The following is a 72,089-nucleotide window of genomic DNA, read 5'->3' as shown; positions in this document are numbered from 1 at the left end:
AAACCATTTATGCTCTTTCTTCAAGGCTGTTAACAGGGTATAAGGATTAGCTACAACCAGATGTATATCCTGGACTACTGAGTTTATTGCTCTTAAATCTTGCACTAATCTGTAGTCTTCACTACCTCGTTTCTTTACAGGCAATATTGGGGTATTATATTCTGATCCACATTCTACTACATTCTACACATTCTACTGTATAAAATTCAGGATTATTTTTATCTTATTCTTTTCAATCTTCTAATTTCAAGGGATATTGGTTTTGCCTTACCAGATTTGCTCCCTCTTTAAGAGTGACCTGTACTGGTTCTGCTGCTTCGGGTTGTCCCAGAGCTTTGTTAGCCCACGCTAGAGGAGTAACTGCATCTTCTGCTTCCTCAGGGATTTCATCATTCTTTACTTCACCTTATAACACAAAAATTTTTGCTTCCATGGCTTTGGATTCAGCTGTCAATAGTTGTATTTCTCCATTTAAAAAAGTTATCTGTGGTTCTAATTTACTTACCAAATCTCTCCCCAAGACAGGCACCGGCCATATATAGAAATTGATGAATTCCCCACTCCTCCCCTCTCAACATTTTAGATGCTGGAGAAAAGAACAACTTTCAGCTTTCCCTGTAGCATCAACAACTTTTGTAACTTGTTTACTTCATTTCCCTGTGCTGGTGTTTAACACAGACTATCTTGCTCCCGTATCAACAAGAAAATCTATTTCTTGATTCCCCAGTGTCAAGGTAACCAGAGGTTCTGCTGGGGAGGTCTCCCCTGGTCCTCTTTGGGATTCATTTAAAGTCACTTGCTTCACACCTACAGCCAATTCCATCCCCTTTTTTTCTGGGGACAGTCCCTTTTCCAGTGCACCTCTCTTTTACATATCACACCGTGATTAAGGCATTCATTCTGTATAATAATTTCATTCTGTATAGGGGGTTTCTCCCTGTTACCATTTTAAGTCCTCTATGCTCGTCTCTTATGTCTCCTTCTGAATTCCCTCTCAATGCAGCAATCAGTTTATTATTAAGGTCCAGACTTGTATATTTGCTGGCTGCTGTTTTTAGTTGCTCTGTAAAAGCAGACAGAGATTCATTAGGTTCTTATTTTATTTAATGCAATTTAGACCAATTAGTTGCCTTGGACATCCCATGTTTAACAGCTAACAAAATCCATTTTTGGTATGCTGTTAGCAGGGCTCTAGGACTTGGCAAATTAGGATCCCAAGCAGAGTCAGTCTTAGGGAGATTCTGATCTACAGTGCCTCGTAAATTACCAGCAGCATCCACAGTTTCCACTCGTCTCTTGGCAGCCTTAACACCATTTGCTTTTCAGTTCCATCCATTAATGTGTCTAAAATTATTTGTATATCATTCTAATTCAGATACTGAGTTTTAATAATTGTTTCAAACACTTTTGCAACTTTTTCAGGATCCTCTCTGTAGCTGCCTGCAGTCTCTTTCCAGGCCCGTAAATCAGTGATAGAAAACAGTACTTTAGCTGCAATTGGTCCATCATTTCCCACAGCCTGTCTGAGTGGAGCTTGAAAGAACTTCTCTCTCCTTTTCCTGCCATCCCCTGCCATCTTGCTATTGGACTAAGCCCTTCAGCTTCCCAGTATCCCCATGCTGCTGCTTCTGATCCTCCTTCCTCATCTCTCCCTTTCTCTTGACCCCTTCTTGTTCCATCTGAGCTTCTCACCTCATCCTCTCGTAGCAGCCCCCTGCCCAGCCTCCACCTAGGGACTATCATCAGTTCCAAATCATCCTCCTCCCTAGCACCCTCTTCACTAGCAGACTTCAAACACTCTTTCCCAATACTGCAAACATAACATTTCTTTAACTCTTTCTTACTCTTTTCTATTCCTAGTGCCAGTACCATGGGGTATTACTTGGTGTATATCCACAACCTTTTCACCATTCTGGATGTTCTCTCCAAGCAAAAAAGAAATTCACATATGGAACTTCATCTCAATTTCCCCCCTGTCTACAAAGGAGTATTAATTGCAGAATAGTGTTATATTTTAAAATTCCATTCTATGGCCATTTTTCTTTATCATTCAGAGTACAAAGCAGCTGCCAATTATTGCAGTACTCTACTAATTGCTTCTTAGTCAAAGAATTACTTTCCAGATCTTTCCAATGCCTCAGTATGCATCCTAATGGGCATTCCTTCAAATCCTCCCCTCCTTCCACCAAGGAGTTATTACCCATTGTAAAAAAGTACAGACAGACATAAAATAAAAGCCTAGCACAAAATGACACAAAATGCACAAATTCAACACAAAACAACACAGAAGCAAAGCTTAATACTATGTGAGTGAGATGCTGGAAACTTGAACCCCTTTAAACCCTCCGAGCTCTTTCAGTAGGACTTTATCTCACCATAAGGGACTCAGACCCTTCCTCATCTGGGTGCCCATAGACTTTCATTTGATAGGAAGCCCAACCCCATGTAGCTTTTGCTGTGCCCTACAGGCGGCCAGTGGGACTCAAACCCACTCCGCAGGGGACTTGAACCCCTGTTTAAAGAAAGGAAGGAATGTATTTACCTTAACAGAGGTCTTGCTTCTGAGTTCTTCAGTCCTGGGATCAGAGTTTCTCCCCGAGAATCCTTTGGTGCATGCTGGAGGCCCTGCAATCCCACAGATCCTTCAAGGCTCAGAAGCAGGGTTTCATCTCAGTCATCAAAAACTGCCACTGGAATCGGGAAATAAACTCCTTAACACCAACGTGGCATTAAGAAGCAGGCATTCCTTTACCACAATGCTGGGTGCACGAGGGATAGCACACCATGAAGGGAAATAATGTTCCTTATATACATCACAGAAAAGGAATTAGCTTATTTTTGCACACAGTGGCCTTGCTGAAAGTGTTTTGAAGTTGTTTCTCTGCTCAGTTCCACAACCTATAGCCAGAACATTGTTAACTGCTGCCATGAGTCTCTCTCCTTTGGCCTTTTCTCCAACTGATGGGTTCACTCCCTCTTTCTCTTCTCAGGCTGATTCCTAAGGCCTCTGGCTCCAGGCGTCTGCACAACAGAGAAGCAAGTACTAGCATCTTTAAGCATTTTTAACTTTTAACTCTTTGCTTGCAATTTCAGCTCAAATCATGCCTATGTATAAAATAGCAAGTGAGGACAGGGATTTAGGGTTAGAAAAGAATGAGAAATCTCTGAGTTCTGGTATCAACCTGATACATTGGAAAGCTGTGCTGCCATTCAGAGCAATCTTGACTGGCTTGAGAGTTGGGCAGAGAGGAACCTCATGAGGTTCAACAAGGGCAAGTGCAGAGTCCTGCACCAGTACAGGCTGGGAACTGACCTGCTGGAGAGCAGCTCTGCAGAGAGAGACCTAGTTGATGATTAACTAAACATGAGCCAGCAATATGCCCTCATGGCCAAGAAGGCCAATGACATCCTGGGATACATCAAGAAGAGTGTGGGTAGAAGGTCAAGGGAGGTTCTGCTCCCCCTCTACTCTGCCCTGGTGAGGCCTCATCTGGAGTCCTGTGTCCGGTTCTGGGCTGCCCAGCTCAGATGATCAGGGAACTGGAATATCTCTCTTATGAGGAAAAGCTGTGGGAACTGGGCCTGTTTTGCCTAGAGAAGATTGAGGGGTTTCCCTGTCAGCACTTATAAATACCTGGAGGTTTTCAAAACCCACCTGGACATGTTCCTGTGCCCCCTGATTGAGGTGAACCTGCTTTAGCAGGGGGTTGTAATGGATAATCTCTAGTGGTCCCTTCCAACCGTGAACATTCTGTGGTTCTGTGACCTTGAAACATCAGTGTCATTAATGAGTTGGTAGTGGTGTTGAACAGAGTGTGAAGCAGCAACCCAGGGTGACCCATCAGCCATGTGGCTTTTATTGTTCAGTTTCATGTGGTTTGTGAGCAGATGAAAGTTTTTGGATTGGTTTGGTGGGGCACAGCAGCAGACCTCCATTTTTTTTTACTTTTATGACTGTCTCAGAGATAGATATCAGCAGAAAGGCACAGAGATCATCCTGACTCAGTTATTTCCAAAGAGTCCTCTTTTCTTTCATAACATGTTGCACTGTACAGCCTTACATTGTGCAGGGTATTTGTGAGCAGCAGTACCAGCACTGGGTGCAGAGTGGTAATGGCACTGCTGCTGCTTTTCACCTTCTCATTTGGAGGACTGGAGACCTCAGTGAACTGATGTGTTCTGCAGAAACAAGAGTTTCTTTGTCTTCCTGTATGAAAGGACTTGGGAGAGAGACCCAAGATTTGTTCTGCATGTTGCAGAAGGTGCCAGAGCTCTGACTTCTCATACAGCTAAACAAAAAAGGTAAAACAAGGGGTTCTGCCTTGCATGTCATGAGAAATATAGGGCTGGTAGTGGCCTTCTGTGTCTTCAAACCCAGATCCATTGCAGGCAAATATGCTGTAAAGTGCTGTTTATAAACTTGTCAGGCTCCATCTTAAAGATACGTGCCTTTGCCTAAACTCACAAGTCCTCTCGGTATCCCCTGAGAGCAAGGCTCTTAGAGATCCTCATTGCTTTGAGCTTTGTGGTGCACTACAGGGATGATGTCAGCCACAGAAAGCTGTGAGCATGAGGTGATATTTGTAAGCATCCAAGGAAGAAATTGCTCTTTTTCCATCTTGTTTCTGTACTCCAGTCCCTTTCGGCAGAGTTAAGACCACAGTCAGGCAGCAGTTGTTAAATCATGATTTTAAAAGCATCTTGATTCATTCTCCTGCAAGAACAACAATATCCACCTGGCCAGAACTCTCTTTCAAAGACCTATTCTAAAATTGTGGAGGAATGGAGGGAGCCAGAGTGAGAAGTGAAGACTGTCCCAGAGGTGCTCAGAATCCTGCAAAGAACTCACCATGGGCTGGGTAGAGCGACTGTCCCTGGCTGCTTCCCTCCATCCCCATGGCCACTCTCCCAGCCTAGCTCCTGGGACATCCTTTCTGCAAGTGGGAGGGAGAAGGAATATCTCTCTTGGGCTGGCATTGCCCATTCTGTTATGCTCCTCATGCCCTTGGACAGCTTCAGTCATCGGGTTTGGTCACCTGTGGGCAGGAGGAGGCAGATCCATGAAGTGGATTGGAAGAAGAGATGGGAGGATGCTTGATCTCTGTGCAAGTAAATAAGAAGAGTGCCGGTATTAACAAAGGAGAGACTTCAAGAGATCTGGAAGAGCAGGAGAGGCTGTCTGAGAAGGTACTTCAACTATCCCCATTGAACTCAGTTCGTCATTTTAGAGAGGTTAGTTTTAGGGAAGCAGCAGGTGGATAGCTCTGTAGGGTTCCTTGTTTGACCCTGTGCGAAAGATTTGCTGATGGCCTGTTCAGGCAAAGGCAGATTTTTTAGGCTGACACGTGACAAACTTGGAGCCCCTCCAAAAGGAATGAGAAACATTCTCACGACTCTCTTGTTCTTGTCCAGCTTGGCAATTTTACAAAAAATGCCTTGTACATTCGCTTTTGCCTCTGCTGCTGATGTTTGTAAGCTGCTTTCTCTCTGTCCTCAATGCTGTTACCCAGCTCACTCAGACACTTCTCACCTGCCTCTGCCAGCAGCAGGGCTCCTCAATTAATCAAAATAACCAAAATGTGTGGTTTTTTTGTTTTTTTTAAAGGAACTTAATAATGAATTTATTTTTCTCTGCTTATTTTCCCCCCATCCCACAACTTCTTCGAGCTTTTTGTCCTACAGTCGAGATTTTGCATGTATCACACTGTGACTCTGGAGGGCTTTAGTTAGCAAAGCTTACACAAGGAAATGGTTTGAAAAATAATAAAAGCCAACCTCTCATTATCAGGTTTTGGAGCAAATGGAATTATTTGAAAGCCTAATTTTGATTTAACATTACGAGGAAATGCAATAAATATTTTAAAACTTTAAAATGGAATTGTTACAAAATGAATCTTTTATGCAAATTCTAATTTCAGTGGAGATAGCTAAGATGAAGGTACTGTGCTTTAAAGGGTTGATTTGAGGGGTTTTTTTCTTCCAAGGTGAACATCATTGTGTTTTTGCAAATCTGGCTACAGCAACATTGTGCTAATCAACAACAATGAATAGAAAGCAAGGCTAACCAGGCTGTTATCATTGTTTGACTTCAGTGCTTTTCATACCTTAGTTCTTAAGGGAATACATCAAAATCTTTCACTGCCGTGCTTGTTTTCCAAATTTTCTTCCCTGTTTGAGTTTTATGGGAATTTAAATAAATAATTTTGAAAAAAACACTAAGTAACCTCCTTCCAGAACTTTGCCAGGGTGCCCCACATGGTAATCATGGTGGTTTAGCCTGCTTCAGGGATTGGCAGAGTGCAGGTTAAAGCTGAAGAAATGAATATCGCTCAAGCTGTGCAAGGAACAGACACAGGCCATCCCTGGAGAATTCAATCACAGTATCCTCTTGAGTGAAAAGTGTGCTGAGGATCCTGCTTCTGGATGGCACCCACGGGACCACACCAGAGGAAGTGACCTTCCCCAGCAAAACCAGATCTGGACCTGGGACTACACACTGAGGCTTTCTGAAGTCTGTGAAACACCTTGACTGTGGGTAAGACTTCTTTTTTGTTTACTTGGGTTTTACATTAAAGTATGGTTCTGAACCTAGGGTGAAAGGAAGATGTGTTTAACCCTTTAGTTCCCAGCTGTGGGAGGCTGCTTAACATACACATACACATACACATACACATACACATACACATACACATACACATACACATACACATACACATACACATACACATACACACTATTTTTCCTTTAGGTGAACCCACCCACTGGCCCATGCAGTGTTGTTCCAAACTTGTCTGTTTTTAACTGCTTTGGCAATGTTTTGCTGATAGAAACCAGGTCATTGGTTTTTTTCCCCCTCTAATGTCTCTTCGTTCCTGCACCTTGAAGTCTTTGTGCAGAAGCTGACGTGGGAGCCTTAGGAACAAAAAGGAAACAGTGGCTGGGGTTCAGTTGTGAACCACTGCCCACGTTGGTAATTTCTGACCTTTGATTTTCGATGTATTCTTATAAAAACTGTGCTGTAAGAATCCTATTTCCTGCTCTAAATAAGACTCTTTGACAGTCCCAGCTACTGTCTGGCTAACAGCTTCCTCCAGCCCTCTTCCCTGCACAGCTCTTGGTTGTTTTCTGACATGAATCAGGAGTTAAAACAAAGCTTTTAGCAAATGTGGCATTTCCTCCTCCTCCACTCTTCTATTGTCACAGATGATTTGATAGAACAAATCTAACCTTACCTTCAGCAAGCAGGGTATATTTGTTTGGCTTTTTTCTTGTTGTTTTGAACAGCAATTCTTATAATGGCAGTGGAAATGTTTTTTTAATTGAAGTGGTGATTTTTCTGATGAAACACATCCTCCAGCCCAGCTTTCTCTGCTTCCACTTATTTTCCCTAAAATTTGTGTAGGTTTTTGGTTTACATGAGGATTTTTAACCACATGGTTACTTTGGACATACCTGGATCCATAAGAAAATGAAAAGTAATATTTTCCCTGTAACTAATTAGTATCACCATTATTTGGTTTTGGACTCGGTAAGGACGCAGAAGTATCCCTTCAGATGGAGTATTTTCCCCATTTCACAGCCAAGTATTGTTTTTGTATTGGAGGGGTTTTCTGCTTCTGTTCTTGTCTGACGACAGGAAGTGCAGAGACTGCAATGCTTTGAAAAACAGAAACATGACCAAAGCCAAATTTTAAAGCTGAAATTGAGGAGGGAAAAAAAATGAAAGGCTGTAAATGTCTTTCTTTTCTAGCTAAGGTTATATAGCATGCTAGCAGGAAAAATCATGAAGGAATTTGTCAGGTGAAAGGATTTAAAGACTTAAGTGTTTTAGATAATTTTTTTCCTCCTCTGTCAAGTAGTTAATTTAGGCTGCAGTAACCAGTGACTCCTACACGGTGCTGGAAATGACAGCAACCAGGACACGTTTTACTGCTGCCAGCAATCAGAATATTTCAGCAGCTGTGGAGTTTGTTAAGAATCAGAGCTGTGGCATGAAAGTAGCCAGACACAGGGTGAAAAGAAGAAACAGCGGTGATTCCTGTGTGTATAAACTCCCGTGAACCTCTGAGATAACAGAAAAAAGGGGAAAAAAAAGGAAAAAAAAAAAGATGACATGAAGGGGGAGCAGATGAGAAGCTAAAATACAGAATGTTTGTGATATTTAAATCTAGACAAGGAAACCAATCTCATGAGGATGATCTATTGCAGCATGTCAGAGGCTGCTTTCCTTCACAAGGGCCCTGGGATGGAGCGGTTTGTCTGGCAGCTTGCTCCTACCCAGCAGTACAGGAGGATCCCCAAGATGTCAGGGAAGACAGGCTTTGAGGCAGCACTGCCCCGAAACCACTTTCTAAAGTTTCAGGCTCTCCACTGCCATTTGGACAAGTTGCTTCTCAGCCATGGGGAAGCGTGAGGAGGTGGCAGTGGGCTGGGGGCTGCTTGTGCCCCGCAGTGCGGGGACCCTATTGGGGCTGCTGGCAGCTTGTGCTCCTGGGCTCCCAAAAAAAGTCAGGAAAGAGGAGGAGTGGGCTGGTAACCACAAGCTTAGCACGTGTCCTGCAGCATCAGCAACTGCTTGCAGGAGACACCATTTGTTTCAGTTTTGTTCCTGGCCCTTGTGACTCTCTATTTCCTTTAGTACTGACTCTTCCATTCCCTTGGATAAAAACCAGTAGTTAGGGGACCAAAGCAAAATCAAAGTGACCTCTGCACTGCAAGCTGACACTGAGACCTTCATGTTTGGATGGTGCTGTTTGTGTCCTGGCATGCTTATTTTCCTGATTTGCTTGTCCTTATTTTTATTACACTTATTTTGTTTTTCTGGAAAAGTAATAGACATCAAAGCCAGCATCAGCTTTAGGATCACAGAATCATAGAATGCTCAGGGTTGGAAGGGATCTCTAGCGACCATCCAGTCCAATCCTCCTGCTAAAGCAGGTCCACCTAGATCAGGTCACACAGGAACGCATCCAGGTAGGTTTGAAAACCTCCAAGGAAGGAGACTCCACACGCTCCCTGGGCAGCCTGTGCCAGGGCTTCCTCACCTTCACAAGTGTAGTGGGTCTGGGATGGTAGTGATTTTCCACAGCAGCTCCTGCAGTGCTGTGCTTACTGTTGATATCAATATTATGACTACCGCTTGCACAACATCAGTGCTGTCCCTCCAGCATTCCTTCCCCCACCTTCACCAATAGCTGTGAGTGGGCATGATCTTGGGAGGGACTATGGCCAGGACAGCTGACCCAGGCTGACCAAGGAGATATTCCATACCATATGACGTCAGCTCAGTAATATAAACTGGGGAAAAGGAGCAGGAAGGGGAGGCAAGATTCATTTCTGGCCTTCCCAAAGCAACCGCTACGCGTACTGCAGCCCTGCTTCTCGGCAGGTGGCCGGACATCGCTGCTGATGGGAAGGAGAGAGTAACAGCTTTATCTGCTTCTGCTTTGCTTCCCATGTGCGCAGCTTTGCTGTTTCTTTATTAAACTGCTTTTATCTCAACCCACGAGACTCCCATCTTATTTTCTCCCCTTCCCTGGCTTGCTGAGGAGGTGGGGGATAGAGCGGTGTGGTGGGCACCTGGCATCCAGCCAGGCTCAAACTACCACAACAAGAGTTTTTCCTTATATATAAGTGGAACTTTTTGTGTTCCAGCTTTTGTCTATTACCCTTAGTCCTGTGAGTAGTGTAGGCACAGTTTTCCTGCAGATGTTTTTAATGGACATCTTTTTATGTGAATGTATTCCTATCAGCCTTCTGGGTTTATAAATCTACACTTTTACAAAATATTGAGCATACGTTGTTCAAGAGCTTTTTTGTTCAAAAATCTCTCTTTTACAACAACGAAAAAAAAAAAAACAAAAAAAAAATGGAGGGAACCTCTGCTTCCAAGGTTTCATCTGTAAAGACTAATATAATAATTATGTCTCTGTATGTGCATGCACAAAAGAGCTCAGGACCAAGGAGTGCTTATCTTAGTTTTGGGTTTTTCCAGTTCTGCCTCTTCAGCCCATCCACTTCTCTGCATGACTGACAATTTATTGCCCTTTCTTTTTCTAGCAAATTTTCCTTTCAGGTTACCCAGAGCTACTCTGACTTATTTCCCTTGGACATAATACCATATTAAGCCATGAAAGGGAGCTGCTCTGCTCCCAAGGATATATATATATGTAGTAACCTGAAGATTGACATGAAGATGTCCAGAGGGCAGAGCCGCACGTTCACCAATGTGGCTTAAGTTATACTAACTCAACTGTTTGCAAAGCTGATGATTTTGCCAGGGCTGGCTGCCCCAGTTAGAAGTGCCCCAGAGATGCTGATTCAGCTACAGGTAGCACTGACAGTGGAATCTAGCTGCCCCCTCTTGGTTCTGGCTGCTACCTGAAACATTTGAGACAGGTCAGCTCAAAATCATCGGTAGAGCTGGTTTTATGGAGGTTTTCTCTTTTTTTTTTTTTTTTTGCTGCAGCAGAGACTGAGAGTGACAGAAGTAGCTGAGAGCTGTCTGATATCTTAAAGGACTGGGGTTTTTTTACTTTCTAGGCTGATGCTGTAGGTTAGTCAAGATGTTGATTGATGACCCACTGTTGGATGTAGTTAGTGCTCCCATTTAGCTCTGCTGTGTTCCAAATGCTGTAGGTGATTACATGGGTATTGCAATAGATTTTTTTTAATCAATTCCTTGAGTACTCTGACCATTGGCAGTTTAAGGAAGTACATAAAATAAAGGGGTTGATTGGATAAGTACGTAGGCAGCACTGAAGTCTTTCAAGTCAGTGACCTTACAATGTCAGCTAGAAGCTACTGGCTAAATTATTCTGAATTTATCCAACCCATACTGCCCTATCCCTGCTGCCTAATGAAAACCATATGCTCACTAGGCTAAGGGCATGTAAATTTGTCATCATAAATTCATGTGCTGGAGTATAATTAAAGTGGAATTTGACTGCCTTTGTGTAAACATATGGTGCAACCACACATTTTGTTTCCCTTATGATGCAGTGTAAGTATTTTATGATGTGTCTTCATGCCAAGAACTTGGGTGTGTATCTTTGAGGGTGTTGGGTGACATTGATGGCATTAGTAAATCTGATTGCCAGAGTGTTCTAGTGTGAAGCCATTCAACAATAGAATCATAGAATCACAGGGTGTCCCATCCAGGGACAAAAGACCATGATTAGACTTAAGTACCACAGACTTAAGAACTCCTGAGGGACAGGGAGAGTTTAATTGCTGCTTATAATCCCACACAAAACAGAGTCTCTGCTCTCTGCTGATTCACCCCACACCAGCCCTGCTCGTGCAGGGAAATGGCTTCTGTGTACACCAGCCTGCTTTCACTCCTTTCTCTTCCAAGCCTTCACACCACAAGCTGTGGAAGCCCTTTATACTTTAGTGCCTTGCAATAGTTCCTCCACTGGAACGCCTTGCATTAGTGACAGAACAAGACAGGAAATAAACTTCTGGGCTCCCCATTTATTTCAGTTTCTTTTGTTCTGCCAGATTTGAAATCCTAGGGTTCTATTTCCATCCTCCTTCATCTGCCTTCTTTTCTGTCCTGAAATACTTGTGTGGATCCCACCTCTACAAAAACAAAAATGTATGATTCTGTGGCTCAGGGCCTGTAGAAGAGTAAACGAAAACTGCAGGACGGTCCCTAACCCTTACTTGAGCACAAAAGTTTGGTTTTTTTCTTGAGAGCATTTCTCAGCTTTAGCTCTAAGTGCCTACTTCACCATTACAAAAAAATCGTGTCAGTACAGGACTCAAAATGTCACTGCTGTTGTGGGGTTTGACACAGATGTTTATTGCCCTATGCTAGTGGCAGTGTCCTTGTCACTCCCATTAAGGGTGACCTATAAATCCCAGCAGTCACTTGCAAGGTTGCTCAATGCTTTGCATGTCAGCATGATTTCTTCATTTCAGCTTCCCTTTTTTTTGTTGTTTTGGTCAGATGTGGGTTTGTGTTTTTTACTTTAATGTAACATTTACACATTTCACACCTGCTTAAGGCTTCCCTTGCCCTTGTAGTATGTTGCAACAGCAACACACTGGCTGGGAGAACTTTGAAAACTGCCACGGCCTCCCACAGTTGAGGCATACACAAAGCCCAGACAAGGTCTTCCTTCTGCCAAGTTCAGACTTCGGGGGAAAAAAGCAGCATACTGATTCTTAAAAGGATCCTTTATTTTAGGGTTTATTTTCCCTTTTCAATCTAAAGATCAAAAGCAAAGCTCAGGCTTTGATCCTGACTCAGTATTCTCTCCTTTTTCAGAAAGGTCAGCACTCTGTGAGAACAGCTACCCCAGACACCAATCCTAATGCTGGACTATGACTGAGGGCTCAAGTAGACTCAGTCACACCTCACCCTTTTTGCCAGAGGCCAAGCTTCCCCAAGAAAAACTCCCTTTGGTGACAAGATCACAACTTCCTGTAACAGCAACATCCCAAATCCTACAGGCAGCACTTGCCCCAGTCTTTCCCAGCCTGGCTGAAAGTTGCTTGCTGCTGAATATTGCACAGCAACTCTCCTGCCCTTCTCGGAGCAGACAGGATCCCACTAAGGGCTGTATTTCATTTGCATCCCTCTCCCTCCCCTGCCTTTGCAACAGGGCCTCAAAAGAAGACTCCTAACTTCCCTTTGGAAAACAAAACTGGAGGTTTTTGTTCTCACTGTTGTTGTCTTCCTTCACAGAGCTTCATGTGACAGTTTCCTAGTAGCACCGAAACCAAAGGCTACAATTTCCGCTGTATCACATAAATCTTTTTATGTTTGGGATGATTAAAGGGAACGATCAACAGCAGGTCTAAGGGGACTGACAACACTTTCCTTCTAACTAACTGACTAATAAGCATGAAAAGGCTATTCCTGGCTCAGGGATGGTTACTGTAATTGCCTGTTTGATTAGCAGTGAAGGGCCAGTACTGTCATACAATGTAACAAGTCTTACTTCAATCCCACAAGCTAAGGCACAGTGGCTTTAGAGAGCTTGAAAAGTAGTTTGTGCTGCCCAAAGCACCTGGCATTTAAGAACTGGTGCACACTGGAGAGCTCCAAAGCATCTTTGGTCCCAGCTGTGGGCTTGCAGCCATGAGAATCAACAAATGTGGCACTGACATGAGAAGCAGGAATTCAGAAGTGCCCTTCAGAGCAATCTAAGATTAGTTTAAAATCAGAGGCTACAGCAGCAGCAAGCAGGTGAAGCAGAGCCGACCCGATGACCATCTCAATAGCAGCTCCTGCATTTCAAGAAACGCTAATGCTGCCAACTTCAGATTGATTCCAGTACAGCTACCTAGGCACACCTGGCCTGCAGGCAGTAAAGACTTGTACAATTCATTATACGGTCACTTTAAAACAAGCAGCTCCTGTAATACTCGGCACCAGCATCTGATGTGGGCTATTAATCTGATTAAACATCTGAATTAAGTAAACTAGGAAAGCATTAATTCAACATAGACCAGTAAGAAGCTCCGGTTGAAGTAAATCCTCACCCAACCTCTATAGCATGGCTAATTTTGTTTAAATTTAAGAACCTCACAGCCTCATGTTGCAAAAGCATTGGGAGTTGTAGTACTAAGCAGTTGCAACATGTTTTCTCTCTTTCTCTGTTTCCTTTCTTCAAATGCCTTGCTGAGACACTCTACAAAGCTGAAATTTTACTTACTTATTGCTGCTATAAGCAGGTGAGCTCTCTCCAACTTTCTGGTACTACAGTGCTTGGCTTACCAGAATCACAATGCAGTGTATTTTTACCCCAGAGGTACAGTGCTTCCACGCAACGGTGGTTCTTCAGCAAAAGTCCATCACACTAACACTTCCCATTTACCTTAAAATACCTGCAGCAGCTTTACTCTTGTTGCAGAGCTGAGCTCGTTTCTAGTTGCACACAGCATCATCTCAGCACATTTTGTGATCAGTATACTCGGTAGTAAAGAGGTTGCCATTGACCAGAAAGCTCACTCAGTAAGTATCAGAAATGGAGCTTAAGTATTTCCTCCAGGAATAAGGGAATTCATATAAAAAGACTCCACATGTCTGTCATTAGAAATTTCTGACAGTGACTTGAAAGGGGGAATGGAATATTGGTTTTTTTAAGAGTATTTTTACCATTTTAAGCCTCTTAGTGTAGTATTGGACAAGCAGAATCCCATTAAGTGCCTTACTCTATTTCAACTGCTGTGTGTCCAAGACAGCTGAAAACAATGCAAGTTCCTAAACATTCCCAGGGTGTTTACCCTTTGCATTGTGCAATCTGACAGTAATCTGACAGGGGTCGTTCTTCCTCCTGTCACCTACATCATTTAAGAATCATAATATTATCAAGAATCATAATAGAATCACCGGCTTCACGCCTGTCAAACAAGGTGATTGAGCCGTACTTTGTTTTCACAATAAAGTTGTACAGCTTCATCAGATGGATTTATCATCAAAACACTGCAAGTGTGTTACAAAATGTTCAATAATCAGACTGCACATTCTCATCAGAGAAACTAGAAGTACAACTCTTCCTTCCTATCTATTGATTTTAATTACCCAAATTAGCCTTAAGTGCCATTAAAAGTCATTTCAGATGATTGCAACATACACTAAACTGGATTTCCCGGACTTGGGTAAAGCTGCAGCATATTACTTGTGCTGAATGACACAAAGCATGGTCCAGGATCTCAGAGACATGAACAACTTCAACCCTTCCAAATCCAACATTCCCAATAAGTGAGACTAATTCAAAGAGCAGATCTTTTCTGGAAGTGGAACAAATCTCCCTTCACAATAGGGAAAGTTAAGCACATTAGAGGACAAGGAAATGAAAAAAAAAGGAGTTGCTGTAGTCTGGAAGAATTCCTTTACTGTAAGAACAAATGAATCTTGAGAAAGTTGCTAGTTCTAAATAAGATTCAAGCCAGAGCTAAACATCTCATTTTAACTAAACTCACTCTTTGCTTTAGGACAATCAATCCATACGAGGTGATGTTGAGCATTTCCTTTTGAAAGCCAATTAAAAGTGAACTGTTATCAGTCACCCTGTCACACACAGAGGGCTGCCAGCACTGACGCAGTTCAGCCCAGCTAACATGCGACAGAAGCAGCTGCGCTCCTAAGCCACAAAGAATAAAACACATTCCAGAACAACTGTTCTTTCCTTTATTGAACGGTTGAAGCAAGACTATAATCCAGGTATATTTAAATCAAGTGTTGGTCCACTCATCATCAAACAGAATTGATTTAAGGTTTTTTGCAATGACAACATCAACACAAATGGAAAGAGTGGGAAGCATCTGAAGAGGAACTTTCAACCGTACGTGACGTTAGAGCACGATCAGGCTGGTGCTGTGGTGATATTTAGAGCCTCTCCAGGGTACAGACCAGCCACACGAATGTTATTGACCTCCAAAGTGCTCAGGTTGCAGGTAAAGGATCCTTCTGCCCGCAGCTCACATCCGAGCCATCGGCATGAGATCCAAATGCCATTTGTGCCACTAGAATCGTAGTCTTGTGGAAATATTTGTGTATTTAGTATTTTCCTAAAGAATATTTACTATCCTCTCTGAAGTTACATATAGCCATTTATAAATATTTACATCAAACATTTACAACTGGTTCATAATATACAACACAACAATTTAGCTAGAATTTCTAATCTTCCAGTGTAAAAGTTTCAAACAACATGTTGCTATTGTAATTTCAATGTATCTGTTTTGCACACAGCCACAGGCAGTACAGGGCATTTCAAAAACTCATGTTACATGATAGAGAAAAAAGAATGGAATGATGTTACTTTAATAACAATTACGTTGGGGATTGATTTTTGTGGTGGGTTCTTGTTTTGGGGTATTTTTGTTTTTTAAACAAGCAGATTCCAATTTCTGCATCCCATCTGGTGCTACTACTAACATTTAAAATAGGCTTGATGGGGGGTGAGGGGGAAGAAATACTTAGAAATAAATACACCTTTAACAAAAAAAAGTCACAATTAACCATATGAGAATATTTGTTGTCCACAAAGCTTAAAGGAGACCTTACTCTTCATCATTTCCTTGAGTTGAAACCCAGTGCAGTTCAATCCATTCTTATCTTCTGATTTGTCATCCTGTAAATAATGCTGTCGTACCCAGGATCCATGTTCCAGAGGTTGTAGGAGATAACTATCACAGCTAAGGCAAGACCTATCATCATCCACAGAATAATGTTGAAGATTACAGAGTAGTTGTAGTTATATTGATAGGCAAGGTTATATGGGTTTTCTGTTGTGCTCTGCAATAAAGAAAATGGGTATTACTTCAAAGTTACCTTGCACAGGGTGAGCAATTCTGGTGAGCAATCTGAACAGCAGAGATGTGTCTGTCTAGACAATCCCAACGCTAGGACACAAAATCCAGAAGGGATGACGTGACTGACATCAATGGAACCCAGAGGAATGGGCTGATGGGAGCCTCAGGAAGCTCTGTGAGGAAGAATGCAAAGCCCTGTCCCTGGGACAGAATAACCCCACGTGGCAGCACAGGCTGGGGACTGAGCAGCTGGGCAGCAGCTCAGCACGGAGAGGTCTGGAGGTGTGGGTGGACAAGGTGAACAGGAGTCAGTGGTGAGCCCCTGCAATGACATGGGGCAAGCGTGGCCTGGGCTGCACATGGAGAGTAGGCAGCAAGTTAAGGATAATATTTTTTTTCCCCCTGTGCACTACTGTACCAGGGAGAAAAGGGCAGAAATGCCATTTCTAACAAGACATGGGGAAAAAGTTTTCACGGTGAAAGTGGTTAAGGCTTTGGAATAAGCTGTGCAGAGAGGCTGAGGGACTTCCAGCTGTGGGCTTCTCAAGAACTTAGCTGGACAAAGACCTGAGCAGCCTGATTAACTCCTAAATTAATCCTGCTCTGGGCAGTGGATCAGGCTAGATGACCTCCAGAAACCTTCTTCAACCTCAATGACTGCCTAACTAAGTGAGAATGAAGACAGGTAAGCCAACCTCCTCACACCCGTGCCTAAATCAGTGAGTATTCTAGTCCTTAAAAACAAAAATAACACACAAGTAAAGAAGTGATGCAGTTTAATAAATGACAGATAGAAAAGTATGCATCTACTACCTGTGAAGACTGGAGAATGGAACGACTCTTCCTTGTGAGGGGAGAATTAAATGTCTTTACAGCCACCACTTCTACTACTGCATTCCCACCATACAGATTAAACATCTCATCTGCAAACTGGAAAAGCAAAAGTGATTTAACTTAAAATCTCCTCCATAGCCAGAGATTAAATAGAGTTTTGTTAGCAAGATGTACTAAATCATAAGGTGTCAGCTTCAGGAATAAGCAGCTTATGGAAAGTTGTAAAAATTCACGCTATTTTAGAATTCCACTAAGGACGTGCCAACTTTCACCTGGTTTACAATATCTCTCTAAAACCACTCAACCACTGTTCAGCAGACTGTAACTTATTTGTGGGCTGAAGCTCATACTTCCATCCCTTTTACAAAAGGGCCCTTCACCATTCTAGTTTCCCAATTGTATGTCTGTTGGTTTAAAATGTATCCTTAGGTTCTCAACCTTCCACTTCACTGCAAAGAGGCCGAAGAGCAAGGTTTAGAGCAAATTGATGCTTTCATGCTCTTCCATCATGCTTTTTAAACTCTTAAAAGCAATTGGTCTTAATAAAGATTTTATCTAATGATTACATAAGACCTGCTAAAGAATTATTTTCTTGAGCACACTGATGGACAACAGCAGTTATTTTGGAGACTCTGAAATTCAGATCTATACAGCTTTGTGAGCAAGAGGAAACTAACCACTGTACACTGAGGAAAAGATACTTCCGAGAGACAGTTTTTGAGAGATATAGTGGCAGTTTTAAATGCAAGGTATTTAGGAAAAGCGAACATATCAAGTCACGTTGATGTATGTTTTCAATATATTCCTATTCCTTTATGCAAAATATCTAACACATTGCAGAATTGTGTCAACACTTTACAGAGTGACAAACTGTAGCACTTGACTTTACAACTAAAGAACTGCCATTTAAAAACCAAACAGTAAAAACAAGTATCAGGCAAGCCATCACTAATGAAGTGACAATTCAAAGCAGAAGACAGTCTATAAACTAACTCCCTTGTAGTTAACACAAAAAGTTATTTCCTTAGTGTTCTTGTGAGTTTCATTCAATAGGTAGAAAGCATACCTTTTGCAAAGAGTCTACAAGGATTTGAGAAGCATCCTTGAACTGCTGAGAGTCTTCCCCATATCGTTTTCCAATCTCTTCCAAACCAGACAGTTCCAGAGAATAGAGGTCTGGAGAATGATCTTTGGCTAAGTGCTTGTGTCGAGCCAGCTTTAGTGGAAACAAATTAGTTCATATACAGGTTACTTTAAAAACACATCTCACAAAATCAGTTTGCTGGGACTGAGGCTGGGATCCACAGCTTTAAGCTGCAGCTTAAAAGCATGAACAAACCCCAAAACCAAAAAAAAAAACCCAACTAAAAAACGAATCCTAAACCACAGCAACAAGGCAATAGCTTCTTAGCGAAAAGATCATAAGAATTAAAAGCTCATCCCTCCACTGGGACACGTCTATCACCATCACTGTTCACACTACAAAAGTCACTCCAGTCTTTTCAGATGAAATGCTATGGTGACATGTTGAAGTAAAACGGTGGACATTGCAAAGAACGTGTTCTTAACTGCCACTATACTTCTTACGTAAGAAAACAAGGAAAGCGCCAACAAAGTCTTCATTGAGTACTTCCTGTGCCTTTGACTATGGAAAAACAGCAGCTCAGAATTTCCCCTCTTCTCCCCAAACACAACAGAATACAAACTACAGGAGAGTCCTGTTCTCATTTTCTTCCATCAGTGATGGGGCTGATAGAAATCACTAGAGAACGCATTACATAACTGATGCAACCAGATGATGACACACTTGAACGTATACCACTGACTGCCAAGTATCCTGGCTATGGCTTCTCTACCTTTAATGAAATCTCTGAAGTTATTCACACAAGATGGGAAAACAAAAAAACCTTACCAGGCTTGTAATGTCACGCAGGACTTGTAGTTCTGACAGAAAAAGCAAGTCAACCTGGGTGAAGAGGCAGAAAGAGGGAGACACGGGTATTTCCTTTGATGAAACCAAAGTTAGGATGTCTCATTTTATCACAAATCTCAGTATTTTGTAACGGGTTATGTCTGTTACAGCATCAGAACGTGCTAGAAGCCAATTACTCTTTCAATAAAGTTACATAAAAAAAGAAATCTTATAACTTGGTTCCTAAAATTCAGTCACAAAAAATTAAGAGTGAGCTCAGCTAGGCATCAAGGGAGGGGTGGGGGCAGGGAGAAAAAAAGAAGAGCACAAGCTAACTAAAAATGTTAGGAAAAAAAATTGTTGAAGTTTGCACTGATTGAAATTTTTTTACCTCATTGTTTCTGCTGAGGGAGTTGAGAGGAAGGGAGCTGAGAATGGAATTGTCCTGGAACAAGCGGTTTCGCAGCTGGCGCAGCGTGACCGAGAGATCTTCAAACACAGAGTTTGCCTTGCCCACCATGTACACTCTCTGCAGGAACAGCCATTGTTTAACACAACATCATTTAGGTTTTGGTTCTTCTGATCACACTTTAATAATTAATCATCCTTGTAATCTCTCTCCAGTGCATAATATTTGATTTTCTTTTTGCTCCACCCACACAAGCGGAAAGAGGTTGCTCCTATTTAGAGCATGTGGAATGAGAAGCGAAGTGATACTCACTTCCTCGCTGGGAGCCAGCTGCAAGACCACAGGAGTTTCCTCAGAGAACAAAGTGTGAATAGCATTCGCAACACTGTCGAGACTGAAAGGAACAGCCTGGAAGGCAAAGTTTAGTTAGAGGTTTGGGTACAACAGGGCCTAACGATATAAAATGAGATAATTTGCTTAACTATAGAAGTCTGGAAAAATAGGACAACCTCTTTTTGGAAATATTATCACTTTGAGACAAGACTGTGAATAGCAAATGGTAAGAGAAAATATGCAAAACATGAACTGTGTATCTATGGTAGATATATTTTTAAGAACTCCAAGGGGCCGTGACTATGTACTCAAGAGGCTTATTTGAGCTAGGAGTACAGTCTTGTTTATCAGTAAAGTAAGACCAACATATACAGAAGCAATACAAAAAGGGAAACTAATCTTAATGCAAATGGAAAGTTATGAACTACAGAAAACTGATGAATGAAAACATACCAGCAAAAAGTCTGACTGCTGAAACAGCAAAGAAGAGAGCCACATAAAGTACTAAGAACATAAGAAATCCTAGCACAGAATAGTGCCATTACTGGCACAGTAGTAAGACTATCAGCTTTTTTAAACACTTATTTCTGGGTTTTGATCTAAAAAGAAATGGAATGGTACATTTCCATTCATTAGTTAAGAACATTAAAAAAGTTATCTTTTCCAATAAATTTTTGCAAGTCTTTAAACTAGGATAATTTATACCCATCAGTGGTAAACATGGACTGACAATCATTTGAAGCTACTCTTGAATATCAGGGAACCAGTACTTTGCCAGCACACGTTTGAGGCAGTTCATTCAAAGCCAGTTCAAAGCAGTTAACTGAACTAAGTAAAGCTTAGGAATATTAATGCCTATTAATGGGAAATAAAGAAAATATGAACTAGGTACACAGCAGAACTTCATCAAAGCTACAAATGCAAACATGACTGAAAATTTCCAGTTTACTTCATCTTTCCTCAAGTTAGCAATGCCTGCAGAGTCAGGTGCAGCTGGGCAAGTTTTGGTCCAGATACCATTTCAGCAATGCCAGCATGTAACTGTGCCTGAACTAGGAAGTTGTGCTTGAAAGCTGATGCGAAAGCAGATCTGCAGTAGGCTGAATTTGACCCGAGTTCAATGTAAAGCTACATAACGTTCCAATTAAACACTGGTGTTTTGAGATAGAGTAAAAGACCAAGAGCTCTAGAAGTAATTTAATAAGGAACTCATCATCTCATCTTAGGGTGTCAATACTAAAGAAAACATTCTTCAACACTGCCACTGATGATTCCACAGCTTGACTGAAATAAAATGATATACAGCAATTCTGAACAGGAGCAGAGCAGCTGCACAGAACCAAAATGTGTGGTAAACTGATGCAAAACAGGCAGATATGGAACAAACTAACTAGAAGTAACCTGAAAAAAAGTTATTTGAAAAGAGTTTGTGGGTTTATGCTGAACAAACAACAGCTCAATAAGACGAAGTGGCTTAATACTGCAGCAGAAGGCATTAAAGCAGACAATGTATTTAATAAAGGAGGAGGAGGCATTGTAGAGTCACCAGTCATTTGTAAGTTACCATGTTCCTGTTAAGACCTATGTGGACAAAAATCATATGACAGAAAAGGCAGTGGCTGTAAATTTAAAACCAGGAAATTCTATTTTAACATAGGAAACTAGGCTCTTTTACAGTAAGGGTGGTCAAATACTGGCACAGGTAGCCCAGAGACATTGTGGAGTCTCCACCTGTGGAAGACATTCAAAAGCCTGCTCTAGCTGACCCTGCTTGCTCAAGGGGACTTGAGGATTTTTAAGAGATCCCTTCCGACCTAAATGATTCTGCAATGCTGTGACAAGTGTGAAAAAAAGAATCTCAGAAAAGACACAATGACAGGTAATGTTGATTGTTCTTCTCTTTTTGATATAGTATAATTGAGTTGCACCTCAAAGTGCTATACTTCACTCTAGTATTTGAAGAAAGAGACTGCTTAGAGAATGATACAGTTCATTAAAGTACCAACATAACAGAAAAACGTTAGCACACACAGACAGTTGAAGAAAAAAAAAGTTAAGTCATTTCATAGGATGGTAGGGGTTGGAAGGGACCTTTAGAGGTCATCTAGTCCAACCCCCGCTGCAGAAGCAGGTTCACCTAGATCAGGTCACATAGGAACATGTCCAGACAGGTCTTGAAGACCTCCAAGGAAGGAGACTCCATAACCCCTCTGGGCAGCCTGTGCCACTGCTCCCTCACTCTCACACTGAAATAGTTTTTTCTTAAGTGCTCATAGTCAGAATCATTAACATGGGAAACAGTGGATTCTCTGCCTCTTGGTACAAACAGGTTAAAACTAGATGCCTTTCAAGCAGATCATGCTTTGGTCAAACAAGTTACTGAATCCAACACAGGAAGGTCTGGACAATCTTAAAGGCCTCTCACCTTGTATAGGAGTCTGACTGGTTTATTTATTTACACAGCCTGATTCATTGTTCCAGGAGAGAATGTGAACTTCAAGTGAAGTAAGAAGTGAACATTAGGAAGAGAGTCATGCACTTCACATGGTTGGACTCAATGATCTTAAAGGTCTTTTCAAACTGTAATGATTCTATGATTCATTACAACGAGTGTCACAGAAATTGCACAACAGTTCCAAACACAGATACTTACATTCTCAATAGGGTAAGAAATCTTTTTCACAGGCAATGTCAGCTTGTCTACTCCTTTCACTGTTACCAGCACAGTAGCTCGTGGTCTGTGAAACAGATCACCCACAGCAAGCCCAGGCCAAGGAAGGTCCTATAAAAAAAAAACCAATAAAAATCCTTGTATTTTATGGGGAGAAAGAGAGGCACCCTCCCCCATCACTACAGTAAAATAACCCTATCTTGTTAATACCTCTGCAGGACAGCCTATTGGAAACTTCATGGGAAAGTAAGATAACACTAGAATGCCTTTTATCTTGAATAATTCTGTCTCAAGTTAACCATGAAAAAAAACGTTAGTTTAAAAGCTGTCAGTAACTTCACAGCAAAGTCTGCGCTGAGAAGGAACTGCGCATATGGGATACAACAAGAGCTATTTCACATAGTTTCTATTTAATAAGTGAAGGCTGAACTTCCAAAACAAAACCAAAACATGAAAACAAAACTCAAAACCAAGCCCTTTTGCAAAACACCATAGAAATAGATTTAGGCACATTAAAACACTTAACATCTTGGTATTTTCAGGAACAGAAAGAAATGGGCTGGAAAAAGGGAGGGGGCTGTCAAATGTACCAACAGTCTACTAATTTAAAACTTTAACATTTGCACAGAAATGTAAAAAGATTCCTTAGTAGCTTACTATGGTTCAACATCAGTAAGAGCACAGTGAAGGTGACCTGCCTTGTTTATTCATGCACAAAATACAAATTCATCTATTTGCAATGAATTCAGACCTGTTTCTCCATCCACGCAAAAGACGCGGCTGCCTGTTTAACTTTCACATGACCAATTTATTTGGATTTTAGAATTAAATATCATTGATGTTATGATCTATATCACCTCAAAGAAACAAAACAAAAATATTTTAAAGCATCATCATGGACAAAAAAAAGCAGTTCCATTTTCTCCTGCTTTAATAGAGGAATGCTTTTGAGGAACCTCAATATAATGCAATAGGAAGTCAGTTTCTGTTCCTTAACTACAGCCTTGATGTAAACTGCAAAATGAACATTTGGGCCCTGCAGTACTCTCCATACCAGACCTAGAAGTTGCAACACAGTGATCTCTGCCTTAATGAGAATAGCAACAATCTTAAGTCTCAGGGCTTAACAGAAGAGTAATTTGAAGACCTCCTTCCCTGTCTGCTTCTAGGATTTGAAATAATACTAACAGAGAACTACTTCTAAAGGATGCTATGGACCCCTTGTAGCAAATGAATTCTAAGCTTTGGCAAAGGCACAGAGCAAGTACTGAAATACTTTCTTCCATGATAACCATATTATACCTCCAGATAACCAATGTACCAAAAGTCAAATGCTCAAAATGGGCCAAACTCCACTGTTTTGCTCCGAGTGTAATGACAAAAACCCACTCCATAACTAACTGATGGCAATATATTTTCAGGCACGTCCCAAAACACAGGCTAAACAGACTGCATTCAAAAAACTTATCAGACCTCTTGCCGAGCTGCAGCACAGAAGAAATGGGAATCAGCCTCCCCCACCAGCAGTGTCAGAATATCCCAGCTTGTAGCCTTGAATGTCTGGCTGCACACAGACACTGCTAGAGATGCCTGACTACTACACTTTCTGCTTCAACAGCCACTCTTCCATGCCGAAGCTCAGGAAAGACGGAATCAACCCAAGGGCTCCTACTCACATGCCCCACTTTAAACATCACTAAAGCTACATTCAAAAACATAATTCGAGGAAAGGCTGTGGGAACTGGGACTGTTTAGTCTGGAGAAGAGGAAATTGAGGGGAGATCTTGTTAAAATTTATAAACATCTGAAGGGTGGGTGTCAGGAGGTTGGGGCATCCCTTTTTCCTATAGTAGCTAGCACCAGAACAAGGGGTAATGGGATGAAGCTGAACACAAAAAGTTCCACTTAAATATATGAAAAAACTCTTTCACTGTGAGGGTGAGGGAGCAGTGGCACAGGCTGCCCAGAGGGGTTGTGGAGTCTCCTTCCTTGGAGGTCAAGACCCACCTGGACATGTTCCTATGTGACCTGATCTAGGTGAACCTGCTTCTGCAGGGGGTTTGGACCAGATGATCTCTAAAGCTCCCTTCCAATCCCTGCCATTCTATGATTCTAATTGGGAAAACACTACCAGAAATTAGGTCTTAAAGTCTTAGGATTATTTCTTAAATGTCCAGTCTACTTGCCTTTATTAAGTATGCTTGCTGATCTGACAAAATATCTGCCTAGCCAAGCCCTTTCTCACTACCTCCAGAGTACCCAAGAGCAGAGTACTACACATAGCTCATAGGCAAGAAACGACAGTGGCTTCCACAGGTTCTCAGTAGGTGACCACAGATGACGGGAGGAATACAGCATGTATTTGGGTCTCAGAGGAACTGAAGAATAGCAGTGTAAAGACTCCTTAGGCTTACTTCCTTCTATAGCCGATGATTCAAATTAGCCAGCGAGTGCAGCCTCTTACTGCTCATATGACTGATGGAGCTCTACGCTTGGAAGCCACACTCTGACAAGTCATGCATTCCTCAAGACAAACAAGGTGATATTTTATATATTCCAGCACATGACAGGAAGACTTGCACATTAGGGAAGTAGGCCTGAAGTTTTAGAAGCGTTTCAAAATGAAGACTTGAAACGTACTTCTTCAACAGAAAAGCCCATGGTTAAGGCAGCTACATCCGGGATCCGCTCGCCAGGAATGGGCCAACTTCCATCTCGAAAGACAACGGACTGAGGCGATCGTAACACGCTAAATTCATCACCGCATACACCTAAAAAAGCAAACGCAAGAAGTTGTCAGAGTCCTTGCAGTCTCGCCCTTACATTACACAGAAAAAGAACACATTTGAGCTTCCATCCCTTCTTCCTCCCTCTCATGTATATCAGTTTATCTGTCACAAGTAACAAGAGCAGATCATTGTAACGCTCTGTAATACAAAATACAGTTTCTACAGAGTAATGACTAAGGACGGACAATCCCACCTCAATAAAAAGCAGGACAATTTTTCAAGCAACAGTACAGAACAATTTTGTCTACCCTTTAGCAGGTTGTGAACAGTGTTCGAGCAGTTTAGACCTGGTAAAGCTAACTCTCACTAGAGCCAGGCAGACTCCAAAATCCTGTTAGTTCACAAGCAGCTATGCACCAACACAGCTCTGTGTGCTTCCAGGACAGCTTGGTGTAACACCTTCTCATGGAGACAACAGTCTGAGCCACTGAATGCAGAGCCAGAAGGATCAGCAGAGTTTGTCAGTGCTGGCTTAAACAGAGCACTGCCAGGAACAAGCTGGCTTCTGCAGAACAGCTCCGGTGTCTCATCTCTGCCTTCTCAATCACATGATGTTGTGAAATGGTTTTCTTCCTTGGATGAAGGACTTAAACAGACCGTGTAAAGCCACAATCTGCAATACTTCATGTTGTTTTTTCACTTATTTGGGACCCCCCCTCAACTCTCTTCCCCATTTCACTTAGCTTGAATAGCAAAGTTGACTAAAAGCATATTGCTAAACTGTTACGATGACAGTAATTTACTGTGTAATAAAGTCAGAAAAGACTCCACAGACATAAGAGATGGGCTTATTTCAACCTAGATGCCTGTTTTGAAGTCACACAAGCATAACTGCAATACTGCGTACACAAACACTCATCTAAATAAATTTCAAGACTTAGTTTGTGTATATAAGCAGAAACAGGCAGGGGCATTGCCCCAAATGAGTGTAGGTTCATAGAATGGTAGGGGTTAAAAGGGACCTTTAGAGATCATCTAGTCAACCCCTAATTTTTTAAGGTTTCTAACAAACAACTAATCTGGCAAAAGACTGAAGAAAAATCAAGTAATAAATATTTGCAGGCCATCCAAGCTGATGTTCTAATTATACAATCAGACCGATCACATACTTCAAAAGTTACATGAATAAGATAACTGTCAAAAGAAAACAGAAGCATTTAATCGTATGGCCACTGAAATTTAGTTACCAATCTAAGCAGCTACGCACAACAGTTCTCCATGGTATTTTCAAATCTAAAGGCTATTTACAAAAATAACACAATAGTAAACTGATGCACAGTTACAGTCTTCCTTAACATTAACTTGGGCAATGTGACCTTGAAGATGCTGTTTTAAAGTCAGGGTCACAACCCTGCATATCAATGTTGACAGTAAACCTGAGCTATGTTATGATAAACATACTAAAGGAACTGGGATGCAGGTTACGGAAGGGTGGAAAAAGGAAGCAAACAGGCAAAACCAGCAAATGTATATGGAGAAGATTCAAGTCTTTTTTGTTGTAAATTGATAGGTGTTTGTTATTGTGTGGTTTAGCCCCAGATGCAACTAAGCACCATGCAGCTGCTCACTCACCCCAACCCTTTGCAGGGGGAGCAGGAGGAGAATGAGGGGGTAAAAAAAAAAAAGCAAAATTCATGGGATAATAATAGTTCAATAAATCAAATTAAATAAAATATAATAACCACAATAATTATAATGTACAATAATAATAGTGATTAAAAGGAATACAATAAAGGGAGATAAATAATACACTGCATAAGCCCTGCTCGGCAATAACTAAAACACACCTGTATTACTAACACTGTTTTTCAGCACAAACCCAAAACACAGACTACCAGGAAGAAAGTTAACCCTATCCCAGCCAAACCCATGACAATTGGATGGCCTGCTATCAATTTTAATGGTATATAAACCCTTATTTTGAAGGGCAGATGTGTTTCCAGGCCAATTTGCTTAAGAAGGAATTTACAAAATTGGTACAAATATTTTTGCTCAGTCTGTAGGACTTCACTTGCTGCTCTCCACAAGGCTATAAGACAGTCACACATGGTATTTCAGATAAGTTATCTTACTTGGGATGAGACTATTTAGATGGATAACAGTAGAGCATTACCTTTTCCAATGAAATTTGCATTGCTAGACTTGTTCAAGGTCTCAATGATTACAACTGAATTTGAACTTGGGAAGTCAAGCCACTTCCTCAGACACACACTCTAACTGCTTGACCATAACACCCCACTGAGGCTCATAAGTGGGAAAGCCTGAATTCTGAGATGCAATTCATCCCCCATACAGAATACTTCATCAAACTTCTACCTTACCCAAATCGTACGTCAGTGGCACTTTGACTCTTACAGGCCTTTGTGAGGCTGGACTAAGAACTAAGGTATACTGAGCAAAAAATCTACTTATGAGGCCTGGAAGCCTGAAGTGCAGATGGTGAGCCGGAATCACAACAAATGACAAGACTCCAGCCATCACTGAGACAGAGGCGCAAATTGGTCCTCCCAGAAGGCAGCGTAGTTCTAATGGCCACACACAGCCCTTCGCTCAGAATGGAGAAGGAAGCCTCCTCGCACAGCGCCCGCAGGCGGCAGCCGCTGCTGAAGGGGCAGCCCTCCGCTCTCGCCCTCTAGTCCTGAAGCCGCGGGCGTCCACCCTACCCGCCCCCGCCATACACACACATTACCCCCACCATTGCCCCCTGAGCGCTGCCCACGGTGGGGGGCGGGGGGATTGACGCCCCGGGGCTGTCTGAGGGGTTCGTCCCCTCCGAGTGCATGAGGCGCCAACCACGCCGGCCCGGGGCCGCGCCTTCCTCGCGCACCCCGGGTCACCCCCGACACACGCTACCCCGCAAAGCTCACGCGTCTCCCTCCTCCCCCCCTAGCTCGCGTGCTCCCCTTCCCCCTTCCCCAGTCGCTGCGGCCGAGCTGGCCCCGAGGCGCGCGGCCGCCCCTTCCCCCTCCAGCGTCCCTCCGCAGCGGCTACGCAGCGCAGCCCTCCCCTCCCGCCGCCGCAGCTCCCCAACGCCGGCACGACCCCAAGTCGCTCACCGGCGAGACAAGCCGATGTCACCAGCGCCGCCACCTCCAGTACCCAGTTAACCCCACCGCGCCGCCCCATGTCGGCCACCGCCGCCGGGAAAACGCCGGGCCGCACCGCCGGACAGAGAACCCTCGACCAAGCACTCCGCCCACCGGGGAGTGCTGACGGACAACGGCTGCGGCCAATCCGCAGGTGTAATTCGGGGCGGTTGGGCGGGCCTCTGCGGGAGGGACTGGCGGCACTGACCATGCGCCAGCGGAGCCCACCCCCACCTGTCACGGGGCTCACCGGTCAGCTGAGACACTGTCCCGCCCCGCGGGGGGGAGGGAGGGGGCGGGGTCTTGTCTTGAGTGGCGTTTGCGCTTGGCCAATCAAATCGTGGGAGATCCCTGCGTCATTTTCCTCTCTGGGCCGTCAATGCAGAGGGGAGGGGTGAGGAGGCGGAGCCTCGCGGCACTGAGTTGACGGCTGCTTCGGCCAATCGCAGCGCGAGAGATCGGCGCCATGGCATTCGGCGGAGGCGCGGGGGGAGGGACGGGCTCTGACTGACAGGTGCCCAAGGCGCTTGGTCCACTGTGGTCGCACCTGGATAACCAGGGATCTTGGAACTACGAGCCCCTACCTCAGCCCTTGCCCTTGCCTCCTGCCCCAGTCTTGGCATCGCCTCTACCCGCACCCCTCAATGGCTGAGGCAGTCCCAGGCGAAAGGCTGCGGAAACTGGGGGGGCTGTTTAGTCTAGAATAGAGGAGACTGAGGGGAGATCTTATTAACATATACAAGTATCGAAATGGTGGGTATCAGGAGGCTGGGACATCCCTTTTTTCTGTAGTAGCTAACAACAGGACAAGGGGTAATGGGTTGAAGCTGGAACACAAAAAGTTCCACTTAAACATAAGAAAAAACTATTTCACTGTTTGGGTGAGGGAGCCATGGCACAGGCTGCCCAGGGAGGATGTGGAGTCTCCTTCCTTGGAGGTCTTCAAGACCCACCTGGACATGTTCCTATGTGACCTGATCTAGGTGAACCTGCTTCTGCAAGGGGGTTGGACTAGATGGTTTCTAAAGGTCCCTTCCAACTCCTACCATTCCATGATTCTATGCCACTCTGGTAGTGCATTTGGTGCACCAGGAGGAGGCACAGAGGGAAGGACAGGAATCCATGTTAAAGGTGGAGTTACCCTAACAAGAGAGCTTGTTTTGGGTGGGGAAGGATAGCTGTTGTCGGTTTTCTTTCTTTGGCCCTTTTTCCTGGGGTTTGAAATAATAAAGTAATTTCTGTGTGTTTCTGCCCGTCTCCTGCCTCAACCTCTGAAAGGCAAGCAAAGAACTGAGTCAGCAAGTTTGGCACCTCCATATAGTTTGTAGTTTGGGTATTTATGTGGGAAGCTGCCTTCGAGGTCTTGCTTGGGTTCATTAAGCTAGTGAGGGTTTATTAAGCTGGCGAAGGAGAGAGGCCGAAGTGTTTGGAAAATCCTTGACAGCTTCCCTGAAGGTTTGTTGTTGAGAATGGTTACAGTAGCTTACTCACTCCCTGCTCCAGCCATGCTCATTTCACTTCATCTGCTCTTGCTTGTGATAGAAACAGGCAGCTGGGCGCATGCTATTCAGTGTATTCCTGTAATACACCATGACCAATCAAGTTGCAAGTACTTCTTGGGGTCTTTGTATGCTACTAGGCTCAGGGGTCTTGATGAGGCTCTCTGCAAGGCAAGGCAGAGAAACCTGGGCTTTGAGGGTGAATTTTCATGTAGTATGAAGGTTAAAACCTCCACTTCATTGCAGAGAACATCCTATAAGCAAGACTGTAATTTCTGTCCTGGATCCCTCAGAAAGCAGTGGGTCTAAGTTCACAGGAAATCCAGCAGCACTAGGGACTAGTACATCCAAAATGTAAGATTGTATTTATGTGCTGAATATGCCAGAGATTACTAGCCATACAGCTATCTGACCAGAGCTATTCTCCTGTGTGTTTAGAAATTCCAGACAACTATAGAAATTCTTTGAAAATCTGCCTGAGCAGCATTTATTTACCAAGAAAATGGGCTGTGTCTAAGAAACTCAGTGAACGAGACGGGGAAGAGCAGGCAGTGAAATGAAAGTATGTGTACAAGAATTTAACAGTGTTTGAGAGAGTAAAGTTATGTCCCTGCATATGCCACATGATAGTGTCATGATGGGAAAATCACTTAAAACCATCTTTTTGTAGGTGGCAGTAATTGTCTATCCCTAGTCCATGAGATGATTTCTATATATGAAGAAGAGCTGCTGCTGCCAGTGTTGTCAGTTGGAAATTATACTTTGGTTACAAAAACCGTGCCAAATATGTAGAGTACTCTAAAATTCAGCAGCCTTGCAAGTTATGAGCACTTGAAATTAATATTCACTTATTCTTTACTCTGTATTGTGCACTGCAAAACCAGCACTGTGTAACGGCTTGGGTAAAATAAATGCAAATAAATGTTTGTCAGTTTACCTAGATACTGCAGCAAACAGTATGATGAAAACAGTTGTTTTCTTATGGTCTTTTCTGCCTTCAGAACAGAATTGGAAGAACATCTGGGAGACAAGACCTCAATGACTGAACAAGATATTGAATTATTACTTTTTTAATGAGCCTATCCTGTTTGTGCACTGACTAAGGCAGGACAATATTTAAAAAGTAGTATTCTATCTTGTAAACTGATAATGATACTACAACGTCTATGCCCGTGAGTTCTGGACTAAGATTACATGGATTATCTTATTTTTTTGGCATTTACTGGCTCTTGGGCCCTTGACTTTGCAAGTGTAGCATGCCATTTACTGTGTATATTTTAGTGTAATTTCACAAAGTTTTATCTATCTGGGAAAATGCAGTTCCTGTGCTAAGATGCTTGCAGTCTGAAGTAATTATCACAGGACATTGTATATGGGTATGCACTAGGTTGCCTCGTCACAGTAGGCAATGTAAAGCTGCATTGCCCCCTTACCCTTCTCCCTCTTCAGATTGAGTTTACACCCAAAGTATGCATAGAAATAAGTAAGGTTTTATTATGGTGGTTTAGATGGGAATATATCAGAAAGTGCAGAGGGACTAAAAGAGTGTATGAGAGAAGAACTTTCTCTCTTTGTCTAAATCAAGGATTTTTTACAAATACGATGTGTGCAAGAAGGGGGCAGGGTGAATAAGACTGTTTTAAATAAATTTTTTCTCTCATATCTGTTGCTGTCTCTGTGTTTCATATCGACACATGTTAGCAACCATTTCAGATTTTGTTATTATTATCTTGACACTGTTTTCCATGAAAAGTTCATTGTGGAAGTCATCCTACAACCAGAGTGTCATTTTGTTTTTTCATATTTGCAGAAAGAATTGTATGTTTGAGACTGTAGGGTTCACATTCAACCTCTTTTATTTTTCTTGAACTTTTGATGCTAGCAATAATATAATTCTAGAAATAGAAGAGAAATCAGACTTCTGCATTTGGTTATTCTTATAGTCCTCCTCTGCTACTTTAATTCTTTTTCTTCTTGAAATCACGATAGAAACATGATTTGTGAAGAATTATCTCTTCTATCTTATGCTTTGCAGTATTTATCTTGGTTTCTTCTTTGTGAAAATAATAAATAGAAGCAATACATTTTCTTATGAAATGTTCAAGTCTCACCAACTCTGTACTCTAGTTTTTAGTGCCAACTGAGTACATCTGTATGTCAACAAAGCCCAGGATAAGACAATAATATCATCACTTTACAGACTGTCAGAGTTCTAGCTATTTTCTCTAAGCTTAATTTAGATCCCAGCTGTGCTTTGAAGAGTTTTGTAATCCTGTAAGCAACACTTGTGACAAAATCTACACATGGTAAAATTATTCTATTAAACTGTTTTCATTCTGAGCTTCTGCTTAGGGCAAGTAAAAAAAAATGACACAACATGCACATTAGGTCAGAAATTATTTTTATAAAGCCATATACTGCTAGTACCAGTCAACAAAAGCAAAGTGCCAGCTGTAGGCAAAATACCAGTACTCACTGGCTCTTTTAGTAGTGTGCTGTGCAAAAAGGTCTTCTGCAGAAATTGCTCATGTGGTGTTTGGATGCTGCCTTTGCCTAGAGCCCTCTGCACTAATAATGTTGTGGATGAAATGATGGTAGAAGAGGAAATATGAGGAAAAAGCTAAGGCAAAGAGGCAGCCATTTGTCTGTACTGGACTACTGCATTATCATTTGGTTTTATTGTATCACTACTAAATCTGGTGTAGTTCCCAACAGAATTAATGGTCTCAACCATTATTTCCAAAATGGTTCTTTAACTCAAGAATATTTGTCCAACTGCTGCAAACACCAGGCAAGTCACATCCTATGGGAAAGAACGCATTCCCAGTGCCAGGTACCATTCAGAGTTACCAGGTCCAGAAGCACGTAGGGTGAGCAATATCCCTTTTGGACCAGGATTTACAGTCCTGTGGAAAAATTATGCACAGAAGATGAGCACAAGCTTTTAAAATAAAATTGAAAAGATAAAGCACTGTTTTCTGTGATGCTTTCTCACCTTGGCATGCGAACGGAAAACGTGCTTAGCATAGTATGGTTAGTTGGACACCTCTTGTCCTGGTGTGGTAGGGCAATGGGACAAGTTTTGTCCAACTGTCTGTTGGACAGTTAGTTTTGAGGGCTCCTGATGTACTGAGAGACAGGGAGGTGAGAGACTGGAGATGATTGTGCCTGGCTTTGCAATTTATACTGGTTGCAACTGATAGACAGGTCTCATGTGAAGAGTTTAGTCTTTGCCACTGAATTGCTTTGTGGTCTCAGATCTCCTGTCCTCATTTGCAGATTCTGTCTATATAAGCAGAAACAGTTTTTCCTGCAAATATGGACACCAAGGCTAAATTAATCAAAGACAGCTCAAGTAATGTCTAAATTACTGAAAAAAAAACAAACAAGAAAAAGGAAAAAAAAGAACTTGTCACTGAGCTAAATCTTAGGCTATGTCAGAACCAATTTCATGAAGACTCAAATAGTATGCAAAATGTAAGTGCTGCTCTCTCTAAGAGTTGGAGATGTCTTCTATACCTCTTTGTGAGTGGAATGAAAAATGCCTTTCTCTTTTACTCTGTCAGCCAATAGCTGATTAGTGGCCTTGAAGAAGATTGCTACCTTTCTCATCTGTGGTACTGAGCTACAGTTGCATGAGAAACGTGTTTTAGAGTTCTTTTCACTACATTATACATGCACATCATATAAAGAGAACTATACATCTTTTTGTTTATCGATACAAATGTTGTCACGTCAGAATTGTGGCTCCTGTAGACTCTTGACATTTTCTAACAATTCTTTTCAACTTGTTTATGGTTTCGCCAGCACCTACGGGCTCACTGGAGGTGAGAGGGCCATTATACATGTTTCTTTTAGAAGCTGGTGCCCATCCTGCAAAGTTTACAGTCTGAGTGGTGGTAGTGGCTGGAACACAGTATCAATGAGGTGACTGACTCACCCACGTTCCTACAGCATATCAGTGGAAGGACTAGGAGGACCTTGCTTTCCTTGTCTGTGCTTCAGCCTGTGTTGTTTTCTCAGCCCTTGGGAATCTCAGTGCTTTCAGTGATCACAACTGATTTTTAGAAATGTGTTTTACAATCATTTTGTTCCTGTACACAGCACTGCAGCCCGGTAAGTATATCCTTTTGATGTAACAGTTCTGAGGAAGGTGGTCATCTGTAATCTGCACAGAAGAGATGACTTAATTTTCGTAGTTTCAAAGTCACATTAATCACACTCTTTTAATTAAGTCAGCTTAATCAAAAGACATTTTTAATGTGCTATTTTTAACGGCACTGGAGGTAGGGGGAAAGTATGGTTTTTAAGGATATTTGATGTAATTAAAGGTATGCAGCTTCTCTATGTTGAGGTTGTAGCACTAATGAGGAAGGAAACCCAGGAGAAAGATGCCCGGTCTTTTCCTGAACTTGTGGAGAGAAATTAAGATATGTGTATGTGTGATGCATATGAATTCTAGTTGATTTGTTCGTTACGTTTTCATTCCACGTTTCTCAGTAATTTTAGCAGTAACGACTTAAGCGAAGCAAAGACTTGCCAGCGGTCTTCGACAGGTATTTTGAATAAGCGTCCCTAGATAGTGAGCATTTTTTGCACCATCTGGTGGTCGAATGTACGGCTGCAGCCTCGCTTGGTTTGTACTCTCATACCCAAACCAAAGGTTAAATGAAACGCAGCCTCTCAGAGGCAATTCATTTGGAGTCCTCTCTACAGGTTCTTCTGTCTCACTACCTAGCCTTTCTAGTAAAGAGTGGATAAGAACATCACTGAAGTGGATGGCAGAAATTGATGAAGAACAAGGAAACACAAACATTTTATGTGAACTGGGCTGAAGTCAGCATTTGCTGTTTCCTTCCAGGTCAGTGAAGAATTTAAGTTGTTCTAGCCCACTTGTTTGAACTTACATGGTTTCATAAGAGGTAAGAAGGTCATTCACAACAATTTATTAGCTTATTAGGGGGAACTTCCCTTCAGTTGTGCTGGGCTGAATTTTACAAACAATTTGTAAAATCTCATAAGCTGCACCATGGGGACCTTAGGGCATTTTAGCCGACTTAAAGTATCTCTCTTCCTAATTCTTGTTAGAGATCAAAACTGGTACCTTAGTCATCAAAAAAACTAAAAGAATGAGTTAGTTTGTGTGGTATTTTTGACATAAAACCATTCTTAGAGGTTCTGATCACCTTCTAGAAAGGCCTTGAATCCTTCCTACATCCTTTCTGTCCTGGCTCTGAGCTCTGGAGAGGGAAGGCTGTAAAGCAGGAGAGCGGCCTCGGTCATGTGCAATAGGGAAACGCTGTTAATTCTCTTCAAAGGCCTTTGTTGTACTCCACTTCTTTCTCTACCTGGTCTCCTACCTGCAGCTTTGGTATTCAGTTTTGTTTCTACAATTTCCCCCAATTTCAAAGAAACCCCGGGGGCTAACCACCTAGAGAGGGGACGCTCAGGCACTGAGCAACTGGTTTAGGTACTGTGAAATGGCATTCTTTTGTCCTGTCATAAATGCAGAATATATGCAATATACCAAGAGCATTTTTCCTTCACTGTTTCAACTACCTAATATTAATATCAAAACCCAACCAGAGCTTGTAAGTGTAGGCATGTCAGCCACTTGTCACACAGTAAGTTAGGGAGTGACTCTCCAGCAGGTCAGCAACTTTGCAGTAACTACCTGTGTGCATAGTCATATACAGCTGTGACAGCAGGGCAGGGTGCTTTGGCTCCATTTCGGTGAAGGGTAAAGCTAATTTACAGGGAGAAAGCAGGTTTAAGAGTTGGCTTCTGAAATCCACCTTTATCACTTCTGCAACTGAGAACGACAAATGTGGTCTTTTATACTTTAAGTTAATGCTCTGCTCTGGCCTCTTGTGTTTTGCAGCCCCAGGAAGATTTAGGATATGGTGAGAAAGAGAGTTAAATTTATCATTCTTCCCCCTATGCTTGAAGAGATGTAATTGAAGTTCACCCAGGGGAGAAGTCACTACCAGCAGATAAACACCTTAGCTTGCTGTTTCTACTAAAATGGTTAACAATGGAGTAGTTAAGACTTAAAATATAATTTGTTGTCATTAAGCTTTTATATTATCTCCATCCTGAGCTCAATAGAAGCTCCCATAGAAGAGTCCAGGTGCTTTAGATATGTTCTGTATTTTGAAGGTAATCCTTGTAACCCTTAGTTTGAAGAATGCTGAGGTAGGCTTATATCTTCTTGCTTTTGAAAAGGGTGATGAAGTTTCTATTCTCCCCTAAGTCTGGTTATTCCACTCTCTGTACCACATTGGCTGTGGGTCTTCTCTTAGTTTACTGCATGGCTATTCTGACTTAGTTCTTTTGTCAAGGTCATTTTCTTAAAACTTTAGGAAGCTGAACTGACTCATTGAGAGACAAGATAAGTATCAAAGCTAGGGCAAGGAATGAGGCAGGAGTGTGTGGATAGAAGCAGGGGAAGTGAGATTCTCCCTGTTTCAGTGCCCTGATAGCATTTAGTCAGCACAGGTTTCATCATGCCTCTTGACCTTAAGTCTAAGGTCAGGTGCCATGATTGAACAGTCATTTTAATCCAGTTGCTGCTGTCACCAGAAAAATTCCCAGTTCCCTCCCCTTGGTTGTGCTGTCTCCCCTGTGCTAAAGCTTAAGTCGGGGGACCTTTTCTTCCTCTGGAGTGGGCCACTCCTTGGGGAGATCAGTTCTGTGAGCTAGGTCCTGGTGTGGTCATATAAATGTTGACATGGCAGCAAATAGTGAGGCAGGAGCCACTCACTGAAAGTGGGACTATCTCAGCAACAGAGCGGATTCATTCCTGAATTAACTGACTATGTATCCATGGCTTTAAGACACATTTTTCTCTACTGTGCCCTTCAAATAAGGCTTCCAAACTATGCACCTAAACACAAACAGGCTGACCATTCTGTTGATCACACTTTGTTTAGCAATGACTTAATGATTGGGAAAATCAGGCCTTTTCTACTCATACACAGTTGTGCTGTGTCCTGGGTCTTGTTTGTTACTCATACTTGTTGTGGGAGGAGATAGCATGCTTCACAGCTGAAGGGGTGGCATTGTAACAGTTAACATCTGCAAGACCAAACAGTGAACTTAAGAGAGATACTGAGCCTGTTTGGGGTTATATACCTTATGCGAAAATGACCCTTTTCCCATTGCACTTTACCTCATGCAATTTGAAACCAGAGTGTAGCTACGTACACCTTTGGGAGGGTAAAGAAGGATTCAGCATTTCAGCTGTTATCCACAGAAAGGCTTTTCAAGCTTGCAATATCTTTGTCTCGTTTAACAATTTATGTATGTAAGTTTTGGTGCTTGCTTTGGATACTTTCCCTAGTGGTCTCCCAAACTGATTATAAACTTGTTCAGCTGATTTCCATCTCATGGTTTTCTGTCTGTCATTGGGTTATTGGAAAACTGTTGTCAGATTTAAAACAACAATTGTAAGGGTCCCCTGTGTTTATAAAATTTAAAAAAATCTGTTCATAATGTGAAAGAGAGAAACTTGTCAAAAAGGCTCTGAGCTGTGGGTATGGAAGCTGCCTTAGCAATGGAAAACGCAGGGCTTTGCCAGAGCAGTTGTGTGAAAGAGCTCTCCCAGCCAGTACGGACTTGGGATAAAACAAATTACCTCAATGGGGTAGAATAGAGCTTACCTTTTAGTGGCTTGAAATGAAGTACAAAGGGGATGCATGAAGTGTATTATTCTCATAAGCCTCTGTGAAATGTCAAACAAAAATGTCTTTCATGTAACAGCACAACAGAAGATGAGAATCATGCAGGAAAAAATAGAGCTTTGAAGTAAACAATTTGGTTATTGGAACAAAAAAGAAAAAGTTGTAACCTGGAACACGGGAGGAAGTGGTTTTAAAAAAACTAAACCAAACAACAAATAACCCACCAAAAAAAATACTACCTACTTTGGGCTTGAGTGAAAGGTGCTTTAGACTGACTCCTCTGATTACATATTGCTTAGCCTATTTCTTAAAAAAATGAAAAACAAACAAACAAACACACACACACAAAAAAAAAAAAACCAAACCAAGAAAAACTCAAAGTAAGATGTATTAAAACAGAGGCCCTGTTGATAGAAAATAGAAAGTTACTTTTTGGGGACACTGCTACCCAGGCACTGTATGTTGGTTTTATGTGTAAAATCGTGAAACAGAGAATGTCTGTTGGACATTTGCAGAATTCAGTGCTTTTTTTTTTCTTGAATCTCTATATTGTCTGTTCCTGGAGCATGTTCCAGCTATTTGCTTCCTTATAAAACACTCAGAACGTACATGAAGCCCAAAGAACTGCTACATCCATTAGGGACAAGGTAGAAATGTCAGTGGCAATGTTAAGCCAGGGCTGACAATCTATGATACCACAGACTTCTGCCTGAAAGGAGTAAGTGAGGTCAGAACAATGTATCCGAAGCATGTCACGGCAGTTCTGGTGCCAAAGAGGTTTTATAACTACCTGCAGAAGCTGAAGAACTACTCAAGAAATTTCTAGTCAAAGTTATAGGTAGTGTTGGTGTTGTGAGGGGTGGTTGGGGGTCTGCAGCCTGAGTACATAGAGTAAAGCAAAGTATATCTGCTATGTTTCTGTACCACTATGCAAGAATTTTGGATTTTCAACATACTCCCATTTCTTTCTCACATGTAAGGTTGCAAGGGCTTGGTCTTACCTCTAGTAATAATAGAAGGCTTATTCTTTAGCCATTCTGTTGCTGGGTTCTCAGTGTAGTCACACTGATGCCCCACTGCAAGGCTGGTAGTACTCGTGAAAGAACTTTGCCGTGTTTCGCTGAAGCAGCTCAGCTTGCCACAGCTGCTTGCTCCAGCCTGTGCTTTTCCTGTCAACAGTGTCTTAAGAATCAGAAAAATCACTTTCTCTTGACATTGAACTTTGTTCAAGTAAAGGTTGCCCCCAAAGCTACACTCCCTCTTTTGTTGGAAAACTTCTGCTTAGAACGTTCTCATGTCAGTAAACATAGCATTCCAGCATAGTGATGCTGCCATAGCACTGCAGTGCACTCTACCACATTTGACTGTTAAAAAGGGATATTGTAGTGTGGATAACTCACAGTACAAGCAAGAGCTCATAAAATTCTTGCTACGATGTCTTAGGCCAATGCTCTGGAACGCTGCAGTGATTTTTAGAAGCTATTGTGGTATTAGTTAATCTGTGAATGACTTCTTCTGAGGTGGCATTTTTGTAAAACTTATGTAATAAAAATTAAATAATGGTAATGTTTTTTAAAAGAGAGGTATTAAAAGTGTCCTATTCTGCAGACCAAAGCAATAATACATTGGGCAGCATCAAAGCATTAAACAAGATGGTTTGCATCATTAACACTAAGTGATATGGCATAACACACCGATAAATGATGAGAATTAAAAAAAAAGTATCACACAATACACTTTTTGGAAGTGCCAGAACAAATTTACTGAAGCAAATAATTTTCCAATAAAACTAGGTGTACCTTTTTTTTCCTGATGTTTTCCTGATTGCTGAATGCAAGATCAAATATCACAGTTAAATACTCTTTTCCATGTTTGATGTGCTGTATATATGGTCTTCATAGCAGCGTCGTGAAGTAGGAAGGAAGAGTGAGCATTATTTTTCTTATTTTGTAAATCAAGGAATCAAGGGAGTTACATCAGGAAGACCAGAAAAATTCTTGCCTTATTCTGAAATCCATATGGTAGTTAAATCTTTAAGCCATGCTTTTTCTTTTTTTTTCTAAGTCTACAGAAAATCTTTATTCCATTCCATAAACGAGGCTCTGAACAGAACAGTACTTATATGGGCCATTTCAGACCTATAGCGTTCCACAATGGAAACTGCAGTTTTTACGGTGTGATATATATGTGCAATAGGCTTTACAGCTACAGACAAGCAGATAAGGTTCATGGTCCACAAAGCTTTGTCTAGAGCAAAGATGGGAAATACTGGCTGTTGGCTGTCTCTGATCTGTGACTTAACTTCATGTTATGGGATTCTTTTCTTTTTTAAATAAGGTGAGAGGTAGTGGGGCTAGATGGGTCCTTTGACTCTCAACAAAGAAAAGGTTTCTCACCCTTGGGCTGACACAAAGTTGGTCGGATTAACATGCTTCTCAGTTCTACTTTGTATCTGCTACATAACTACTGTCCTGGGAGCTAAGTATTTTTCAGATCCAAAATTTATTACTTTTGCTTTGGAAGATATTTTTCCCTGTGCCTCCAAAGAGTACAGGATGGCACAGGCGAACCTGAGAGATTTTACCAAACTCATTACTGTAGAACCTGCACATGGCATTCTGAGACGAGGATATTTCTAAGTATACTAATTCTGTCTTTTTTGATATTCTGCAATCCTGTGCTTTTAAAACAAACTCTTGACGTACATGCATGCCCAAGTGAATTCAGACGTGGTAGTGCAAAGCCTTTTCCAGTGACTTCAGTAGTTTATAATTAGCATTCTACTGTTATATACCATTTTCTCTTCCAAACTCTGATTCAGGAAAACATGTGTAATTATGAGCATCTGTTGAAGTCCATGATATAACAGCAAAACATCTTATCCATAAGTAGGAGGGTGGAGAATATTTCTTGTTTTACTAAAGTGATTTTCTGGGGAAAGAAAAAAAAAGGGGGGGATTTTGGCTCATTCCTAGAAGAGAAAAATGCGAATAGATCGAGTATGGTGGTTTCTTGGGTCAAGTAAAAAATAAATTCATGCAAAGAAGTAGCTGAAAAGACTCATAGGAAGTTTGTGGGTTATACTTGCCTTCAGTTAAATTTTTATTTTATTTTTAACTTTACATTAAATACCCACCTAATGTTTTGCTGAACCAGTGTTTCCATCTCTCAACACATTGCATTGAAAGGAATTTTGAAACAAACTCCTCATAATTCCCCAAACTCCTCCAAACACAGGTCTTAGATGATTTGACTGATTTGATTGCTCATTGCTTGTTTTTCACATCAAACCCCACCCTCATTTACTGATGGCCCAGAGAATGCTCCGGAGCCTTTTCCACTGACAGAAACAGAACTTAGATTGTGAGTAAACACTCTTTTCTCCCTCTAGCTGATATTGAGTGAGGCAACAGGCTGCTCTGACGGGACATAACTATAACAGAACTGCAGTCTCAATAGGGGGAGTCTGGGGCTTATTTCTCTTGGTGCAGAGAAAATCCCCATGGCAGTGGTGGCTTCTCTGCAAGGAAAGCCCCAGTAGAAACTGATACCCATGGATGGGTTCAGGCAATGTTTTCTTTTTCTTCCTTGTATCTTGCTCTGAGCTGTCATCATGACAGCAAGCTCTTTTCCCCTCTTTGCTTCTGAGGCTGAGGCTGCAGTCTTTCTCTGGGGAGCCTAAGAAACATAGAGTTGGATTTGGGCAAGGCTGTGGGCTTGTCTGTGATGGATGTTCCTTGCAGCTGAGTGTGATGGTCCTCCAAACTGTAGGGTCTAGGTCATGGACAAAAGCAGCAAACGAATTGAAAGGGCTGCCAGCAAAATTAAAACCAATATGAAAAATAAAGCTTTAGATAACAGTTTCCCATGTGAAATTTGGCAATTTGTTGTGTTTTGCAGTCTTTTCATTGATATTTCTTAAAGACACATCATAGACCTACACCACTACTCCCTACAGCAATGACATTTTCTTTCAGCTTACAGGGCAGCTTTGAATCAGGCCCTAAATGCTTTGAATCTGTTCTTGCCCGTCTTTAAAATCAAATGATGGATTGGTTGTCAAAATGAAGAACAAAACAACTAGGACTTTTAGAGGTCCCTTTCTACCTTGAGGTCTCTCTCCAGAGGTGCTCAGCTCCTGCTGCTGCCGGCCCATTGTGGTCATTGCTTTTGTTGCAATGTCGTCCCTGTTGTTGTATTTCAGTGTGATTTCTCTGTTGGTAAATACAATTGAGCTTAGTTTTATGAATGCTTTTAGGATCTTGGAGCATTGTTGGACAATCTTCAACAGAATGTATGTGACAGCATGAGCATCTAGAGGGTTTGTGTGCAGATAAAGCATCTGTGATGTTGGGAAATCACTGTAGTGTTTTTGCCAGACTGAAGTTGAAATGTCCATATCAAATTGAATGGCAGCTTTTGAATCACAAACTGGAACTTTCCATACTACAAACACACACATGGATCTTATGGCAGAAAGAGTAGTTTCCAAATCAACAGAGGGAAATTATGCAGCTAACTCCCTAGCACAATTAGAGAGCACTAAAGGCATGTGAAAACAAAAGTCATTTTTAAAGCTAACAAAATAATCACAGGTTGAGATTTTCCATAGCTTTATAAAATGAAGCCAAAGACCATTCTCAGTGCCAGGTAAAAGTTTCAGTCCATAAAGAGCAGCTGTGTTGTGCTACTTTACACAAAACAAATAAGCCAGTAAAGTTTTACAGGGCATGGGTATACTAGACTCAACATGCCTAACAAAAACGCACTACTAAAGAAAAAATAGTTTGTTATCAAAAAGAACTTGTGTGTTTTTATGCTTTTGCAAAGACGATTTAAGAGCTGACGTCTTCTTGGTTGTGCTGCAAGTTCAGTGCTGTGAGAGACAATCTAACTGAAGAGACTACATGCCAGCTGATGGATGAAGCTGATGTAATTAAATTCAGGTCATCTCAATGTAAAAAGGGTTTCACTGAGATAAATAGTGTCTGCATACCTCAGCCTTGCTGATTGTTGATTATACATCCCCTAAAGTGCTAATCCCAGCCTTTGTTCCATCTGGAGCTGCGTGGAGTGACTGAAAAGGCAATCATATTTAAAAATTGGCCATCCTGTGTGAATTAGCAATGATTTGCCCATAAATCATCTGCAGAAGCTTTCTGCAAAGTTCCCGGACCTCTCCAGCTTCTGTCCACAAAATACTTGACTTTGAACCAGTTTTGTATATGAGGAAGAATTGCAGGGGCTGTGAGTGAGTGTAGTTTAACTTTAGAGTTTGCAATACTCCTGTGTTTAGAATGGAAAAAGTGACAAACTCCAAGGTGTAGCTGCTGTGAGCACTGAACAACAAACAGGGCTCATTTCACTCCTTATCAGTTTTGGGCCAGTCAGTCTGGCAATAGGGAATTCTCAACACACCAAGAGAAATGAAGCTGGAGAGGGGAAGAAACTCTGCTCTCTTGGTGCTTATCTGGCTGCAGCTTTGCACGGACCCTGTCCAGTTCTCACAAGCTCAAGCACTCCATGATGAGAGAGCCTGGTTGAGGGCCAGTATCATCCAAGAATCAACACAGACTCCCTAGCATCCCATCCTTTCTCCTGGCTTCAACATATCTTGGCATGGGGAGGGGACCAATCTGGCCTCCTCCTCAGAAAGTTCATGTCACTTCTTCCATGTTCTGGGTCCCTCTCGAGTGAGCAGGTGGGTCAACTTTGCGCAGAGCAAGTAATTTTTGCTTGGTTTCTCAGAGAGAGGCTGTGTTTCAGCTGAATTCAAAGCAGCTGGATAGTCAGGAAAAAACATTTCTTCTTGTCCCTTGTGTCTGTCTAGCTCTGGCAGTCAGTGTTTTAGCACATTATTATCTTTTAATTTCCATAGTTATTGGGCATTGTCCAATTCATAAAATGCAGGCCTGTTTGGATCTGGGGTAAGTATGACGAAAACATGAAGAAAGACAAGAAAGGAGAAAGTTTCTCAGTTTTGCTAAACTGTAGGCAGTTATTTCAGGTTGGAAGTAAAGGGTTTGGTTGATTCTTCTGTTATCCAAGTGTCACAGACAAAAAAAAGCAATCTTGAGTTGGGAAATTTCAAAATATTTCATTTATTACAATTAATGTAAACTTTTGATTCTTGATTCCAGTATTTAGAAGTAAAGAAGACAAACAGGGGAAAAGAACCCTTTTGTAAAACCTCTCTTCCCCTTCCACATCCCCAGTCCCTTCTCTGCATATCATGCTTCATCCCTTTAATGTGACAGCGGGCATTGCAGAAGAAGGTGGTCAGTGTGTAGTTTTTCCCCTTTTCTTTCACCGCTGCTTGTTTTTTTATTCAAATGCTCTAATTAGATTCCTCCACGGGCCACAGTCCTTTCAGAGACATATCTGCTCTGGAGACTTCTTATCCCTGCTCAAGCCTTTCTCCTCTTGCTGTGCCCTGGGTCAGGCTCCTCTTGTCCCTCCTTTTTCTCCAGCATCTCCTCTGCTCACGTATCTCTTGACCCTGCTTGGACACCTCTTCTTGTTTTGTTTCTGCTCTGGTATCCCTCCTTCTCTGACATCTCTTCTTGTTTAGTGGTTACCACCTTTCTTAAAAATGTTTTTGCAGAGGCACCATATGCTTCTCCCATCGGTTTGGTCTTGGTGCACAAGTGGGTCAGTGTTGTCCATTGTGGAGCCAGCTGGTAACAGCTGTGACCAACAAAAGACAGCCTCTCATCTCCTCCCGCACAGGTCACGTCTGCAGCCCCTTCTCTTACCAAAACCTTGCAATTATGCTCAATATAGCAAGTCACTCAGATTATCTTTATCTTTAATGTATATTACACTAATCTCTGTGAGCACATTCATTCTCTTGACTTCAAGTGTATCTGTCTATACTGCTCAACACCTTTTGAAGCTGAGCCCTGAGTGAAAATTACGATTGTAGCAATTTGGTCTAATAATTTATCTTGCATGTACACACACCTGTACATTTTATTTGCTGGCAAAGAAGACTATAAATACCCATAAATAAGAGCAAATAAATTATAATATGTAAATCAGTTTAACACTAATGTGAGTATTTTTGATATTTGGGGAAACATGGCAAGTTTTCAACATTTATTTTTCACAGTCCTGTAGTTTTTCCATCTGATCATGAATTTAGAAGGCCGTAAACATCACTGTGATCTTTCTAAATTAAACAATGATAAACGTATCATATGGATATTTGTATTAATATATGTATGTGAAAGACCAGTTTATAAGTGTGACTCTGGGATATTTTATTGGTTTAGACTTGAATCTCTATGTTGAACACAAGTCAAATTTCTAGGACCTTATCAAAGTATATACCTATGGATGATGAGGTACCTGTGTGCCAGATGTCGTTCAGCAACTCTTGTGACCTGCTCTTGTCTCCAGTTGCTGAAAGTCTGTTTACAAGTCCAAGTGATCCTGTCTGGTATCCTCTATTCTCTCTGCTACTTGAATTACGGCACATTCTGGGGCATGGCTGTACCTGACAAGAAAAAGTGAGTTTGTGCTGATCTTAATTATGGCAAACAGCCATAAGCTATATGTGTGCCTCATATGCTCTCCATTTTATAGCGATGTATTTCAAACGCTTTATCTTTTATCATTCAGATAAAAAGTTAGACCTGCAGGAGGGCATAAGCCACAGCTAGGCACATTAGGTGATTAAGTCTGATATTTAGAGCCTCCGACAGAAACTTATTGAAATAACTGCATGCAGATAGCAAACAACTGTCCCCTTCCCTAGACATCACCCTCAAAACTACTGGCTGGTAATGCCATAACTTTTGAGCTACCTGACATTCACTCGCAGCTCTGTCTGTGACAATTAAAAAGTTGTCTTCAGTAGCTGACAGAATTTCTGACTGCTATCACCTGTGCAATCTAAAACCTCTTTACTTTAGAAACATAACAAACAGTCGTGTGTATATGTGCATACACAGGTTTTTTAAACTCCTATAAATTGCATTTGTGCTGTGGTGGAGGCTGTTGCATGCAAAGATAGCACAGCTCTATTGTCCCAAAATAGCCCTATCCATACTGTTACTTATTTTGGGAACACATATGGCCTCTCTTTCTTTAGCATCTGAGCATCTCACAGTCCCCATGAGATTTCTTTGCTATTGTCTCCCATTTTACACATGAGGGATTGAGAAACTGGGATGGAGTGACTTAAAATAGTGTGAGGCACTTTGCATTCCCAATGAGGAGTTCTGCAGAAAATACAAATACTGCTCTTGTGACTTTGATAGAGTAAGAAATGGACCCTGATTTTCCTGAGCCTGAACTTGCTGCTTAACCACTTGACCATGCTTTTTCCATGACAAACCATTCTTTCATTTTAAAGAAACATCACGGCTAGACAGAAGCCACCTTCTGTATAATTTTCACCATAATGTGTAGGAACAAAACCAACTTCAACAGATACGTTGCAGAAAAAGCATCCTAGTTGCTCTAGTTACTTTCAGTTTCGACAGTAACAGACTCTCCATGACTAAAAATTATTAGGCTGGTAATTCTTGTTCCTTTCCTACTCCACATACATTTGCAGCTGGATACACAAAAAGACTAACCGTGGTTGGAAAACCTTATCCCCATCATGAGCTTCCCATCTTCAACTTTGCAGTAGAGCATGAGGTCCAAAAATTGTGTTCTATGTTAAGCAATCTGATTTGCTGAGCTGTAGTCCTAATGAAGTACAAGACTGTCCAGTTTTTGACCTCCACTTCCCCTTCCTTTGAGGTAGAAGGGGCCTCTGGGCTCTTGTACAATTCGCGCCCATGTGTCACGTTCGTTTCCTAGCAGGACAGCTGCAGAGCTCTTGAGTTGAGCAAGACCCATTGGCGTGCACATGCATTTTCCCATTAGCTTTCCATGAGAAAAGTGCAGCTTTGGTTGGCAAGTGCTGGCCAGAGGCCTGGTGCTCCAATTCCCTCCCTCTGTGCACGAGAGGCCTGGCCTGCGGCCACATTCTCACATTCCCCAGGCAAGGGAGGACTACTGACCTGGGAGAAAATGCTGGCTGCAGACTTGTCTTTCAATGCCTTTTCCATGAGAGAAGATCACTTGAGGCCAGGTCATTTCTGTTCTGTATTGAAAATAAAGTCTAGAAAGTAAAGTTTTATTTATTTACAAATGTTTTAAAACAGAATCCTTTGGATATGTGTAGAACGCCCATCTCTGGATCAGAAAGCACTTCATAAAGCATCGAATTAATTAAGCTTAAGAAACACTCAAGGGATATAGAAGTATTATTACCCATATTTTAAAGATGAGGAAATGGAGACAGAAAGAGGGTAAGGGACTGGTGTGAGAATGCAGGCTGAGTCACTTGTAAACTCAGAAATTAAACTTAAATTGAAGATTTTATATCGTTTCCTGCTAGCAACTACAATTGGCAAGAAAATGGCAGTTTTCATCTGTGAAAGCATGTACCCCTTTCTATTGTAAATAAATAATAAACAGCTTAATCAGAACATTTTCTAAGCTGGATTAAATCTAAAATTTTCTATAACGATCCTCATAAACATCATTCAGTTCTCTGGTATCCATAAATCTGAAGTTGTGTTCTTGGCTAGGTGCTGAGCAGAGATTTAGAGCTGCAACTTACCCTGATTCTAAATAATAGGGGCACTTTCCTGGTAATAAAACCAAACCGGATAGAAGTTTATGTAGGTCCAAAAAATTCAGTTAAGATCTGTCAGCGGTGAATATGAGAACAGCAGATGCTTATTTTCTCTTATACCTTGGAATTCCAACTTGCTTACTTCCCAAGAGTTTCCTTTTCCTAATGACTTTCCCTCTTTGCTCATGCTGGTTTTGAGAATTAAACTAAGCTCTTTCTAGCTTGTTTATCATTGCTCATAGTAAAATTTCCAAGCAATATATAAATTAAAACTAGAAAACAGAAGTAGGTTTCCAGGCATCCAAATAGTGAGAATCTGGAAAGGTATCCCAGGAAGAATGGTGTTGGCAAACAATTTAGCTTAGTATTAGACTATGCTTGGTAGTTTTATGGTGGAGATTTTGTGATAAAGGGCTATGATAAAGGATTTCAAATTAAATGACCAATGAGATCTTTCCTGCACAAATGTTGTTGATAAAGCAGGACTCCGGATAGAAGTTAGCTTGTTTTCTCAGATCAGAGTTTTCTCAAGTGCTTGGTGAGAAGCTGCTCTTCTCTATAAAGTGGATAGACACAGGCTACATCCAAAACATGGGATTCAAGGGTGAGTCCTAACATCTGGCTCTGAATGAGCGTCCTGAAGATGTGTGGAGGGGAGATATGACAGCTTACCTCCCTCTCTGAGCCCTACCTGAGCCCTGACTTCTGTGAGCAGTGGTGTAGGGATGCATTCACAGTGCTCTTCAAGAGGTCCATTGGGAGGAGCTGGGGAATCACAGTGTTCTCTGCATCCATGGATCAACGTTTCCCTTCTGTTTTGGAGTATGAGGAATGAGAAAGTACCATTTTTGTGCTGTGTCTTTTCCGTACTGCTTCCATATTTGAAGTGTTCTCAATTTTTGGAAACCCATACAGAACAGCAGTCAGAATTGCATCAGGAGGACCTGGACAATACATGCATTGGAGAAGTCAGGTTCAGTTTTCAAAAGCAAAACTTAAGATAAAAGCAAACAGCATAAGGAAAAATGATGTATGAATTTTTAAATATTAATATTGCCTTGGAGATCCTTCTTTTCATTTTACTAATTAATTGATTTTCTGCCACTAATATGTATATAGAAATAAAGCATGTATCAAAGTAAAGACTGGGAGATTACTACCTGTTTTAACATACAGTGTTAAAAGTATTAGTTTCAGCAAAGAACACTGCCACTCTTCTCACCTTCATTAGATTTGTTCGTTTGACTTAACCTAATATTAGAATGAAGTTAGTCCATGCAAATGACATCATTCTATAATGAGATTTTTACTACTTTAAAATTAATTTCTATTAACTGTTGGAAAAAGGCTTTTTAGTGTCATCTTTAACTATGGAAGTATTTCATTCATTCTGAACTATATATCTCAATTAGAAGAAAAAAGTGTTGCCAAATGAGTTGGATCGTGAGTTAGACCCAACCTGTAAAATATGAATTTGAACCCACATTTTAAATGCTAGAAAGTGTCATTTTCCTGTCTCTCTTTGTAGAAATTCTATTAGCTTGGGGCTTTTCAAGGGGAAAAAGTGCTACTCATGAAAGGTATTAGAGTTTGTCTCGAGCAGTCGGGCTTCAGAATTTGACCCAATTCATTGGAAAAATAGGCACTAAGCAAAATTCGGTGCTAGGTTTAAATATGCCACATGTTTGAGAGTTTTTAGTGTAATGTTTGGGGTTTTAATCCAACTGTATGGGTCCATTAGTAAACGGTTGTACTTTTCAGTTTCAGGACCATCTGTTGTGGTCAAGGGTAGGTGAAGGCAAAAAAAATGACCTTTATTAAACTAAAGTTCAAAGACTGAAATCTGCAAGTAGTGGAGAGCAAAGATGTATTTTTCTCCATGGTAACATGGATGTGTATGCAGCTTTTCATCTGTGAAATAGAGAATGGCTTTAAATGCTTTGGAGAATCCTCCCTACTTTGGGAACATTTGGGCTTTCTTTTTCGAACAGTGGGCATGGATCAGTTGATTGAACTGTCTTCCACCATTTCTATTGTTAACCCTTCATAACTTTGATTCATATTGGGGGTGTAGAAGCATCTCCCTCTGAGTCACTCAACACTTTTTTCTCAGCTGGTAGCTTATGTAGCTGAATGCTCCAAAAGTAAATATAATTTTTCTAGCTAGCTGACCTTTCCCTGAGTGAGATCACAGGAGGGACCGTGCTGTTACTCTTCATCCCAAAGCTCAGTGAAATATCCTTTTATCATATGGTGCCCACATGATCATCAACACTTCACATTATTTTGCAAATAATTCCACCTGTTCTGTGTAACTTTCTCTGAAACTAAAGCAATTGATGTGCACCTTGTCAATTTGCACGATGGAATGCAATAAAGACTTACTTCTAAATTTGGACACAAAGTTTGTGTTATATATACTTTATAGTAACACAGACTTTGCGTCCAAGTAAACTTGTAATGAACACATCTTGCACACAAACTGTTAGGATTCTTTAGTGTGTAGTACCCTGGCTAAAGACTTTACCAAACAAAAGAAGACAGAGCACTTAAAGAACTGTATGTTTGTGTTACTATACGGTTCTTTAAGTGCTCTGTCTTCTTTTGTTCTGTAAGGTCTTTAGCCGGAGTACTACATGCTAAAGAACTCCATATGTTTGTGTGCCATATGTGATTGTTACAAATTTACCTATACAGGGTAAATGTGGTGGTGTTTTTGCAGTTACTTGTAGTTATTTGATTTTCCTGTAAACCAAAGCGTCCATAAATTTAGCAGCTTACCTATGTTGGATAGGCTGCCAAGAGCAAGACAATCTTCCATTCAGGATATCTGATGGATTTTTTGCTCAAATACCCCTGCAGTCTACTGGAATGTAAGCTTGGCTGGTGTTCACGCTCATTCCCAGCAGAGGAGATGCTATTGCAAGAGCTTTGTTTCTAGCAACATTAGTTGGCAATGCCAACTGCAATGCTTTGTAATCTCCTCCCTGAGGATCAGGCTCCCTTTCATTATCCCTCACCAAGTACCTTCTTGAAAATCTTGGTTGTGCTGCTGTTGATTCTTTATTCTGAATGAGACCCGAGTGAAGCCGCTGGCCAAGGGGAAGCCCGTGTTCTTGGAGTCAGGGGTCCTGAGTCTAAATATCCCAGCAGCACTGTTGGCTGAAGACAAGAGGCCTGGCATGAACACTGCCTTGGATTATTCCTCATTTATGCCAAATCTGTTCCAAGAGATGGCTGGCTCTGCTGCCACATTATGGGAGCCAGCCACTTCTTGGAAAGTCATTTCAATAAAGTCACCATCATCTCTTTTGAGGAGAATATTCCAGATCATTGGCTTTTGATTTGAGAATTCAGCTGTTACTTCTGGATTCTCTACCTTCAAACAGCTATAGGAAAGGGGCTGGTACATCACATACAGGGACAAAAAAAAAAAAAAAGGACATTCATATTCTTCAGCTGTAAGTCTTTTAATAAACCACCATCACACACTTTCATATTTCTTTGCTGGTTTTGTCCTATTTTCTGCTTCTTATGTATGTAGCTAAGTGCCAAAGCCCCAGAAAAAATAGCTCGCTTATATCAAATCTGATCCTCCCAGGTGCTGAGCACTTATTAGCTTACAGGCATTTTTCCAATATCACCAAAAGAGATTAATGAAGGGATATTAGTCTGAGGCGTTTCAGTAGTAGCTATCACCATAATATCCAAGGCCCCAATAATGAAGACATTACAGATGAAACAGGTAGTAACTCTTGCACTTAAGATCACTTGACACTTCCAACTGTAACTCTTTTTTCAGACTAAACTTTAACTGTTGGGATTGCAATTTTCCCTTCTACATACCCTAAATTGATCATAATTTTTTGTGGGAGGGAGACAGGGATGATGATGAGGTTTCATATATAATAATTTAGCCATTTTTCAAAATGAGGCTGTCTATAAAACTTTTTTTTTTCCATCTCAAACAGCTTATGTTCAGTTTATATAAGAAATTCATCACACCCATGCATTTGTAGTAGGGACATGGTACTAAATAAGGGACATCCTTCCTGTGGTATGGTATACCTTTAAATTTTGTAGTAAGAAAGAGCCATATTTGACCAGTTTATGTGCCCCTAAATATTTTATATTTCTCATGTGGAGTGTTCTGGAGCATGAAAGGATATGCAAAGCAGAATTTTTCATGCAAAATGTTCTGTGAAATTCCTTTCTTTTTTTCTATGATTGAGGGAAATAAAATGTTTTTTCTTCCTGCTGGAAACTCTGGGCCTCCAATGTTTGCAAGATAACGTAGGTGAGAATTAGAGGAAAATGTAGAATATGGAGATGTCAAATTTTTAACCTAGATCAGGATCAATACCTTAAATCAGTGCTTAAATGTATAAGTGATATAGTATTTAAAAATAAGGTATCATTTGATATTTATTAATTATATATAGGAAGGATTTTATTGCTTTTGAGGATGAAATATAACCCATTGAATTAGTGGTAGATCTGACAAAATAAACCCAAAACTATTATCATAGAATCATAGAATGGTAGAGGTTGGAAGAGATCTTTAGATTTAGTCCAACCCCCCTGCAGAAGCAGTTATGATGAATTACAGTTCAGGACCCAGCACTGACTAATCAACTAGGAAGATGACTACAGCTGAATGTTTTTAGGGCTATCTGGGAAGAAAAGGAAAGGGAAGAGCAGAAGTCATTAAAAGTCCTCTTTACACTTATAGTTGCTTCGTTGGTAAACATGAGCAAACCCTAGGTTGCGTCAGGCTTGCCTTTGTCCTATCTACTCCTTCACCAAAACCAAATTTGTTGCAGTACATGAAGGTACTCCTCTTAGGCATTGTAGCCAAAAAGAGATTTCTGCTTGAATGTATCATCTCTCAGTGCTGCTTCTACTGCTTTCCATCTCCATTGGTAGTTGTATTTCCAAAAGAAAGCTCGCTGCCTTTTAGCTTCCACGAGTAGGACTTCTTCTTCGCTGTGGGATGAGCTGCCATCAGAGGCCCGGAGCTGTTTGTTCAGTTGTTGCCTACCATCTTCCATGTGCAAAATGCTACAGTTCATGCACAGCCATCCAGCTGAAATCTGCTTAATGACTCAATCTGTGCATGAAGTGTTTCTGGCGTAGTTGTAAAGGCAATCTTTGCAAATGTGCTGTACTTGTTTACTTGGCACAACGCAAGGCCACACAGAGGTACCCAAAGTGGTTTCCAGTGGGGCTAAAAGGGCCAGGTGGAGCTTTGCAGTAATGCAGCTAGACTGCCCCTACTACTATGCTACCACTCTTAAAACTAGCTTAGTAGCTCTGCAGGGCATCATGTTGTGCAGCACACACAGCTCCCAGTGTCCACGGAGTGCCTGTATTAGCAAGAAAGGGACCTTTAGCAGTCTCATGACCTCCTGCAGGTGATGGGGAGTGTGAGGGGTACCTCCTTCTGTCAGATCAGTTCTCTCCTGGCAGGCTCAACCCTGGGGGCAAGAGCTTAAATGCTGCCTGACAAAGTCCTGTGAAGAGAGAAGCAGCTTTTGTTTCTGATGAGCATTGCAGGAGAGGTTGTCTGATAAAGTCATTAAAGCAGGAAGAGAGGGTTTTCCCTGGGAGCCATGCAGGTTATCAGTGTATCTACCGGCCACCTTAGGCATGCCCGTCTCCTCTTTGGATAGCATTAGTCTCTTTGCAGGTTATTGCTTGGCAATCCTTTGTTAAACCCTGGGTGGGTCCTAGGCTGGGGTTCATGCTGATGGAGAGCAACCTAAGTGGGATTTTCAGTTCTATGCAAGGCTGCAGTGGGGAGGGTTGGAAGATAATCTGCTAATTAATCCCTGCATTTTCTCACTGTTCTGTCTGAATTCTGAGACAGGTAGTACACAAGATCCTCATTTCACCTGGGGATTACTCTCTTTTATTATGGGAAAGAGTCCGTTTTCAGGCAATCAAATGCAGTCTGACATTTTCACTTCCTCTTTTACTGCTTGATTTGCAAGAAGAGATCATTCTGGCTTTCAGAGCTGAAGGCTACAGCATCAAAGAAAGCCCAACAGTTAGAAGTGAGTTATAGTTTTTTTTTTTAATAAAACAGATGCTGCTATAAGAAAAAAACAGAAAGCTGATTTAGATGCATGCTTCCTCAGATAATGAACTGCTCCTCTGCAGATGTCTGTCTCCAGTACCTGAAGCCGGGACTCTCAGAAATCACATACATTGGAAACTTGGCGAGGTAAAAGCAATGATTCGCCTGGACTCTCTATTCACAAAATGGTACTTTCAGTACATTGTAGCTTTTTTATTTCCATGTTTTTAAACCTGATTTGTTCATAATTTTTTGTGTGTCTTAAACTATTACCCCTCCCTTTAATTCCACATGCATTGCTCCCCTGAAAATAAGAAAAAGTCAATGCTGTGCTATATAGAAGTGTTAACTGAGTGTTAACGAGCTGCCACATCGGCTCCAAGCCATCTCTGTAAGTCAGCACAGTAAAACAGAATTTAAAGGCTATCAAGTCCGTTTCATGGCTGCATTCTTGACCGTGTTTTGCAGTGAAGTAGATGTCCTTATTATCTAGGTGTCAGTTAAATGCTGCCAGCTTAAGGTATACATGGGAGAAGTTGCTTTTCTGTGTCTGGAGTGACTATCTTACACACTTCAGCTAGGCACTGGTCCAGACCACACCTGCAAACTGAATAGTTTTGGTTCAAGGGGAGATAGCAAGTGCAGAGACCGCTGGCTGCTTGATGTGAAGCAGCTACGGAATACAGGGAGAGAATGACTGCAGTGTGATGCTAGCTAACAACCTTCAAACATATCAAAAAAGCTCTTTTAGCTCAGTGTGGCAGAAACATCTTTTCAACTAAGAGTGACCCATGGAAATTCTGGAAATGATGACAAGGAAATTAAAAGGAAGCCCCATTTACATGCAGTGACCCCTCCACATTATACATAATGTACTACCGATTGCTATGTTCAAAACACGGCCTTTCTGCAAAGCACTATTGAAGGCAACCATAGCCATATTCTTGTGAGTATCTTTTCACCTTTTAATAAAAATGGGAAAGGTAGTATTAGGAACTTCACCGAACAGTAGAAAAATCATGTAGGAAAGGCAGCAAAAGAAAGGAAGGCCAAGCAAGTTACTGTTACTGACATCAGGAATTAGGTAGTCATCAGGAAGGATGGTAGTAATTGCCCTTGGATCTCTTTGCAATGCCTCCTCTTTCTTTTTCTTGACAATGCTCAGCTAACATATTGCTAAGCATGTTTGAAGAACATACATAGGATAAAATTCTCTCTCTTTCACTGCACAAGTTAGAAAAAGAGGAGGAAGTAACCCCTTTGGACTCTTCTCTTTGGGGAAGACTAACGAAGATACAGACACTGATGAATTGGATGTACAGGAACGTTAAATCTCAATTTGATTGTGACCATCAGGTGAGCATCACTCACAATCACATCATTGCATTGGGTGGGCTTTGGGTATGTGATTGTGCAGACATACTCATCTACTTCCACTCATACTCATTCTAGTAGAGGAAGACTGAGTGAAGTTGCATGAGTGAGCCATATCTGTGCCAGCTTGTGTCCAGAAGCTGTGCTGTCTTGCTGAGAGATGCAGAGTATTTGCTTGGGCCCAATGCCATGAAAGTACAACTATGTTCTCTATGTTAGGATACGTGCATCATAAATATTTCATAATATCTCAGGTCTTTAGCATCTTGGAGATTTCTGCCTATACTCTGATGCAGTGTGTGAATATGACTATTCAAATACCAGGGGAAGCTGAAGGAATTTGTATTTGGAGAATAAGCTGAGCTGTATCACATGTGAGTTGACTTCTCCAGTCCACTCTGAGTCAGCAAATGTGGGATGTGTGCCTAGGCTCCATAACTCTGTAAATAGCCTTTCTGACTCCACGACTAATTTAGTTGGCAAATTTTATTATGGAGTTAGTGATTTTTTCCTAGTTCACTTCAGGTAGCAAGCAGACAACTTGCCACTTAATACACTTTTGATGCTATGTTGCTAGCAATAATACTGTTGTCCACTTTTACCTCTCCTCAGCAAAGTGTTTAAGCACACATGTAACTAACATAAAATATTTAAAGTTATAATTATTCAGATCTAGTTGTAAAGCTTGTTTTTTTTCTCAGTTTCTTGCTCCATAACCAGCAAGAAAACAATCAAAATTCAAACAATTGGAATACACTTCCATGGAAGAGAGCTTTGAAAGAAGAGGTGTTAAATCCTAAATATAATTGCTGACATTCATCTTTCCCATTGGGAATGGACAGAGTGCTTTACCAGTCTGGGTTGAGAAAACAAGACCTCATTACGAAATACTGACAGAAAAGGAAGGGTTAATCTTCTTTTCTCCTTCTAAGAAAAAAATAATTCCAGCCTGAAGAACCACTTTTTAATTCTGTGTCAATCAGAGATTTCCTGCAGAAAACAATGATTGAAGATTTCTTGTATACACACTAGAGAAACTGGTATCATCTGGAGGACAGTAAACAAAATATATTTATCTGCCTTTCAGTCCTTTGGGTATGATTTTTCCATACCATCAAGCTATAACTCTCAAATGGTTTAAGAATATAAAATAGTTAGAAGCAATTTGGGAAAATATTTAAGTACCTGTATGCTTCCTACTGAAAACAGCTGATTTCAAGAATGTGCTTTTCTGAATAGGGATAATTTTGTGACTGTGCTTGGACACAATTCCGAATTAGGGCCTCAGGCTCATTTACATAGGACATTCAACTTAATTAGTCCAAATTCACTTACTGTATAAATTGAAAATGGATTAAGCTTTATACAAAGCTGAATTAAACCTACTTTAATTTTGAAAAGACTTTACAGGGTTAAACGCACTTTAACTAATCTGCTTTAAATTAAGCCTTTAGTTAACTTGAATTAATTTTCCTGAATATCTTTGTGAAGACCAGCTCGGAGTTAGGATTCAGTCCTGCAAATACTCACAGAAATACTTCATATTAAAGGAATTATTGCCATGCTTAAAGTTAAGAATGTGCGCAATGTTAGGTATGTGGTAAGGTCAACACACGCTTTAAGAGCCATGCACATCTCTGCAGCATGAATTGAGACCAATTCAAATGTCTGATTATGAACAACTGTTCACCATGATTGATCAGTTTGTCTAGTATCAGCAAAGAATATCTAGTCAGATTACTTGCTTTCTTTACCATTTGAACCCACATACAAATACTTCGGGGACACATTCCGGACCTGGAAAGCTGTGTGTTCGTTTTGTATTTCCTTCTGATGTTGTGATGTTTGTGATAACAGAACCTTTCATTTCCACAGCCTTACCAGTGATGAGTTTATTTTAAATCTTTTTTAAAAAAACAACCTTGTACCCATGCTTTTCATATGACTGATATATTCTTGGCTTGTTTAATTAGTTGGATGGAAACGATGAGATCTGCGTCCGTTCAAGTCAAATAGTCAAATACGAGGTGCTTCTATTGAAAATAGAAGGATTTCTGTGAATAATTCTTGATCCACAGTTTGTCAGTGTGGAGATGAAGTCAAAGAATTTTCTGCTGGTTAGTTTTGCTCTGAATATCAACACAGTATTTTCATACTTAGGCTTAAAAAGGATATCAGTTTTGTAGTCAAATGTCCTAGGAAAATAATTCTTTCCTAATTCCAACAGGTGATATAGAAGTCCAATAAACTAATTTCTTTGTTGAAGTGAGGAGAAGCTTCCCTTTCCCTCTTTCAGGAACAGTAGAGAGGATGAGCACTCTATGTCCATCTGAGCGCCCCATGCCTTGAAAAGGGAGAATGTGTGCCTGTTCTCAGCAATATATCTCCCTGATCTTCAGATCTGGGTTTATCACTGGTCCCCACATTTCACTGGGAAGGTGGGAAGCTGAAAGCCATCTTGAGGAAATCATCTCCCCTGCACTCCAGGCGGCAGAGAGCTGCTGTTCTAACCGCAAGGCAGGAAAGTTTGCCATTCCATGCTCTTGGCTGCCCTTGCTCTTTGTGTCAAAGTGGACTCCAGCTCTGATTCCTTTATTCCCACTTGCTTGAGCCCACATATCCTTGCAGTGCACATGCTGCAGTCCAGTTAGTGCCCGCAAAAGAAGATGGAGAGAGACCTCAAAGAAGGCAGGGAATGAGAGAGCCCCAGAGCAGCCCAGCAGTGAGCTCCAGCAGGATGGCAAGCTCTATGACAAGCCAGGCATAGCATCTGGATTCACTGGGTATGCTTTTGCTGCCTCTTGAAAGGGCCCTTGCGTGTGTTCACATAGTCAGATTTAGCAGTTAGCGCCGAGGGTGAGGCTGGGAGCATAGACCCTGGTAGGGTGGGAAAGTGGCCTGCAGCACTGTACCTCCAGGTGTTGCAGACCCAGGGGCTGCACCCAAGCAGGCTGCCTTTGGGCTAACTGCAGCACTCTGTGCATCTTCTGTAGTTTGCCTGGGACAGCAGAAGCACATGGGGAGAGTTGGAGGCTGGGAGAGCACACTGTGCTCGTGGCTACACTCGAGGGCAGCCGCCAACACCTGTAGTCCCACAGTTCCCAGGGAGGGGAGGAAAGTGGAAGAGCGAGGCCAGGCCTTGCAGGCTGATGGTTTCCTGCAGATTCTGGCAGCTATGCTGTCTCAGTTTGCATTCAACTTATGGGTTTTAGGCGTTCCTTGCTATGAGAAGGCAAGAGGCACAATTAAAAGAGAGATGGAGATGCCAGAGCACAGTTGCATAGGAATGATTTTGACAACTATGGGACTGCAGAATATATATATATATCACTCATTATAGTGAAAATGTAGCTAGCTGTAGTCTCAGTTAAGCTGTCTGAAATATTTAAAGTCCTGTTCTGGCTGACAAATGCAGTGCAACACAGTGCACAGTGCAACACTAGCTCTCAAGCACTTGATGAGCTGCATGGGAGGGACTGTTGCTGGAGGCTGCTGTCTATTTTGCTTGTTTGGGTAGTTCTTTGCTTTTCTGCCTGTGTTTTTAGTGAGCTCAGTGCCATGTGGGCAATAAAAAGGTCATATGTGGAGAAACTCATGCAGGGCATCCAGGAGAAAAGGGAAACAGAGAGAAGGTAAAGTCATTGCCATCTCTTTGAGGTAAAAAGAGAGGAGAGATCTGTGGTACCTCATTGTACTGTAAGAGACGGATTTGGCTCTGGTTGATCTTCTTTGTGTAGCTGTCAATGCTGCACCAACTGTAACAGCAAAGATCTTGCCTTCACTCCCGCAATGAAGAGTCAAGCCTGGTCCTGATTCCGTGGAGTGCAATATTTTCTCTCTGAGGTGAGGAGAGAATGAGGAGAGCAAAGGGCAGTTTGCTGCAGCACATCTCATGTATGGCCTAAGTCTTGAGCAACAACATTGCCAGTACAAGGTTCATAATAATTTCATGGGCAGATACTGGCAGGACAGGTATTGCAGAATGCTTCAGTTTACATTTTCTCGATGAAAACATATTTGTGTGTAGAGTTACAGCCCTGTCCAATATAGCAGTGTGCATTGTTTCAATGTGAAGGTTTTCAGGGTAAGTAACAAAAACTGAAGGTCTTCTTCAAGAGTCAGTATTGATAAGCTGCTTAGTGCTGAAAAAAATGTAGTGATATCCTACTTAGAGGTGAGAGTAAAGAGATTATAATGTTTCTGAATATCTAGAGCCTAGCAAATTCCCTCCCCACAACCTTGTAGGCCATATGTGTTTAACTTGGCTTACTTTAATGGAATTACACAAGGCTACAATTTTCTATATTACTTTCTTTACAAAGCCTGAAATACATACTTTTTTTTTCCTTCCTTTCTCTGTAAGTGAGAAACAGTTTTACTCTGGTGGATTTTGAAGACATTTTATGAAAATGATGATATAAAAGAAAGGATTATTTTTATAAAGCCAGGGTCCCTTGTGTTGCTCTGGTTTTGATTAGCCTGTGTGCATTGAGACAGACTTCATGGTGAGTGACTCGTTTAAATGCTACTTAGTTTTTAATATTTCATTTGTTGCCTTTAGAGGAAGTGAGATGTCCATAGGAACTACCTTTAACATCCTTTACTGTGTTCGTGAAGGTTGCCTTCTGTAAGACAGGTTATTGTCTGTGACTCTTTGAAGAAGAATTGGCCAAAAATAATCCTTCTTGACAGGATTTCTTCTTGGGATAGGATCTGAGAGGGGGCAATTTAACAAAAATAGCCAACACGGTTACAAACAAAACAGAATGTATTTCAATATCATGAAGGAATTTCATGGATTTCACTGGTTCAAATAATACATCCACCTTGCTGTGCAAAGTCTGCTTGCCACCGCAGGGTGGTAGAGCAAAAGCTGTATTTTTCGTATTAGGAGCCTTTTACATCAGCAAACAGATGATGTTACATTCCTTAAGAATTAGTGTTTCAGTGAGTTGACACAGAAAAGAGAGGAATTAGAGTCCTGTATCTAAGGACAAGGTCTACTTTCATGATTTACAAATTGTGCTGGGTTGGCAGAATCAGCCTATGAAGCAGAAGCACAACATTCAGAGCATTATGTTCATTTTCATATGGCAGTGTGTGTCTGCACTGGAGATTATCTTCAGGGATCTGTTCAATGTAGACAGACTTCTTGCTTCAAAAACACATGCTAAAAACAGTGGTGGGTATGAGAGAGTTTTTTCTTCGAAGGGCACAGAGGACTGCCAGAATGGTGAACAAAGACAAATCGCTTGAGACAAGGAGACACAACTTCCTAATTTCTTGACATGATGTGCATTTCCAAAAAAGTAGAATCATCAGACATTGCAGAATTAAAACTCCGACCTCTAGATCCAAGAGGCAACTGGTCCTGAGCTAGGTTAGCACTGTTACAACGATTACCCTAGGCTTATAAATACTAGCTCAGATCTTAACCTACCTCCCTCTACCCTTTTCAGATATTTGCAGTAGACAGTACAGGAAAAATACTGAAAGTCACAAGCAATTTTAAGGCTTTTGTGACACCCATAGAGACGAAGACAGGAGGAAATGCAGACAAATGTGGAGGTTTCCTCAGGTTCAGTTTATGTAGCTTTTGTGAGCATTAAACACTATTGTGAAGAGAAGAAAGGACAGCTCCAAATACCAGTCCTGAGCCCTGAACAGGGTTTGTTTTCTGCATTTGTCCTGTATATAGGTGAACCTGGGCACCACTGGAGTTGTGCTGCAGGAAACTCTGCTTTCCAAGAGCAGATCACAAAAAGGTGTAAGCCATTGATTGCAGGCTCTGAACTTCAGAGTTTGTAAGGATTATCCTCCCAGTGCAAAAGACTCAGTTAAAAAGCTGTGCCATGTGGTTTCCTCACATTGTCCTTCCCATACAAGGATTGGTTTCAAGGAGTTCCCTGAATGGTGAGGGGAAATTCATAATTCAGAGAGAGAAAAGATGTGTGGCATCTTCTTCATAAGCCCGTAGTCATTACTGGGATTGTATACTATTAATTTAGTCTATTGCAGTCCTACCTACTGCAGTCTCTACTAAAGCAGATTTTTAAATTAAAAAGCATTGTTCTGTCCACATGTGTTTCAGGTAAGAAACTGTCCAGTGAACATCACTGAGTAGTTACTGTAAAAATGAGCCATTCCCACAGATGTAGTAAGTGCAGAGATTTCCAAACCCAGGCCTGCAGAGTTTTTTTTAAGGTAAATGTCTGCCTCTCGTTTGCATTGAGTTTAGTTAATGTTTACTCTGCATCTAAGCACAATGTGGGGAAGCAGATGCTGTGTGTGTATCCAAGGTGTTTTTATTCCAGGCACACCAAAGAGAAAAAAAACCCATTAATGTTAAAAAGTACGGCTGACTTCCAGCAAAGGCTTCAGCATGCCATTGTGTCTCTGTTCTTGCTCAGGGAGTACTTGCTTCACCTGTCCTGACATAATCCATTTTAAAGCTGTATCATGATTATTTCTGATTCTTTGCTATTTCCCCCACTCATTCCTTCAGTAACTCACAGTGCTTTTCCTCCAAGGTAAGTTTGTTTATTTTGTGTAGATAACATTCAGCTATTCTGTCCCCAAAGCTCTGTCTCATTTAACCTTTTCTCGTCCCCATGATAACTTCCTTCTTTTCAGCTTGAAATTGTTCCCTGAATCCTGTGGAAAGAGAAAAAAAATATAGTTTGTTCACCAAATCTGGGGTGGGTGGGATGTAAGAGTTTTAAATTGTAGCAGCAGAGATTTCCTCCCAGCCTCATAACAAGATAACAGAACAGCAAGCATTACACTAGGTTACTTAGGGAGACAGGTCTTCAAGACAGAGTGAGAAACGTTTGTAAGTTTTACTTCCTGGTCCAAGTATAGCTCTCCTGTGGTCTTTTCCTCAATCCCTATTTTCTTTAAATCCATAATTGATCCAGGAATTCTTCTCAGCTTCTTCTCATTGTCTGTAACTTCTTTTTCCCAGCTTTTCCCCAATACTTTGTTGACTGCTCAGTGTGTGTTTGTAGTATAGTGACTGCAGTCAGTCCTTGTGCAGCACTAATACTTCTGATACAAAGCATTCATATCTGTGAGTAGTAGATATTTGATTTACCAAGACAATGACAATATATGTTGCAGAAAGAAGAAAGTTTCTTTTGATGGAGATATTTATGGATTTTTGTAAAATATTTGAGACTTTCGATGACCGGCAACAAAATTCTAATCTGTTTCTCTGTTAAAAGAAAAGCATTTTAAAAAGACCAAATTAACAAAATCCTTTTTTACCTTCCACTGACAGAACCAATCCATTTACACACACTTTTCTTGAAATTAAGTTACTGTTTCAACATTTCTCATATTATGAAGTCTTCCCCTAAAGCTACTTCAGACTGTTTATGATAAAAATACTAAATCATATTGAAGTATCAGAGGAGAAAATAGTGAATATTTTATGTGCATATGGGCAATTCTTATATTGTTACATGTGTACTGTACAGCAGTATTGTATGACAATGTATAATATTGTATAACAATTGTTAAATGTATTATATCTTGCTATGTTATTGCAGTTACAGAAGATTATGCAAAGATGGTAACACCTACTTGATCCTTGGATTTTCATCCACTTTATGCATCATATATTGGGCAAACCGTACTTGTCTCTGTTGTCACTTATAGTTGGTATTGAATATAATCCTTACTGCACTGAGAATGTGAATTTTTTGCTCAGTTTTATTCAGATATTTCATATCTCTTTTCATTTGGATTCAGGATGAAAACTGAGCTCAATTAAATTTCTCAGTGGGATGGAATGTCCTAAAATATTTTTTTTAAGTGTTTAGTTTCAAAAAGTCCTCTCAAGAAGTTTTGATATTCCTGGTTCTGAAATGCTTGGTTTGCACTTGGTGAATGAAGAGGACCCATTACCATTTAGCACACTGTGACATTAGTGGCAGTCTGTCTGGCAAGCTGTGACACCCCGTGGGAAGTGTAGTTCAGGTATCAGGTACTTAAATTCTCTGGTAACCACTTGTCTCTTGGTGGGACAGACCCTGCAGTGCTGTGGTCTCTGATGCAGTGCTAAAATCAATGTCAAATCTCACCTGCTGATGTTGAAAGTGTAGCCTAGCCAACCTGTAACAGTTTGAGACGTGGTGGCCTGGCTGGGTCAGGGAACAATTCTAGGTCAAAAAATACCTTTTTTATGTTCCACTAGTTATTTTTAACTCATAACAGTTCTTCAGTTTTGTTCACAGCATGGCCCCATGAGCAGCTTTTCTAGCACAGTCAAGGAGTAGCATGGTGTAGAAGCAAGCAGGAAGGTGCTGGGGCTGCCTGTGTTGGCACTGAGGCTGAAGTGGTTGCCAGACTATGGCAAGAGTTTCCTTTTCTCCCTGACTTTGCTGACATCCATGAGGGAGTTGGGTAGAATGATGAGTTAACAGTCAGACTGCTGCTAAGATTATGTCTAAAGACATGCCCAGGTGTCAAGAACACTGCTCTGACACTGCACTGGAAAGGTAAGTTCCGAGCAGATTGTTTGTAGACTATGTAGAGAGATGTGGGGAGGATGACACGAACTTGCAAAAAGGCTGGAGTAAGTTCTAAAAGACAAAAAATAAATAAATGATAAGTTCTGTGTCATCCCTAATCCCATCCTGTGTCTTGTCTGGACCAAGGAGCTAAGAGAGGTGGTGATAGTTTGTTTAATCACATTTTTACATCTTTGACACCTTGCAAGACACATTCCCTTTTAATAAGTACGAGAATATGCTGTGCCAGTTACAGGAAAGTGTACAGATAGTACCAGCAAGTTTCTTGATCCTGTAGTAGATCTGTGTAGTGACTAGGTGCACAAGAATAATGTAAGTCATCTCTAAACCATCTGCAGAGGATGGTATTTCTCTCATCTTGCTTTCTTTTTGCTTCTCAGTGTTGTTTGACACCTGGTTAGTGGACATGAGATGATCATATCATAGGAATAGAAGGAACTGAGGTAGAGGCTGTGCTCCTAGTCCTTGTCTATGTTATTTGCATATGGTGGGACAGAAAGGGAAAAGCCTCTCAGAGCAGCAGCAATAAGAAATAGCCTTAGAAAAGCCAAATCTTTGAAGTCTAGAAGTTTAGCAAATATTTGGGTTTGTACCTTGAGGCCAGCAATGTTAAAATACTTTTCTTACCCTGAGGCCAAAGAAGTTTGTGCCTTGATTTAAGCAATCATTCTGGTCTGTATTTAAGCCACCACAGAATAAAATATTACACAAGTAGGGCTCTCAAAAATGCTTATTGTGCATCCACCCTCTGGCTTTTATTTTATCACATGCAATGAAAGATTGAAATTTAATTACAGATAAGCTGTAAAGGTGGCCTGGAGGGTTAGCACTATCACCTGGGCTCCGAGTGTCTGGTAAAAGTCTTTTTTCCAGCATGTTTCTCTAAGGCTTGAAAAGCCTACTTCACTGTGCAGCAGTCAAGAAGCAGTGCAGAGGAGCTCTGTGGAGAGCCAAGGCAGACCTCCACAGCCGAGGCAGATTGCTATAAAGAGAAGCCTTTGGGAAGAAGGAAGTTTTTTTCCAGCCAAACAGATGCCATCAAATAGTAACGTGTTTGGCCATTCCACTGAGAACTCCTGCAAACCTGAAAAGTGAGAAGATCTGTTTCTCATTCACAGTCCATCTGCCTTTCTGAGTTGCTCTAGAGCAATGAATGTGGGCTTCAGCCTGTGAGATTCTCTGAGGTTTATTGACCTTAAAGAAATCCCATTGACTTCAGCTGTGATGTCAAGTGAGTGCTGTATTTTCGAAACCATTTGCAAATGTACCTCTGCATTCCTAAGAATGGTAGCCCTGTCTAATGGTTATAACAATACTTATGTGTCAAAAGTGAAGTGTTTTATAGGTCATCTATCACCAGTGACTGTATGGCTGAGTCTCTCCCTGCATCACAGCATGCCCATTTATAAAACGGATATTATTCAATTCCGTCAGAGAGAGGTTTTCTGAGATCACATCTGCAAGCAGTACAGAATCTTTAAAAAAAGATTGCTCTTCTCCTGATTAAGCTGTGTATCAACAATTATTGCAGTTCTTTACACACACATACACAAAAACCCCAAAAGCCTATCACTTCTGTATCACAGTTGTGAAAGCTTCAATATAAAGGCAAGGTTGAAAGGGTTTATCTCTCCTTCCACAGTGAATGGAGTAATATGAATGTTACTATATGCTTGGCATTTGGTCTAGCCACGGTCAGATTGCCAGGTAAATTTGAGAAAATCAGATTTGGTTTTGTGAGACTTGAGTGGTCTCTGGAAGATACCGTATGCCCTAGCTATTAGTGACTGCATGCTCACTTCAGGCATCATACTCAGCTTGGTTATTTTCATCAGTGATCAAGAGACTTTTGGAGGAGGAAGGGATTGCTTCATTGGAATGACTTTGCTCAGAAGTAGTTAGATCCCAGGAAGTTACTGATTGAACTTTTTAGTTTAAATCAGTATTTGACTGGATGCAGTTATTCTTTGCCCATCAGAGCTGAAAAGTAGCACACAAGTAACTATGTCAGATGTGAGGGTGACTTTTCACTAGTGTTGTCGTATCTGTAAAAAATACCATTGTTAGATGTATCTAATAAGTGACATAATTGTTCCTTGTCCCCTGTAAGGGAACATCTCTTACAGAACAAACCACATCTGAATACTAACATGATCATTCCTCCAGTAAGGAGAATGTTTTATGGGTCTCTTACATTAACAGGAGGAAACTGGGAAGCAAGAGGAAGTGTTGTGCAGTGGTTGAAGCCTTTTGCCATCATAAGACTGAAGTCAAGCACCACACTGTGTAGTTGTGCTAGGGATTGGTGTTGTATCTCTTTTAAACCCATGCAACTGGTAAACCTCCACTGTTCTCATACCACTTTGAAGTAAGTGCAGATGAACTCTTAAACTGTTTTTAAAACAATTCACAGCAATATTTTTTTTTTTATCCAAGTGGTTACTGCCTGAAGTTAAATGGATCTATTATTGAATTGGATTTGAAAGTACCTGGACAGGATAAAAAAGCCAACATTTGGCTGTTTTACCCCACTGAAAAAGATTTGTTTGGAAACCACCGTAAGACATGATGCTTTTAAAAAACAGTCCAATACAGATGCAGGATGTAGCACCAACTTTCCAAAGCATTCAGGATAAGCACTCAAGCAATTGAATAAACTGAAAAGCTATTTCTGAGCATATACACTAGCTGTAGGCATCCTGCTGTCTGTGTGGATTTGGAGACTGCTGACATAGCCAAGTGAGAAGAAAATACTGGTATTTTTTGAGTCAGCTCACCTGGAAATGAAGAAAATAGGCAGGCACAGATTACAGCACCATATTTTACCAATGCCAGTTTTCAATGTTTATATATATGCTTTGTGAGCCCTCATTTTAAAGGTTTTTCTAGCTGTCTGTGCCTTTAGCCATTATTTTATGGTGTATAGTTCTGTTCTTTCTTCTTGCTGTCCTTTAACAATTCTGATGTGTGCTGGTCCCATGATTTGGAGGTTTCATCTGCTGCCCATGAAACTTCGGGTTCTCAAGATCTGTCCTATACTGAAAGATGAATTTGTAAGGTAACTGGACAACACATTGATTGTTAAACAGCGTTCAAAAGCTATACACACATTTTAGGCCTCTGTTAAGATAGTCAAGTACCGATTGCTGTGGCTTTCCTTAGTATGAGTCGCTTTATTTGAGTGCATTTCAGAGGCATTACCCAATGTTCTAATGCTGATAACCCAGAGATTCTGAATGTAAAGACGTCACTGCAGTCTCAAATACCCACAAATATTACATTTATAGCATGTGTTTCATCAGAGTTTCCTTTCTTCCCTACAATTATTTAAAGGCTGTAAGCCAACTCCAACACCCACAGTGAACTGATTTAAACTAAGATTTAAATCACCAAGCAGGATATCTTGATTTAAAGAATAGATTTTCTCTCTTTTTGCAGTTGTAAGTTATGCTAGTTACTTTTTGAAAGAAAAGCTAGCTTTCATGGGTTGCTAACCATTAGAACACCTTGATTTATAAGAGATAGTAGTCAATGAGATCTTTCTTCTTGTTAACCAAAAGTATTTATCTATGCACATTTATTACGATGATATATTAAGAATCACTTTATCAGATTCTTAATTTTGTCATATTTTTAATTGGAAAATGAAGGATGGTTCATTTATTTCCAGATTTTTTTCTCATTGTTAAGAATCTACGTTTTAATGAAATGTAGATTTCAATCAAAATTTCCCAAAATAGCCTAATATTCTCTTTGTTACTTAAATAAACTACCTTAACTGATACCTCATAAGAAAATTTTAAAACCTCAGACATGCTTTTCTAAATTTAAAAGTAGCTAACTGGTTTGTTACTTTTAATAATTAAGTTGGTTATCAATCACTGAATTAAGTCATAGCCAAGAAATTACAGAACTCATTATACCCATTTTTATTCATAGATTGGGGAAGGAAAACAAGTCCTCCTTTTTGTCTTTTTAACTTCTCTATGGTTTCTCAGCTTGAAATTAACTCATTGGATAGAACTAACTGAATAAAATGAAGTGCTTAAATATTCTGTACTTGCAAAGAGGCTACTGCTTCCAAATCGGGTTTTCTACTTCAGCAATTGCTTGTCCCACGGGACGCCCCTAGTTTACCTGACTAGAACCTCAGCAGTTACAATATGTTGCTGAATGATATTTTAATAAATAAATTATATCATTTTAGGCCTTGATGTGGATCATTTTCATTCCATTTTTCATTTAAATAAGTTTCTTTTTTAAAGTGTTTATTTCATGTTACGTTGTTTAGTTGTGTGGTGGACTGACCCCGACTGGACACCATGTGCCCACCAAAGTCATTCTATCACTCAACTCCTAAGCTGGAGCAGGGAGATAAAATATTACAAAAGGCTTATGTCTCAACCAATCAGAGGAGGATAATGAGTAATAAAAACAAAATCTTAAAACACCACCTTCTCACCCCTCCCTTTCTCCCAGGCGTAACTTTACTCCCAATTTCTCTACGTCCTCCCTCTGAGGTGGTGCACGGGAACGGGGAATGGGTGTTATGGCCAGTTCATCACACATTTCTCTACCACTTCCTCCTCCTCAGGGCAAGGACTTCTGACACTTTCTCTGCTCCAGCATGGGGTCCTTTCCACAGGAGACAGTCCTCCACAAACTGTTCCACCATGGGTCCCTTCACATGGGGTGCAGTCCTTCAGGAACACACTGAACACGCTGGTTGCTCCAGCGTGGGTCCCTCACAGGGTCACAAATTCTGACAGCAAACTTGATTCAGTGTGGGCTTCTCTCCCCACAGGTCCTGCCAGGAACCTGCTCCAGCACAGGCTTCCCATAGGGTCACAGCCTCCTTCAGGTATCCACCCGCTCTGGTGTGGGGTCCTACCTGGGCTGCAGGTGAATCTCTGCTCCCCCATGGCCTTCATGGCTGCAGGGACACGGCCTCACCATGGGCTGCACCATGGGCTGCAGGGGAACCTCTGCTGCAGTTCCTGAAGCACCTCCTTTCCTTCTTCACTGACCTTAGTGTCTGCAGAGGTGTTTCTCACATATTCTTACTCCTCTCTTCAGATGCAATTGCTGTAGGGTTTTTTTCCCCATTCTTAAACATGTTAGCATAAAATGGTTTGGGTCAGAAGGGACCTTAAAAACCAACTACTTCCAACACCTCTGCCTTGGGAGGGACACCTTCCACTAGACCAGGTTGCTCAAAGCCCCATCCAACCTGGCTTGAACGTGTCCAGGAGTGGGGCATCCACAGCCTCTCTGGGCAACCTGTTCCAGTGCCTCACCACCTTCATAGGAAAGAATTTCCTCCAATATCTAGTCTAAATCTACCTATTATCTTAATATTTTACTAATATCTAATCTAAATCTATCACAGAGGCACTACGATCATCGCTGATGAGCTCAGCTTTGATCAGCAGCAGGTCCATCTTGAAGCCAGCCAGGACTGGCTCTGTGAGACACAGGGGAAGCTTCTAGCAGCATCTCACAGAAACCACCCCTGTAGCTTCTCCCACTATCCCAACCTTAGCACACAAACCAAATACATTTTTTAGCGATTGGGTTTTCTGTTCACTATGTCAGCTATCAGAGAGGGTGGAAAAGGCAGTGGCTTGTGTTCTGTATATCTCCACTAATTTAATTCAGGTTGTGAACTGACACAAAGTTTGTACTCTGAGAAACAGCAAACTGCATTAAAATGACCTGGAAACCTCATTCTCCAGATGGAGGAGAGTATTTTGAGCTCCAGCACCTACAGGGGAAGGGAATCAGCCATAGCTGATCCAAGAGATTTTCAACCTAAGGAATTTGCTGTCCCAGGGTTGTGTCCCAGGAGGAGAACAGAGCTTAAACAGAAAGGCAGAAACTGCTCTGAATGAAGACTGTGTTCAGGTTACCACATGATCCGTAGCTTTCTATGCCCTGAGGAGCAGTTGGCTTCCAGCTATTATTATCTAGCGTGGCTTGTACTCTGTATCATGCAGCAGGGAAGATGCTTTGCATCTCTTCTACTCCTATTGCTGCTGCGTTCAGCTTTCGAGTGGGAAGATGTCCCCATCTTCTTGCTCCTCTGTGACTCCAAATGTGAGACACGTACATAGGACCTTCAAAATGGAGTAATGAGACTAATTCTACAGGCACTCTTCTGTGGAGCTTGTTGCACTTCAGTGTGGTGGGCTCTATGGTCTTTGCCCAGCTGTTAAGCACTTATCATTGCACTCCTTCTGACTCATAAGCTCATCTTTCAAAAGAGAAGAACATACTTTGTTGCTATCTTGTATTTTGGACAGACAAGTACTTTTTCAGCAAAGATCTAAGGAAATATTTCACAGTTGGCAGCTGTAGCACATGAACACAACTGAGTACTTTGTGCTGCTAGTATCAACTGGCCTGGTCAGGAATTCCCCCAGCTGAGAAATATTCATCTCTGGCAGGAGCAGCATCTAGCATCATCCCTGCTAATGCTCTTTTTTTCCTTCTAACAGTATAAAGAAAGGGATGGAGGTCATAGGAGCAAATAACAGTTGAGGGGTAGGGCATTTCCCAGGTAATTAATGGCTGGCTGGGGTTAATGGCTCTCCAGTTTGCTTTGGGCCATCAATTCTCCCAGCTACTCATTAAACCCTAGGCAATGCCCTGTGACTCAGTTGTTATTGCATAAATACTGGTGTGAATCAACAATATTCTGCATCAGCTCTTGGGATTTAAGACAAGAAAGGATGGTAATAAATGAACTTTGGTTATGAAAAACTGCTGTACTTACATCCAGAAACCTTTAGTTGTCCCTCTTAACAATGATCTAATGTACTCAATAAGGATTCCTCATCAGTAAAGTGATGTCAGAGGCTAGAAGGATACAGTCAAAATGGCTCACCTCTTCACTCTAAGGTCTTTTCACTTCAGCTTTTTCACCTCTAGCAGCCCATTTCCAGGTTGTTTCATGTCTTGTCCTGAGTGGATTTTAGAACATGGACGGTTTTTCACCTTAACTAATAGGAAGTCACTCATCAGGTAGCTGAGTATTCTGTTCGAGACAGGGGCTGCTGAGCAAGAGTCGCTCTTAAACTGTCTGCTTTGCTTTTGATCCAGCCTGCAAGTATTACAATATTAGCAGAAAACTTCAAGACAGGTCAAAAGGAAGATGAGGAGTGATGCGCCTTTCTAAACAAGTGTCTGCTTCAAGAAAGGAAATGATCTGAATAGATATAATCAAGACTCTGAGTTGCTTATAAAGCAGGTAGTATATAGGTAGAAGAAAAGGACATGATGTATCTTCACTGGGAAAAACATTTTCTATTTTGGTTCTTCACCTGTCATTTATTTATCACAATTTTGAGTTGTGCATTGCAGGTGAGACACAGCACACCCTGAGCTCCACTGTAAAATGCAATCCCTTTTGCCTGAGGTAAGCTGAATTCAAAACCTTCTATGTGCTTATTCTAATTTTGGCATGAACAGATCCTGCATATAACTTACCATGATATGTGATTCCGTAACGTTGCTATGGAACAGCTCTGATTTTATACTAGCCACACACACTACAAAAATCAATTATCTTTTTTTCCCCAATCACTCCTATTTACAAGGAAACAGTTTCTAGCTGGATCTGTACCCATCCTTGTGCTGGTGCGTCCTCATAAGCTCTGCAGGTTTTCTCAGAGAGTGCTTATTTCATCTTAGGTCTGGCGTCTGCAGCCATCTCCCTCATCCATAAGTGAAATAGCCTCTAAGGAGCAAAACAGCAGAGAAAGACTCACTCCCAGACCCAAGTGAGACTGACTGGCTCGATCTGAATGCACATCAAAAAGAATTCAGAGGCGGCCAGTTACACACACATGGGCGCTGGAAAAGGGGTTTGCAGACATGCTGTGAACCACCTCCAAAGTCCTGTGCTGGGGTAGAAGACTGAATGATGCAGATACCTGATAAGTAAGAGCAAAAAGTAGACACCAGGTCTACCGCCTTTTGAAGAGGATTTGGAAAAATTGTTCCCAGCACACTGAGAATGGTTACTCAGCATTGCTCTCCCCAGGCCAGTTGCTTGCCTATCTCAGCACATAATCCTCAGATCAAATCTTTTTTTCCTTTCTTCCAGTTTGTAAGCTGATCTAGAAAAACAACATGGCTCACTGTCTTTTATGGCAGAGGTTCCAAGCCAGGCTCTGGGAGCCTGGGTCTAGCTCACTGTTGGGTGCTGTATATTCCACACAGATCTTAAAACAAAGTCTTCCTGTCCAGTGCCGCATCTGTGGAGAGGCTGCAGGCCATCAGGCCTCCAGGAATGCTGTTCTTCAGGAGCTGCCTGCACATTATTACCTGTATCATGATCGAGCCTCCCACCTCAATGCCTTTAGAATACAGAATATAGAATAGTAGGGTTTGGAAGGGACCTTTAGAGATCATCTACTCCAATCCCCCTGCTGAAGGAGGTCCACCTAGATCAGGTCACACAGGAATGCATCCAGGCGGGTCTTGAAGGCCTTCAAGGAAGGAGACTCCACACCCTCCCTGAGCAGCCTGTGCCAGGGCTCCCTCACCTTCACAATGAAATAGTTTTTTCTTATGTTTAAATGAAAGTTTTTATGTTCTGACTTCTTTCCATTACCCTTTGTCCTGTCACTAGATACAATAGGAAAAAGGGTCTGAAGCTCCTGACATCCACCATTTAGATATTTGTTAATATTAATGAGGTCTCCCCTCAGTCTCCTCCAGACTAAACAACCCCAGTTCCCACAGCCTTCCCTCACATGAAAGAAGTTCCAGTCCCCTGATCATCTTGGTGGCCCTGTGCTGGACTCTCTCCAGAAGTTCCCTGTCCCTCTTGAGCTGAGGAGCCCAGAACTGGACACAGGACTCCAAATGCGGCATCACCAGGGCAGAGTAGAGGGGCAGAAGAACGTCCTTTGACCTGCTGGCCACATTCTTCTTGATGCATCCCAGGATGCCATTGGCCTTCTTGGCCTTGA

The 72,089-nt window shown here is 41.4% G+C and overlaps 1 protein-coding gene across 1 annotated transcript; it reads right to left on the bottom strand.

Moving 5' to 3' along the window:
- Positions 1-15,122: 15,122 nt before the first annotated feature.
- Positions 15,123-28,539, bottom strand: ATP6AP2 (ATPase H+ transporting accessory protein 2). The gene is made up of 9 exons (XM_062000143.1): positions 28,277-28,539; positions 25,072-25,202; positions 22,414-22,542; positions 19,740-19,835; positions 19,410-19,547; positions 19,019-19,072; positions 18,173-18,322; positions 17,086-17,202; positions 15,123-16,255 (listed from the first exon to the last, which is right to left on the bottom strand). Exons 1-9 carry the CDS (start codon positions 28,515-28,517, stop codon positions 16,061-16,063), a joined length of 1,251 nt encoding a protein of 416 aa, XP_061856127.1. The 5' UTR covers positions 28,518-28,539; the 3' UTR covers positions 15,123-16,060.
- Between the last annotated feature and the right edge of the window lie 43,550 nt (positions 28,540-72,089).

This window comes from Colius striatus, chromosome 1, assembly GCF_028858725.1.
Source record: "Colius striatus isolate bColStr4 chromosome 1, bColStr4.1.hap1, whole genome shotgun sequence".
NCBI classification, from domain to species: domain Eukaryota; kingdom Metazoa; phylum Chordata; class Aves; order Coliiformes; family Coliidae; genus Colius; species Colius striatus.
This window is presented reverse-complemented; position numbering and strand designations above follow the sequence as displayed.

Coding starts and splice junctions, on each gene's coding strand:
- ATP6AP2 (XM_062000143.1), bottom strand. CDS start 28,517: ATGGTCAGTGCCGCCAGTCCCTCCCGCAGAGGCCCGCCCAACCGCCCC. Junction 19,836..22,413: donor TTTCTTACCCTATTGAGAAT/GTAAGTATCTGT, acceptor TTTGCCTTCCAG/GCTGTTCCTTTCAGTCTCGA. Junction 19,548..19,739: donor AGCTGGCTCCCAGCGAGGAA/GTGAGTATCACT, acceptor CTGTTCCTGCAG/AGAGTGTACATGGTGGGCAA.